The sequence below is a fragment of the Carassius gibelio genome, chromosome A3, assembly GCF_023724105.1.
Source record: "Carassius gibelio isolate Cgi1373 ecotype wild population from Czech Republic chromosome A3, carGib1.2-hapl.c, whole genome shotgun sequence".
Classification (NCBI taxonomy): Eukaryota; Metazoa; Chordata; class Actinopteri; order Cypriniformes; family Cyprinidae; genus Carassius; species Carassius gibelio.
In genome coordinates this window covers 16,345,007-16,417,022 of record NC_068373.1, presented here as the reverse complement: position 1 = coordinate 16,417,022, position 72,016 = coordinate 16,345,007, and the positions used below count along the sequence as shown (strand labels likewise).

The 72,016-nt window shown below is 38.9% G+C and overlaps 2 protein-coding genes across 8 annotated transcripts in view; both read left to right on the top strand.

Moving 5' to 3' along the window:
- LOC127949167 (mediator of RNA polymerase II transcription subunit 25) overlaps positions 1-6,817 on the top strand; it is a 24,179-nt gene extending 17,362 nt beyond the window's left edge. For 2 of the 7 annotated variants that reach the window (XM_052546155.1, XM_052546146.1), the window contains exons 16-20: positions 3,823-3,930; positions 4,100-4,171; positions 5,283-5,441; positions 6,004-6,100; positions 6,278-6,817. In XM_052546155.1, coding sequence (XP_052402115.1) covers positions 3,823-3,930; positions 4,100-4,171; positions 5,283-5,441; positions 6,004-6,100; positions 6,278-6,384 — 543 coding nt within the window. In that variant the 3' untranslated portion in view covers positions 6,385-6,817. The remainder of the gene's footprint in view (positions 1-3,822; positions 3,931-4,099; positions 4,172-5,282; positions 5,442-6,003; positions 6,101-6,277) is intronic. The other 5 variants (XM_052546164.1, XM_052546178.1, XM_052546173.1 and 2 more) reach the window with 5 other exon arrangements.
- Positions 6,818-15,040: 8,223 nt separating this feature from the next.
- Positions 15,041-48,502, top strand: LOC127949158 (leucine-rich repeat-containing protein 4B-like). The gene is made up of 3 exons (XM_052546133.1): positions 15,041-15,499; positions 40,132-40,650; positions 42,542-48,502. Exons 2-3 carry the CDS (start codon positions 40,405-40,407, stop codon positions 44,483-44,485), a joined length of 2,190 nt encoding a protein of 729 aa, XP_052402093.1. The 5' UTR covers positions 15,041-15,499; positions 40,132-40,404; the 3' UTR covers positions 44,486-48,502.
- Positions 48,503-72,016: the final 23,514 nt, after the last annotated feature.

Genomic DNA, 72,016 nt, shown 5'->3' with positions numbered 1-72,016 from the left:
AGGCGTGAAACTATCTAAATCAAAACATTAATTTGGCATTTGATTTAAACAGTATAAACCAAGTGAGTTTGCAAGTTTACCTAGCATGATGGCTGGTTAGCTTTACTAGCGATTAGCAAGCAAATAATATAATACACATTCATTCATGAATATGAGTGCTATTTTTTAATGTTTAATCTTCAGTGATACTGAACTTGTTCAGCCAGCTGTGTGTCATCATCTTACCCAAACATTGGAGTGTCCGTGCTCAACTTAACTAGCCATAAGGCAGAGGCGGCATCTATGCAGGTGAACCGAACAATGGTGTAATGATTCAGTTCGACTCCCAAGACAAGACGATGCTCACCCGACTGGCCAATAGGAACGTGGCCCCGCCCATGACACAATTCTCACAGTGAAAGCAAAATCCTGACACGAGAGCAAGAAATTTCATCAAGAGCAAAGAAAAGCGTTTCGAGAGAAACACTTTTTTTTTTTGAGAAAATATTTTCACACAGATAGCAAAAAATATATATTTGAGAGTTTTTTTCAAAGTATTTTGAGAGAGATTTCTTTTCTCAGAAATAATTAAAAAATTTCAAATGTATATTTTTTTATGTTCTATGAGAAAATACTTTCTCTCAAAACTTTTTTTAGTCTCAAATATTATTATTTTTTGCTATTGGCATGAAAACTTTTTCTCTCGAATATTCTTTTTTTCTCTCATGAAATGTTTTTTTTGCTATCAGTGTGATAACTTTTTCTCTCAGATCTTTTATTTTCTCGCATGTAATAAAGAACCAAAACTCACTCCATATAGGGGGCTATATATTTACTTGTCAATATTCGATCATTTCCATGATCGATTGTCATTTAAATGAATGATCAATTTATCGATTAATCCTTAACCATTGCTGGAAAATGCAGTGGCGCAGTCACAGGTATTTACAGGGTTTGCAAAACTCACTCGAAAAAAAAAAAATGCTTTCTCACCCGAATTTAAGCTGGTTTAGTTTGAATAAAATGCTAGTAGCAGGATTATAAAATAAATAGATGTTATTTTGATCATTTGATAAAATGAAGAGAGCACACCATACATTTGAGATCATTTTACGGACCGCTGAATGCGCCTCTTTAAATGGTTTCCTTGTGCTCGTTGTTGTATTTTAAAACACAATTGTTTTCAACTGGCATGGCATTGAAAATAAAATGATCTCAAACGTAACTGTGATGCGTGTGGCTGTGTGTGCTGTGCAGTAAGTGAACTTTTTCCATCGGGAGAGTTGCGCGGTCACGCGCTGCCAAGATGGTGACGGCCCGCTATGCACATTTTGAGCTTCAAAAACGCTCTTCAGGAGTCTACGGTTGACGTAACGGACACTACGTTCATGTTTTTATACAGTCCATGTGCAAAACACATTAACCATTTTATGACCAGTATTTAGTTTGATCCTGCTGGATCCTGTTCTGGAAAATGTCAGATTTGGAATTTCTGCTTGTTTTAAAAATCCAGCATTTACATTGCATTAGATCTTAACAGTGCATGCATACAGAGCCACTGCTGGGCAAATGGGTGCCTTAAGCAGAACTGTATTGTTGTGTCCCCTTCCCTAATTATTATGGAAGTAAAAAAAAAAAAACACCTGTAAGGGGCTCAATATAGAACTTTAATAAAATATAAAAGTAAATAACTAAATTGTAATTAAATTGTATTATTTAAAAAATTACATATGCCTATGGCTGTGATTTTACTAATACAGTTGTCTGATTGATCTTATAGTCTCAAACATTCAGGAATGACACAAAAAAAAAACGATTTCAATAAAAATCAAGGATTAGATTTGTAAGGGTTGTGATCTCCACACATTGAAGAAATTCTAGAAAGGTGGGCAAAAACTAAAGATTAAGTGGATATTTGAATTAAACGTTTGGTCACAAGGAAACAAGGATTTGATCATCATATGATTATATTAATTAATCAGTCATTATTGCCTCATTGTTTTTTATATAATGCATTTTATGGCATTTTAAAGGTTGTTGTTTGGTCTGATTTTATTACAAAAATATTATCTGAATACTTCATAAATTATTATTTGAAGAAATTTGAAGTATCAAAGCCATGGTTAATTTGTAGTTACCATTGCTACAAGGAACCCAGTTTTTTTTTTTTTTCGCAATTAAAACTATGGTTAATTTTCAGAAAGGAAAATGCAAAAAAAAAAAAGAGAATATTAAAGGGTTGGTTCACCCAAAAATGAAAATTATGTCATTAATAACTTACCCGATAGCTTTCAGTCCCTCCATTGAAACTGTGTGTACGGTATACTGTCCATGTCCAGAAAGGTAAGAAACACATCATCAAAGTAGTCCATGTGACCTCAGAGGGTCAGTTAGAATTTTTTGAAGCATCAAAAATACGTTTTGGTCCAAAAATAGCAAAAACTACGACTTTATTCAGCATTGTCTTCTCTTCCGGGTCTGTTGTGAGAGAGTTCAAAACCGGATCTTCTTGAACCAGTTCCCTCAAATCGAACTGAATTGTTTTAAAAGGTTCGCATCTCCAATACGCATTAATCCACAAATGACTTAAACTGTTAACTTTTTTAATGTGGCTGACACCCCCTCTGAGTTCAAACAAACCAATATCCGGGAGTAATTCATTTACTCAAACAGTACACTGACTGAACGGCTGTGACGAGAGAACTGTAGATGAACACCGAGCCGAGCCAGATAATGAACGAAAGATTGACTATATATTTTATATTTTTTAAATTTAAATTTACATTTACATTTATTCATTTAGCAGACGCTTTTATTTTGGCTCATTAAAAATTAATCTTGCTGCAGCGTTCTGAATTAATTGTAAAGCTTTGATAGAATTGGCTGGAAGACCTGCCAAGATGGCATTGCAATAGTCCAGCCTGGACAGAACAAGAGCTTGAACAAGGAGTTGTGCAGCATGTTCCAAAAGAAAGGGCTTGATCTTCTTGATGTTGAATAAAGCAAATCTGCAGGATCGGACAGTTTTAGCAATGTGGTCTGGGAAAGTCAGCTGATCATATATCATAACTCCAAGGCTTCTAGCTGTTTTTGAAGGAGTTATGGTTGATGTGCTTGATAGTGAAATTGTGATGGAACGATGGGTTTGCTGGAATCACAAGCAGTTCGGTCTTGGCAAGGTTTAGTTGAAGGTGATGGTCCATCATATTGGAAGAAATGTCTGTTAGACAAGCTGAGATGCGAATAGCTACCATCAGGATGGAATGAGAGGTAGAGTTGAGTGTCATCAGCATAGCAGATATTTTATATATATATATATATATATATATATATATATATATATATATATATATATATATATATGTGTGTATATATATATGTGTGTATATATGTGTGTATATATGTGTGTATATATATGTGTATATATATATATATATATATATATATATATATATATATATATGTATATGTTTTATGTAAGACGAATGTTGAAGTAATTGTTTTCAACATTATGCCACAAGTGCTGTTTTTTGAGCTTAACTTGTATTGAACCTAGACCAAAAAAATCACTGCACAAAAAATATGGTTTTCAAACATGAGTGAACGTACATACAAAATCAATCATATAGTCACAAGCTTGAAAATGTGCATGACATTTAAACATTACAATGTTTAATAATGAAAACATACTCGCACACATGTACCTTCATGAAAAGAAAAGCATTTTAGGATATTTAAGTGAAACAATGGAATATTAGTTTGAAGTGTATTAGTGTTTTAATTGTGCTTTTTGTGCTTTGTTGTTTAATTCTGTCAGTAATTCATTGCTGGTCTATTTCTCAGATGAACAATACTGTTCAGATGCAACCTGGACAGGTCCCACCCAATCAGAACTTCCTCAACAGACCGCCGGGCCCCATCCCTGTTACGCATGGCAACGTGCAACAGCAGGTAAAGCAGCAGTGCTTCCCCCTCGCCTCTCTCCCCTGCCCTGCTCTCTCTCCGTCTTTTGCCTTGTGCACTCACCCCATTTGTATATTTCCTCTGCTTGAGATGGACTGTGCATGCTGTTCTAAACCCTCCTCGTCTCCTCCTCTCTGTCCCTCTCTTTCTGTCTAAGTCTGTGGTGGTGGGCTTGCCCTCCGTCAGTCAGGTCACACTGATGGAGGACCAGCAGAGACAGAACAACATGGTGAGAATCAGAAACATAATTATTCATGCATGCACGGACGCATGTAGGACCATGTTTCCTGCAAGCACAGGGTTTCACAATTTTCTGCCATTTCAGCACCAATCTTGTGAACAGCATTGTGTGTTAAAAGGGACATTGCTGAAAGAAGTCTCTTAGACATGTGGGGGTTTTTGAATGAGCCGTTTTAGGGGGACGTGGCAGAGTCTTGACTTTTATAAAGAATATCTTTTTGGATTTGAGACTTTGGTCTATGCAACTTTACAGATCATCATTATGCACCAAGAGCTTGTAACACGCCAAAGAGACAGGAAAAACTAAAAAGCGCATCATATGACCCCTTTAAAACAGCTAGCTCATAGAGTCATTAATTTGAGAAATGGACTACATTGGTCACACTCAATGATTTGGATTCACACAAAAAAAGAATCGGCTCTTACAAGACATTCTTTAGTAAATGGGATGGATTACACTGGTTGCACTGAATGTTTATGATTTAAAAAAATTATAATAATAATTCCCTAATCAGTGACTCTTTTTAGTTGGTCCCTTTGTTTGTTCTTATGATGTTTAGTTAAAAACACTGATGTGATGATATTTCTAAGTAGTATAAATATTCTAAGTAAGAAATAGCCAATGAATGCATGAAATGTTACTACATTCTTTTGTTTGTTTTGTATTATTTAATATATAATTAAGGCCAAATATTGAATTGCATTTATTCTGCCCCTAAAAATATGTCAATAATTAGCCAGGGATCATTACATTTTTCTTATGGTTCCCATCCCTAGAATAAGCAGTTGTGCTTGTGAATATCTAGTTTACTTGTTCCTGTGTCAAACTAAGCTCTAAATATCTGTGAATATTGGTCTGTGGGCTGAGACTAAAAAGAGGGGAAAATGGTAACGTAAAACTAAGTTCCAACTGTATTTGATGTGAGAAGCCTTGGCTATAATCAGAGGACTTCTGGGAGGATATGTCCCTTTTAATACCTTTAGCACAGTAACAGTGCCTCTCTATTCACGGTTCTCTCCTGTGAGACTCACACAGAACTACGGTGTTTTACAGCTCTCATGTCCACTTTCCTCATCACTGTGGTTTTGATTTCCATTAGCTGAGAGCAGCTGCAACAGGCAATCAGCAGCCGCCGGTCACAGGTGCTCCGCCCAATCAGGTGGCCCAAGCTCAAGCACAGCCTCCTGGTGGCATGCTGCGCCTCCCAAACCCAGGCGCAAACCCCCAACTCCGCAGTCTCCTCCTCAGCCAACAACCTGTAAGTGTGTGCAGCGACTAGCATTATCAGCACACATTTTTCCCGTTTAACACTGTAAAGCTGCTTGGACACAATCTGTATTGTGTCAAGCACTTTATAAATAAAGGTGACTAGACTCGACTTGAAGCCCCTCCATAGCACTTTCTTAAGCTGCAGTCACATAAATTTGAGCATGTGAAATTTCTACAGATGCTACATTGCTTGCCACACACTGCAGCATTTCAACATAATGCAATTTAGAATTCCTAATTCAACATATGATACATCCAAATTGTAAAAATATTGTGCATGCTATTCCACTTTATTTAAAGAATGCATTCATTTAATTCAGATATGACATTGTGACGCATCGATAATCTATGAGTCACATGTCTTCACGCTGATATGAATACACAGGTCAAGAGTTCACAAAACCTGAGCTTTGAAACGCAGCGCAATTCGCTTGGGCTTGCATTTCCTGTCTCCCGCTTTTGCATTCGTACTGTAAACATGGAAGTCAATGGAATGAAAAGTGCCATTCACAGTTCGGCTCGCTCTTATATTCCGTATTCTCTCTCTGAAGCAGGGTGGGATGCAGGGCATGCAGGGAATGCATCCCATCCAGCAGATGGTCCATTCTGCACCAGGAGGGGGCGCTCAGTGGAGGCAGCCTCACCAAGGTAGCGCTTAATTTCCAGTACAGTATCAGTAGCACAATTTATTTTTATCACATCTGTGACCTCGTTAATTGTGTAAGAGATTTCATTTATTTGCTGTGGCTTGTACTGCTATTCAGGGTTAATCTTTTTTTAAACCTCTTGGATACCTTTTATGCTATAAGTTTTATATTCCCACAGGTCCGCTGATGATCCCTAATGGTCCACGGGGTCCAGTCGCACAGAATCCTGGGATGCCTCAGGTGTCGAGCGTTATGGAGGATGAAATTCTTATGGACCTTATCTAAGGACTGCTTTACCCATCATTCTTTGCTTCAGAGGTTTCATTGCAAAATACGAGAGTCATCTTAGCTCGGATCTTTCTTCTTTTTGTTAGAAGCAGGTGCGTAGGGGAAGATTAGAGGTGTTTAGAGTGAGATCAGGAATTTATTTTCATACTTGTGTATTAGTTGATGCATTTACATACAAACCTATCAACAAATTTTGTTAGCAGTAACTTGATTGTTCATATGGACGGGACAAAGAGCAAGGCGTTTTTGAAAACCAGGCTCTTCCATCACTCTACACCTCTTCGCACCTCAAGATTAATCAATTAAATCTGGTTACTATTACATTTTTATGAAAGTTTTACTTTCTATCGGTTTTACTTTTTCTTAATTTGTCTTTTGAAATCTAGTATGTTGTTTTATGAAAATGAATAAAGTTAATTTTCTCAAGCTATTTTTGTCTTTGAGGTCTTCCTCAAAGTGATAATCCACCTACAAAAATATAGTCATCATTTGCTTACCCTCATGTCGTTCCAAACCTGTATGCATTTGATTTCTTAAGTTAAACACAAAAACAAAACTACTTTGATTAATGCTGATAACCAAAAAGTTTGTTCACACTGACTTCCTTTGTATTTTTGTCCATACAATGAATCTGTTTAGTCACCAGCATTCTTCAAAATATCTTCTTTTCTTTGTTCCAAAGAAAAAAACGAAAGCCATACAAATTTGGATCAACACGAGAAAGAGAATAATGATAGAATTTTCTTTCTTTCTTTGTTTTTTTGGTGGACTGTCTCTTTAAGGCAATGTATTTGTTTGTATGTCAACCTGGTAGTGGTGTGATAGCAGCGGACGAATGACTTAAATAGACTGAATGATAGGTTGCAAAATGCTAGATTCTGCCAAATGGTGTCACAGCGTTAAAATTAACCACTCCAATATGTCATGGAACCATACAGTGGACCTCTGTGCCAAGTAGTTCTACCAGATGGCAGCACTTGGCCACGCTTTCCCTGGCATAACACGTAATCAGGCTGGACACAGACACAATGTATGACTACAATCCACACATATACATAGATCTGTGTGATCGTATATGCATAATGTGACATTGGTCTGTTCTGATTAACCAGCTTGTGTGCTAAACAAACAGTTTTAATGACCGAACGTGACTGTCCCATCATGCTTATTCTTTCAGAGTACCCAAAGGCAGTAATTATGAAGTGGCATGTGATTTGTGTGAGACATATCTACATATCTGTCACATCAGGAATGCGTGTTCTGAATCCAACGCACCAGTAATGGGAACATGGCTGCACAATGCACGTTACCAACCGCTGACATTCAGCAGAATTAAACAGCCTCCGGTCAGTGAGCAGTCAACCGCTTTGACTAGCATGCACGTTTTTGTATGCTGTTTCGCATGCAGACCTTTTAGTATACAGACACACGTTCTCACACAGACAGGAAGTGATGTTAGTCCCTGTCACCTGGGAGACGGAGACGGTTGCTAAGATACACTGACACTGGGATCTGATTCTAAGCTTTCTCTCCATCCCTTCCTCTCACACAAGCCGCATACACTCAAAGATAGAGGCTCTTCTGTCTTGCAGTGACGGCTGCTCATCCCTTTCGCTGCCATCCAGGTCACGTCAACAGCTGAACAACTGTGGGCTGAGTGCCCTTGCTTTTATTTCTTGTTTTTTTTTTTTCACTTTCATACTTTCTAATCTGTGCTTGTTCCTATTTAAAGCCAGCTCAGTTTAAATGGCACTCTTTGGGATATGCAGACTGTTTGCACTTATCACAGTTTGATGTGTGTTGATGCACATTTTCTGGCTCGTTATGGTCTAAATAAAGAAGCATCGCAGTAAGTAAATCGCTGCAGCGCAGACAGTGATGACTGGTGACTCTGCTTCAGTTTATTAAGCCTAACGTGCAGAGTTGGGCCATTCTGCTCACTCATCTGGAAGAGCGAGTATTGTTGTAGTTCCAGTGCTGCATTTAATTTTGCAGCGTCTGCTCAATCGACGTTGAGCTGTGGCCAAGGGAATAAGTGGGTCACGCAGCCACGGAGAGTTTGTTTTAGGGGGCGATCACTTTGACTGACTTCTGTTTTAAATATAAAACTCAGTGGCAGGAGGACGGAAGTTGAGTGTTTTGCTCCCAGAGATGTTCACTTAGCACTGACAGAAAAAAGTGACATGGTTGTTGGACCTCTGGGGCAGAGATGCATCTGTGGCCTTAATGGATGTGCATTGACGGAGGCTCAGCGTGTAGGTGTATTTAGTCATTTCTTGTGATTTTCAAAAGCCTTATTTTGTGCTTAGAAGGGAGCATTTGAGGGGTTTGCATTCTGACAGTGAAGATGGTTCCTGGGTCTAATTGCACTGCTCTGGGGAAGCTGATCTGTTTCTTGTACGACACATATCGGACCGGAGTGCTGGAGCAACATGTTGCCCCCTCTCTGAATGGGTCGCACCATGTGAGGAGGGGAAAAAAGGACAAAGAAAGATGTAATGCGCTTCTATTAACAGCAAGACTAAGCCTTCTGCCAATCCTGACTTGACGCGGTACAGCAGCTGACATGCAGCAAAGAAGAGGAGGTGCAAGTGAGAGGTCCGAAAGGAGATCTATTAACCAATAGCACAGGCCATTGAGAGACAGTGTGTAGAAACACAAGAGCTTATCAAAACGAGTTCACTGCAGTGGGGCTGTCATGGTGCTCACATCACTATGTTTTTGTTGGTTTGGTCCACTTACTTTTTAATTTCACTACTCCATTTGATCTTTATAAAAATCACGAGTATAGAGTAACACAATGTACTGGTATTCTGGGACAGGACTATAGTAAAATAAGCCGTTTTCCACAGCTGGAAATATTTTAAATGTATATTGTATATACCAGAGAGACTGTACACAATGGTTTTCTTATGATCTTGGACATTCTGAGTGCATATACTGTATATTGTGTTTAGAAATGGCTTTTGATATTGCTGCTCCAAGAGAAAGCTATTTTTAAATTGCGAGTTTGAAAAAGGTAAAAACAAAATGTATTGAGATCACAACAAAAGACAAAAATTAATAATGTATGGCTTCTGGCTCTGTATAGATTTATTAGTCTGTTATCAAGAAGTGCTGTTCAGCTTTAGATTTAAATCACTCCTGCAATGCTAAGGTTTCATTCAGAAAATATTTGCTGTCACAGGAAAAATATGCATCCAAGCAAAGTGCTAACATTGCACTAACATTATGCAGTTAACAGTGAAAGTGTGCTTTGTGCTAAGTTAAACTTCAGTGCAATTGTCAGTAACCACAAGATCGCCCTTGGAGGAGTGTCACACATGGTTACATCACACATCATGTTGCATATTATTGTTTTGTATTTCTACCTTTCAAAAAGGCGTGCAATGAACCATAGCCCCACCCTTCCGTCATTTGGAGAGGACAATACAGGGTTTGACAAGAACATGACACGAGCATGAATTACTGCATTAGATATATTCTGGCATGCCCTTGAAAACAGCACATTTTGATGTGGCTAAATCTGCTGATATGGTTTAATGCAGCATAGAGGAAGCAGCACTTTCCACATGTCTGGTGGACCTGTGCAGACAAAAAAAAAAATTACAAAACCCAGAGGCACAGATTTTACATTAAGACACGCTCACACACCAGAACACAAGAGTGGCTTCTGGAGAGTAGGAAACATTTGACTTTGCATTTTACAAGTTCACAATAAAGAGAAGGAATAATCTTTTCAAAATCTAGTTTTAAAAAAAAGTCCTTCATGTTGGGTTTGCATGGTTTTGTAGAAAAATTATTCCTATTTTATTTTAATTTAAATTTCCAAGGAGATATCCATTTTAAAGAACTCATTGTGTTTTCCTTTTTTTTTCAAATACAATAAATCATGTTTTTGTGGATTCACGCCATAAATTGTAATAACTTTGCCTTAAATTATCTGATATTTTAAGAGACTTATTGACCTTGACACCATCATGAGGGTCTGCAGGGATCCACTCTATCATATCATTCATTGTTTTGAAGCATAATAAATAGAAGCAGTGAAGCAGATGACCAGTGTTTTTTATATAAGAAAAAATAGTATCAGGACAGTATCATCCTGACGTTTTTCAATTATCAAAATCAGAACTATGTTAGATACAGCAATTAAAAACACAGGAGATGTGTTCAAATCACCTGTGAATTGTAATTTGAATGCAGTTTTGAATAAATTTTATCAGAGCATCACGTCATTGACTCGCATGACAAAAACAGTCAGCAGGCACCGCAAAATTGAGCACAAACACCCGAGAGCACCGTGTTGTCCCACACATGTTGTTTGGGAGTATTTCACTCTGCGGGTGAGGGCACGGTGGCAAGCATTAATTCCGAAGCGTGGCATGAAATGTGTCGTGTTCACTAAAGCTAGTAAAGCATAGCAGTGCTCAAAGGGCCCTGTGCTTTCCTGCAGCTCCCCGTGAAGGGCCAAGGGTGTGATCACACACACAGGGCCTATAGTGTTCAGTGCGCCCACTCTATCTTCATCATATGAACTGCATTAATCCTCCAGTCGGGCCGCATCACTGTTCATTTAATGACCTGTGGTGTCCACATAATCAGTCACATCTCAGCTGCCCCGCGAGGGAGACCAAAAGAAGGAAAATTACCAAGAAAACACAATCCACATGGTCAAAAAGTATACACAAGGCGCATTGAAATGTACACAACTGCCATGCCGGATAAGTGTGAGTGAGTGTGTGTGAGTGTGTGTGTGGTGGGGGACTAAACTAGTGAAAGGTTTTGTTTTAATTGGAGTGAAAGCGGAAGAGATGAGGCGATTGTAAATGAGGAGGGGGACAGCTTGCAGTCTTAATCAATGGAGATTGAGGGCTTTGACTTGGAGAGAGAGCAGTCAACAGGGAGACATACAGAGATCCAGGAAGATTTCAACATAGGAGGGTATCTGTGGGAGAGAGGAGGAGATTGGAAAGAGGAGAGAGAGGGAGGGAGAGAGAAAGAGAGAAAACCGGAGGGAGGGAGGGAGGGATATCCACTGCACTGTTGTGTGACTGGAAATTTAATAGAGAGAGAGAGGGAGGGAGAGGAAGAAGGAGCAGGATGCTGAAGCTGGACGAGAGAGAGAGAGAGAGAGTCCAATGGTGTAGAATTCCAGGGTTGAGCTGTGGACTGTGAACAATGCCTCCTCTACTACTGCATAGAGTTCAGGGGCAAAAGGCAGGAAGGGAAGGGGCGGGGGTATTCAGAGAGAGCCAGGCAGCTCATGGTATAGATGTGATGTCAGTGGAGTGAGTGCGCCGCAGAGAGCGACGGAGGGGGCGGGGGGAAGTGAGGTGAAGGGGGTTCGTTCGGGGGCACGCTGATTCCGAGGGTGCAGGGATTGGCCACTGGACCGAACGAGCCCCTCCGAGGAAACCGTATAGCCGAATGTGAATATCATTTTAGGCTTAAAGACACAGCAGCTATGTTCCATATTCAGGGGTTAAAGGGAGGTAAAGTCAGCCGCAGTCTAATCTCTCGGAGGTTTACTGCGAGTATCGGCAGAGTCGGATGTGAAGAGTTAAAAGTGGATAGAGAGTGAGGCAGTGACTGATTCCTCGTGTCTGAATTTAGAATGTTATCAATTCAGTGCTAATCAGCCATCTGATATCCCTCATCCCTCTCTCTCTCTCTCTCCGTCGCTCCTCCACTGACCTCTCCCTCCTCCTCTCACACCGCATTTAGGCTATACCCCCCAGTTCCTACAAGCACCAACTCAAGTTGTCATGCCCCCGTGTATCGAGCGGTATCCTTCACAATTATTTAATGCGCAACCTCGCTGTAAATCGGTAAGAAAATGTGCGCGGTGGAAGCATTTAAAGCCAGATGCTGGGCGCTCGCGGATTCGGGTAGCTACTGTATGTGACTCGGCGTTGCTATGCCAACGTAACATCCGAAGCGGAGCGCGCGCGTGCTGTGGCCTCGCACGTGCGTTCTGTAGGATACCTCACGCATAGACACACAAATATCACTCCTACACAAATAGACAAAGTGTGAAGCTGAGCAGGGATTTCTAATGCATTACCAGGCCTGTCTCGTGTCGATAAAAGGACAGATGTCTGTCTCTACCAAAGAATGCATCGACTGATTGACATGTCTTGCGCGTAATTCTGATGTGACGCGCGTGAAACACGGTCTGACTTGCGCACATATAGTAATATCTCTCATCATGACTTTGGCTTATTCACATAAGCGAGTGATTCGGCAGCAGGGATGAGCACAACAACACTTTTAAAATTGTTTGTACAACAAATAGTTCAATTAACAGGAAGTTAATATTGAGTAGCTTACATTCCAAACTAAATTTGGCGAGACCGACGAAAATAGTTTTAAAGGAGGCCAAAGCATCAATCTCAAGCAACACACATACTGGAGAGTTGTGAGTGGAGTAGAAAAACAGAAACAGGGTTGCCAGGTCTGCATAACAGAACTAGCCCATTCATAGTCAAAAGTAGTCCAACTGGGTTGCAGTGGAAATTTAGTACTAAAATCTCTTCAAAATCACTTTCTGATAGGGGTTGGGCAAAAACATATTTCTTAGGAATACCATCTCTGTGTATTATAATAATAATAATAATAATAATAATAATAATAATAATAATAATAAATGCAGCCAGGGTTTGAAATGAACAAAAATCAGTTGGCGGATTACTTTTCAAAGTTTATGTTTACTTAGGGGTGGGTGATATGGAAAAAATATCATATCAAATGTATTTATTTTTTTATATCACGCTCCACGATTTTATCACAATTCTTTGTCATGTTGGTTTTACTATTTTGCAAGTTGTCTGAGCATTACAGCTGAACTAATTTTCCTATGATAAAGACAAAGCCTTTCAAGTTAACAAAAAACCACAACAAAAAAGTATCGCAAATATTTGAACCAAAGAGGGCGAAGATAAAAAATCTTTGTTCTTACTTTTTTTATAACAAAGATTAAAGAATGACAAAGATACACATTACAACTACACACACTATTCAAATAAATAAACAGTGCTTTATTTTCAGGTACAATAGGTGTATTTGGCAGGAGCATTCAAGAAACTGAATGAACAAATATTAAAATAAAACACTATATAAACTAATTCGTATATAAAGCAACTGCATTAAATTTCTTTAGTCAAGAGCAGTGAGTGATTTTTCTCGTTGTGTTTTGTTTTATTAACGTTAAATAGTTCACCCAAAAATAAAAGTTCTGTCAACTGTCTGTCAATTCTGTCACAGTGTTTTATTTTTATACCACCATTTACTCAAAATTGGTTTTAAACCTGAATGAGTTTCTTTCTTCTGAACATAAATGCTACTTTGAGGAACTTGGACAGTCAAACAGTTGCTGGTCCACAGTAACTAGTATTTTTGCTACTATCAAATTCAGTGTGGACCAGCAACTGTTCGGTAACCCAAATTCTTCAAAATATCTTCTTTTGTGTTTAGCACAAGAAGGAAATTAATACAGGTTTGGGACAACGTGACAGTGAGTAAATAATAACAGAAATTACATTTTAGGGTGTTCTATCCCTTGACAGTAATGACAGTAGGCTGCATGTTTAATAGGTCTACTGTCCCTTTAAGACCTGCATGCATCTAATATACAGGAACGTATACCTTTTTTGTCTCCGTTTAATTTCATTTTAGAAATAACCAACTTGAGTCTACATTTAAACCTTGTGCGTTCTGACAGTATTAGCGCAAAAGATAACTTAGTTCAGTAATCGGGCACTGTCTGACAGGCTTTAACTCACGTGCTTCGGGTGTATGCGGCACTCAGAAAAAGCACAGGACAGACCAGCGTGTGAATGACATTTAAAAGCACATGCAAATAATGAGAAAGTAACTCTTGCTCGAGTTAACACTGCTGTGAATGCTTGTGGTGTTGTACAGTATATGATTGAGGCGTCAGAACTGCAGCTGAAAGAATGTGTGCTGTAGCATGATATTATGATATATCTTCGAAAGGAGATCTTGGATACATCCTTATCGTCCATGATTTATTTTATTTTTTTGGCTTGTAGAAGTTATGAATGGCCAGTAACTTAAAAATATAATAGCCATCTTTTTCATCTCACTCAATGCGTTCTGTAATCACTCCAGATTTTTTAGTTACAGTCTGTTGTTACTTTCCCCATTACCTCTGCTCACTAGCAATAATTACAAATCATGGTTCAAAATATCTAATTGGTCCTCTCTGCTTGTTTAACCAATCAGGAGGCTTTTTGATGAGCTATCGGCCTTGTCTCGCAGTCATGTTTACGCGTTCATAGCGGGAACTCCATATATGGGAATCCGGAAGCTGAGAGGGTGGCACGTGAAAATGGAGCGAATTTTTTTGTAATTTGTATGCATAAAAGAATCGCGTTTTCTCAACTGTCAACAGCTTTCACAGTAAAACGTTCCAAAACGGAATGTACAGGAAGGCCAGAGTTAAAGCTTAACATCACTAAAGATAACTGAGACTTTCAAACACCCAACGGACGCCAAGCTTGTTTTGCTTCTAATTAACTAATTGCTGCATTAATAGAGGGCGTGTTTGGGTTTGTCTGAAGATCTAGAAGCAGCTACTTGCTTTTACAGCACATTAAGAATTGTATGCAGGTTCTAAAGTCTCCGGTTAACGGTTCCGCATTTAGGTTTGACTGAATAACGAATACACTGAAGTATTTGAGTATAAGAGTGGTCGGTTTTTGCGATTTAAGCGTTATTTTACCGTCTCAGTTGTGCCATTCGATACAGGCTAATAATTATTATTTAATCCCATGGGCTTTTAACCACACTACATGTTGTAGGCTACTGTGGTCAAGTTGGCTGTAATGTCTTCCTGCGTGTGTTTTTTCCTTTTAACCCACCACTACTCACAGGCAGACAGTGCTGTGCTTCCAGTTCTGCGAAAGGGTGAATCAATTTAAGAGAGAGAGAGAGAGAGAGAGAGAGAGAGAGAGAGGGGGTTGAACAGAAAGAGAGCGAGAGAACTAGGAGACGGAGAAAGACAGGCGAGAGGAGACATCGACTCCGCACCAGAGCTTCTGAAGGATATATTTAGATACAAAACAAAAACTAAGGAACAATAGACGAGGTAAGTCTGGATACATACAGTATACTAGCTACTTGTAAAACATTTTGTACGTATGATCGTTAGACTTGGAAATTTGTGCATGAATGGCCTTCGTAAACAGCTGCTCGTTGAATAAGGCAAATTTTGTATTTTCTCTTATTTTCCATTTGTGTTAACAATTGTAATTACGCAAACCATTGTTTTATGATGGATATGAGTACAAAGGAATTAATGCGACAGTGTTTCTGTGTCCAGTTGAGCGCGGGTGCGCGCCCGCGTGTGTCCGGGCGTCGATGTAAACTAATGAATTTGTGCTGTCGAGACACCTTTCACCGATATGGAGTGACCTAGAGTCATAAATTATGGATGGATTACTTTGGTATATAGGACTGCTGTTGAAGACGCGGAATGAGGGGTTATTCGTTTTAAACCCACTGGCGAATAAAACTAGCATGAAAACGTAACGTACGCTGTTTTAGTCAATGCTGGTTATGTGTGCAATAATCTTAGACTTTTCTACGCAACACGTAAATATCGACCTCTCGATGCGTGTTTGTCAGCGTGTTATACCGAGGATGCTCACCAATGCGCAATTTCTTTAGTTTACTTGTCACGCTGTTTCTTGTTTTACCAGTAACCACTGTGGCAACCACTAAATCTGTTGCCTTTAAACTTTGGATAGCAGTTGTATTTTTGAAAATGATTGAGCGGTTTCATTTTGGAAGACGCTTTGTCCAAATTCATGGGTATAAATACGAAGGCGCTGTGTGGCCTGTGATTAATCGCTAAAGCGCGCGCGGCTTGCCTGCGCGAGCTCCACCGCTCGCGCACAAGAAACCAACAGATTAAGCGCAGTGAATGAAGAGCCACTGCTGCTATATTTGAAACATGAAACTAAGGGTTTAAATGTTGATGTGTTGTCGCGGTGCTTCAGCTGGGAGAAAATTAACCCACATGCATGTGCTATGCACACTGAGTGTGTGTGTGTGTGTGTGTGTAAGACATGAGTGGTGATGACTTGGGCATCTGTTGCTGAAGGAAAAAGGTGCGATTCTGCACACAGGTTTCTCATGCGTTTTGTTCGGTATAATAGTAAATGCTCCTGATGATATTATTGCTATGTCATTTCAGAAGTAAAAGGATCTTAGCTTAAGTTGGAAGTTTATGGTGTAAAAAGTGGGTGATCAGATGATCCAGAGTTTGAGTCATGCTGTCATATTGGAAGAGAATGATTAGGCTTTTTACAGAGAGCTCAGGCTCTGTGTATTTCTAAGAGAACAAAAAAAAGTGCTTTCATTTTCATATACGTTCCCTTGGCAATGTAAGCCATGACACATCACATAAATAAATGTATTTGAACACAAGCTTTGAGGGAGACATTTCACATTGCAAGCCAGGCATCACTGGGCCAAAATGGCTGCATAACACAATCATGACATGTTTGTAAACAGTTTTGGTGAGTAGACTAGAGCATTTACATTTTTCAGTTCTTGGAGCTCCTCAGAGGTGGAACAGTTTGTGTTAGGCAGAAACGGCAACTTCAGTCACCATTTACTTCATATGTAAAAAAAAAAAAAAAAAAGCAGTGAAAGTGAACAGTGACTGAGGCTATCATTCTGACTAACATCTCGTTTTGTGGTTCGTGGGAGAAAGGAAGTCGTACAGGTTAAAAGCAACATGAGGGCAAGTAATGATGACAGCGTTTTCATTTTTGCACGAACTGTCCCTTTAAACTCTGGAGTCACCCAGGGCCGTATTCATAAAAACCATCCACCATGTTGGAATTAACCCACGTTAATAACTCTCTAATGCCTTTTGAATGGTTTGAAGTGAGACAATTACCTGCTGTGGATTTTCCAATGGCTTCTCTTAACACACAGGTGTTAAATTTAAAGGTGACATGAAGTTTTATGAATAATCAATTAAAGTCTTTTGTTCACGCTTCATTACTCTCTGTGACTGTGCAATATATTGCATGTAAAGTTATAACTGAAAAATGATATCTAGCCTACTGTTTTATTTTTTTTTTTGCATCAGCTTCAAGCTTCTCTTGCTAAAAGGCCCTTTAAAATCATACCTTTTATGTTTGCCGCGCTAGTCATCCTTTGATGCCTCACCTTACTTTTGTGTTTCATGTGCCTTTTTTAAATGTATGAAGGGGCTTCAGTGGGTCAAAAGGTGACAGATATCAGCCGTCAGAGAGGAAGGCTTTTCACAGACATGCTTTAAGGGAGCAGTTCACAGAGAGCATTGCACCCTCAACCCTTCTGCTCCAAACAGACCCTTCAGGGATGCAACTCAGCAAGTTGCTTCTCAGAGCCTGCGGCAAATCTAGATCTAAATAATTAGGTAATGATTAAAAGGTGGTTTACAAGCACACAAAAAACGAAGCCGATGAAAGTCGTTTGACATCAAGGAAAAGCAAGACACGGCTACAGAACAGAACCAGCTGCCTCAGTGGGATTAGATTATATGCATGTGGAGAGCAAGGTGCTGTTGCATAGTGTTACATGATCCAGTAACTTTGCACGGTATGGCTTTCAGGATGCTTCGCTGGTGCCTCACCATAACTTTTAGATTTTTTTCTTAAAAAAAAAAAAAAAAAAAAAGTTAAAATAATTTGTGGTAATAAACATTATCCCATAAATGCTGTCAGCTGAATTTAACGTGTTTTGGGCCTGGAATATTCCTTTAATAAAGCATTCAACCTCATCCTATAGGATCTGGATGGACAGGGAGTCAACTTTATGTATTCAATTAATTTATTTATTTCACTTCACCCTTGTTCACCCCAGTTTCCATTAGGAGAAATCAATGTATGTGTACAGTAATGCATTAATTAAACCGGTGCTCCAACCAAACCAAATGCTCTTTAATTATTAGAGTCATAAATCTGTCTTGTTTACTCATAGACAATGACAACAATAAGCAAAAACACACACTCGCACATGGGACATGGTTCAACACACCTGCACACCTGTCTCTTAGCAAAAAATTTAGATGACTCACAGAAATGATCACACATGCATGCGTGCACACACACACACACACACTCCACTGGGCTAAATTGCCTCATAGGCTTCTTTTTGCACATGCCAGGTGTCACATCATCCAAAGTCTTTTTTTTTCTCTTTCAGAATATCCTCTGCACAACAATAAAAGTCTGTTTCTCTAACTCAGAAGGGGTGTGGGAGGTATTTGTAGTGTGTTGGATGATGTTAGCTATCAACTAGTCTTTGGTGCTCTTGTGCCATGGGATCTGGAGCTCAATTCTGGCTGATGACATGCAGAGAAATTTTGCAGTACGATATTGTTGATTGTAAGACTCCATCTCGGTCCAGAGCAGGTTTATCAAAAGCAGGCATAGTCGGAGGGCTAAGTGCTTCCACAGACCTTTGTTTGAAGCCAAAAATCAGAGCCTGTGTCGAATTTTAGTTTTATCTCCCATAATCTTTAAGCCATTACATTGCCGAACGATTTCCCCTAAAGATAACTGCACAGACGCCTCTTTACAGTGCACTGGCTGTACTTGCAGTCTGTATTCAAGGCTATATAACACTATGCGAGCGCAGGACGTTTAACTAATGCATATTGGAGCGTGTAACATCTACTGACTGGCTGAATTTTGACATTGAGCAAAGTTATAAAAGTGTAATGAATAAGTCTGAAGTGATGTCTAGGGATAACAGTTACACCATCATGGCAAGTGCCAGACACTTCTGTCTTATTTTAATGCACCACACATAAAATATAAATCCCCTTGTTTAAGCAAGCTAGGGAGAAGGATGACCCTTCTTGGATGCCTTCTTTGCATGAACCACTTTCGAACGATCTGGCATCATGCAAAACTAAACTTCTTAGTGGCATTCAAGACACGGCGCTCTCGGCTGGATTGTGAGAAGGCCATCTGCAGTCTTCATAAGAGATGGCTGCACTGCTGAATTGACCACTGCCTACTTTAGCAATCCAAGGCGTCTCCGTTGATATGGAGATGGCTTCGTATAAATCATTGCATGTCACCTTGGCATGTGCAGTCGCAGGGATGAAGTGACATGGTGTGCTTTCAAAACTGATAAATGAGGAGGATTGAACCATGCTGACCCATCCATAGTGCTGATTCTGGCCTCCTTCGCTCTCCCCACTGAGTGGGGGTGTGGAGGAAGAGGGCCACCGCAATAATTAGCCATGATTGGTTTGATTGAGTTCCCCAGTCCAGGCCTGTGTGCTGGTCCTTCAGGGGAACAATGAAGACTGTCAGACCTTTAATTATTGAGTAATCGTCAGTAAGGAATGGCAGTGGTTAGCAATATGAAATTAATGCCGTTATCCAGCCCCGAAGTAACATAATTGGGTACAGTGGAAATGTCTCCAAAGGCAGGAATCATTCATGGCATTCGAGTCTCCCGTGGCGAGGTCTGGAACCCACTGGAGCGATGGAAGTGCACTCATGTGGATGTAAAAGGCTTCAGGGATAGAGGGACTCGGGCGAGAGGTCTGTCATGTGTTAGGGGAGGGGGGAACATCTTGATCGTGGGTTTGTGAAGACAGACAATAGGCACGAAAGGCCACTGCAAGGTTGAGTAAATTGCCCATGAGGGATTGTTAATGAGTCTGTGTTGATTTGAGGTGAAATATGCAGCCTTGTGTTAATAAAGCAGTCTATCTTTGTTTAGATTATGTGTACATTAGCAGATTGTCACGACTTGGTTCATGTGTTTAGTGCTACTGGTGTTATTGTTTTTGGCAGGTGAACAAAATGAACCTTTTGATTGTTCAGACAGAAAGAATACATGGAGGTATTTTAAGGTCACACGTGGTGTATTTTTGGGTTTTCGCTCCATAAATAAGTTGAGTCATGACAGATTCTGGCCTCTGTGAGGCTATTTGAAGAAAGCTCGCCAGCCGAGATGCTTTCAGAACATAAACTCTGCGTAATGTGTTTGTAGTGACTGCAGCCATGCTGAGGTTTATCCATGTGTGACTTATTCTAACTGCAAGTGATGGCTCTATGTTTAGCCCATCATGTTTGACTCAAAACACGAAGAACTGTACATCTGGAAGTGTTTTAGCCATGATCCTAACATATATTGGCAAAAGCACTGGGTCAGCTGCAAGTCAACCTAAGATTCAGCCATCTGTTCATAAGTCATTGATTTCAAGGTGACAAGAGGCAGATGTAATATGATGTTATATAGATAATGGATTGTCACATTGATATTCCCTAATGGAGACTGTCAGGAACTGCTTACTTCATGGTAAACAGAGAGAGCCTGACTTGTAAGGGTGGTCAGACAATGGCTCAATCATGTGTGAGTAAAGCTGACTTGGGGTAATGGAAGTGGTCAGGCTTTGGTTAGCTCATGTGTTTGGAGAGGCAGTTTGGTAATGAGAGCATTCAGGCTTCAGTGACCTCGCAACGCAAGCACTATGACGGTGCTGTTGCATTGAGCCACACTATCTGGAAGGAGTTTGATTCGGGTCACCGAAGGAATAAGTGAGCCAGGGCAGGAGGAGGGCCCGGCGCAGCAGTGCAGGCTCAGACTAAGGAGATTTTCCTGTTGTAAATGTGCACATTTATGTGTGCTATCTTTCCTGTGCGAGAATGAGTGTGTTGACTGTGTTTTACAAAATCAGGTCAAACAGTAGATCACGATGATGATGTCTGATTAGAAGTCCTGGATTCAGAGCCTCATCTGTGCTGCTTTTCGTGAGGCTTTAAGTAGACACAGTCCCTGGGGGAGAGTTTATTAACTGTGAAGTGGTGGTCTCCACGAGGTACGTTTGTGTGCGTTTGGGGACTGTCTTAATGCTGTTGTCTTGGGTGGGAGGAAGTAGTCACAAAGGAAGAGTCTAATGCAAAGGAAAGACCTTGAATCATGCATGTTTTTCACAGTTAAATCTGGGAATGTAATGGTCCGGTTCCTTAAAGATTCAGTTTATAATTCTCAATTTATGATGCACTTGAGGAAGAACGCTCTGACTTCTTCAGTCAATGCATGTATCTTTAGACAGATTCAAAAAGGTTAAATAATGAGTTTGAGATGTTTTGTTTTAAGTCTTTTTGGTTAATTCGTAAAAAAGTAGTGAAGAGTCATAAATACACCTAATTTGTTGTATGTTTGTTATTAGGGCTGCATGATAAATCGCATGTCATGTCAGTAAAGCTGGTTCTGTGATTAGTAGTAAATCTCCATCAAATTCTTTCAGATGGTGTGGCATTTAATACACAGAGCCACAGATCACTGACAAGCTTCGCAATATCAAGTTAATTAATGCAGATGATTAATGCAGATGATTCGCCTTCGATTATGAACTCGATATTGCATAGCTTGTCTTACTGTGACATAGAAGTATACGCTATACAGGTACAATAAAGAAAGGGGAATTAATAATCTACACTTTTGCTGATTTACATTTATTCTGATTTAAGAGTGAGGGGTTTTTGAAGCTAAATAGGTGGAGTTGAAAATTCAAGTTCCCCTGTCTGCAGTTGAGAGTGCTGTGAAAAGAGAAAGAGAGAATGAAGGTCAAAAGAAGAAGGATGCAGAAGGGCAGAGCAAGGTAGCACAAGCTAGAAGTGTCCGTGCTGTTTCTGTGATAAATCCGAGCCTTGGCTCCATGTTTAGAGTGATTGTGCAGAGTGCCATCATCAATGTGCTGGACTTTATTTCTTCACACACACATATACTTCTCTTTCTCGCTCTCTCGGGTTTCTCAGTGATCCTGTGCTGGCCTCTGCAAATAAGGATGGCCTAATGGCCCGGGGGAAGTGTAAGAGAGTTTTGAGCCAGTTGGCGGGACTGTCAGTTTCCCTTTCGGGCCAGTGTCGGGCTGTCACTGCACATTGCATTTGTTGAGCTTGTACATATGTTTTTATGCCTTGTGAATTTAAACATTTGGATTTCTGAGATGTTTTAAACATTGCTGGTGTGAATTCTGTTAATTAAAATATGAAATAATTTAGCAAGCGAAGACCTGGAAAGAATCATTCAAAAATAGGTAGAATTTTTTTTTTTTTTTTATATATATATATATATATTAGGGCTGCACGATATTGGGAAAAAATGACATTGTGATATTTTATTTTTCTGTGATATATATTGCGATATGAAATCTAACCTAATTTTTTCTTACAAACAAAAATGGAGTGAGCACATTTACATTCTTAATTTTAAATGATTTAAACATCGTCACCATTGTGTCAATTTATTAATATGCGTGTGGGAGAGAGAGCAAGACAGCGCTCGTGTTGTTTGAAGACGGTGAGCTTGCGGCTGGGGCTCTCTCTCTCTCTCTCTCTCTCTCTCTCTCTCTCTCTCTCTCTCTCTCTCGCTCTCCGCGAATCACATTCGTCAAGGGCCGGGGAGCAGCCATTTGTGAAGTGAAGTTTGATGACAACATCGCATGTTGTTTACTTGATGTGCTTACGCGCTGATAGCTAAGTTAACAACACAGAGATATTTGAAACAGTTTTAATCACCGCATGCGGTTCCAACACATGATCGTGACCCTTTTTCGTTGGGACTGCATTATCCTTAAGAAATAAACGATGTGCAATCCGAAATGCAGGGAACAAACAAAAACACTTGCACAACTCCGTTGATGCTCTGTAAAAATAAACTCCATCCACTGGTCCCTTAATGCTGTTTCTCTTTTGGTAATCTGTGCAGGGTTGTCTTGCCCTGGCAACCAAAAACACACTCCTTTTGTGACTTTTCGCGACGCTCTCGCTCTGATCAGGCTGTGCTCAGCCTCTCAGTGTTCTGCTCTACGGGAGCGCGTGCTCTTCCGGCAGAAGTGCCTTAGGACCCATATAAGGAAATTCCGCTCCATCTAACGTCACACAGATCCATACTCGAAAAAAAAACTTTCTGAAACTTGTGACAAACCGGAAGAGGTTTTTTTGGAACAAAAATACTCCTTCAAACGTACAACTTAATTTTTGAAACTTTGTCCATGTTTAGCATGGGAATCCAACTCTTTAACAGTGTAAAAAACTCAGTATGCATGAAATAGCATTTCACCCCCTTTAATTTTTTGTCATAATGCAGTCATAACCTTTTTTTTTTTTTTTTAACAAAAGTCTTAAAATGTGTATTCTTATATAAAGGCTATATTCTTGTGCATATTAAAATATGTGGCTAAAAATAGCTATTTATTTAATTGTGGGGTGCCAGTATAAATGTTGGCAGGGCAAGTAAAAATCTGACTCGAACAGCCTGGGCCAAAAAAAAAAAAGAAGCTTATTATTGAGCCCTGCTGTGGGTGTTGGAAGTCCACAGAGAGTTGACTCAGGCATGTAGATTTATTTATTTAATTAAGTTACCCATTCGTTAATTATTTGGGAGACCTTGTCATCTCTCCCTGTGTAGATACAGCCCTATATAGCAGCAGTGGCAGCACTGAGAGAGAGACAGGGAGTCCCAGGTGGGGTTCTGAATCCCCAGAGCAGAGTGATGGATCCGTCCCAGCCTCATAGCCTTGCAGTTGGGCTATGGTCATCAGGAGCTCATGTGATGTTGACATGCAAGATGGTGAGTGAGCCTGTTACTATAGCAACCCCAGGCTCTCAGAGCGTGCTTCCATTTCACCCAGTGTGGGAGAGAATGATGGAGGGAGAACTTTGGAGAGAAGGCTGCCAGGAGCTATAGGGAGTTTTGGAAGGGTCTGGAGAGCAGAGAAGGAAAGAGTGATGTTGTGGTGTTACTAAGATGACTTCCCAGGATGGAGATGTGGTGGGGGCAACTAAAGTTAATATAAGAAGAAATAAAATTCAAGTTTGCAATTAAAAAAAAATATTTTACCATTACCTAATTGGCGAAACACAACTGTTGCAATCCAAATTTACTCAAACACTCAGCTGTCACTTTGTTGGTCAAGAGGTAACGGGACTCAACTGGTCTGAAGGTCTAAGACCAGTGTAAGAGAGTTTTGGACCAGTGCTGCTTTGCCACTGGAAATCTTACATTCATTGATGTTGAACAGACACTTTATAACTGGAAATACCTTTGGTCTTTTATAATATTGTTGCAAATTCTGTTGATTTGTCACATAGACAATGTTAACTTAAATTGCTAACATAAATGAGCTTTTGGCTAAAATTGCAAAAAAGGCATGCGACAATTTTGAAAGCTTGGGTATGAATTGCATATGTCATTGTTTCCCAGCATAAGTGTGAACTTCGAGCTTGTTACAATTTTATTAAAGAAATATGTTTTTTTTTTAAAGAAACATGAATTTAGCGATTTATTTAAATAAATGAAATAATTTTAATTTTAACTAAAGCTTTATGTTTTTTGTAGACTTAACATTTAATGAAAAAAATATAAATTCCACCAAATATAAAACTGCATTGTTAAAAAAATTAATAGATGATTCTTGCATTGAGTTGCAGGTGAAAATGTTGTCATTGGAAGTTAAAATGGTAAAAAAAAAAGCAGAAAATAATCCATATGGTAGAGTCCTAGATAAGGTTTTTACTTTGAATGTGGGGAGTCTAAGGTTTAAATCTAGGTTTCTATATTAATTTGCATACTTATCTTTGTTGAAGAAAAACGTAAACTATGGTAAGTAGGTTTTAAAACAACCACATGGACAGAATTGAAATGCTTGGACTGAGCTGACATTATGCGGCGCTGACTGTTGGCCCTTGAATAGCCAATAATCAATTGGAGAAAATGTCCAAGCTAAAGCTAAAAGTGTAATTTAATTGATTTTCTATCGGGTGGTAAATCAGCTTATCTGTAGCCACACCCCTGAAATGATGGCCAAGGAGGGCTGAAAAGAGAGTTGAATTAGAAAGGAGGTATATAGAAAAGAGAATGGACAGAGATGAATAAGTCCACCTCCAGAACGGTGCAACAAGCTGACAGGTTCACATGAGGGAGGAGACCTCCAAAGAAACACTGCAGCATTGGCTGTCAGATAAACACAGCTTTTCTTCTGCTTTCCTCTGTTCATGTCCAGCTCTCCACACCTCCCTCCCTGCTGCTTCACTCGCTCACTTTGATTCTGATGGCACTGCACTGAGGGAGACATGGTGTCTGTCTCCACAGTGACAGGTATCCATGGAGACATCCATCAGTCAGCATGTGTCAGCGTTTCCATGGGGATGCAGATCTGGGGGTGTTTGTCAGCGTGTTTTGTGCCGCACTCTTATCATGTTTGTCATAGATGGTGTTTATCTGTGTATGTATTAGTCATGGTGTCACTCAGAGTGTGGGGTGCAGCCTGATGGCCTTCTTAGACTGGGACCAAAGTGTGTGTGTGTGTGTGTGTGTGTGTGTGTGTGTGTGTGCAAAACAAACTTTAAAACACTTCTGTCCTAGTTTAATGTACTACAAGTAGTCTAGTCATGTCGAGTCACATTTATTTATATAGCTCTTTATACAATAGAGATCGTATATAGCTTCACAGTAGTAAACAGTAAAACATTTGCGAATAAAGCACCGTTTCCATCCACTGAGATGAAGAGAACAAAATTGTAACTTCCTGATAAACTTCAACATTTTCAGAACATCAAAAAACAGCATTTGAGACGCTGTGCAACTTGGTCGGTCCACAGGTTTGTCCAGTTATCCTGTCCAATTTTGCAAAGTCACATGACTTTTTGGTGTGAATTGAGGAATTTATTCTGTAAATATGTTTCTGTCATAGTTTATGCATGTTTTCTTATCAGATAAAAAATGTATCTGCCTCGAGCATGCTCGTTTTTTTATGTATAATTTATATGAATCTTTCCATTTTTCATCCAGTAAAAGACAGGGTGGTTGGGAAACCTGTTTGGAAACAATTATTGTTTTTGAATTTCCTGTTTGCTAGTGGTACTGAAATTACACACTTTACTCTCAAAGGGATAGTTCACCCAAACATCTGAGATCATTTGCTGATCCTGTGTTTCAAATCATTTCTTCCATTAAATTTAAAGTCAATGAGGTCCAAAACTGCATTGGACTCAAAGAAGAATGGTAAGTCATACAGGTTTAGAAAGACATGACAGTGAGTAAATGATAACAGAATTTATCCATTTTTGGGTGAACTATATCTTTAAACTATAATGATGTAAATACATCACAAACATCTGTTTATACAGAAAACACAATCAAGCACACGCGCACACACAAATCCGAACAGAAGCATCCACACCCCACTGAGCGAGACATACAGAGTCTGCATGCTTCTAACCTGCAGAGCCACATGAAATCACAGGAGTGAGAGATATGAGAAAGAGAGAGATGGTCAAAAGTGCTGAAGTAAGTTTTCACAGAAGGCCCTGGAAACACGGATTGCTGAGAAGAGCTGGCAAGGCTGCAGCTACACTGTCACTGCAACAGTGTGATAGTTTACATGCTTCTGTAAATGGCTGAGAGACGCTCTGATTAATAGCTGCTGCTCTGCTCTCCTCCCAGCCAAACAGGAATCAAGTGTATCAACACTTTTAGCAATGCAAAGTGCCAATTAATTGTTTGCCAGAAGCACGTGTATATATGTCTCATAACCTAGGGGTGTTTCACTTCACAAAAGCTCTATTATTGCAGAGATAGTCAAGCGGAGAAAAACTTTGGCTGCATTACCCCAGCAGCAGCATAGAGTAAACTAGAAAAGGAAAGTTTGGCTAGACACCCAAGTCTCGCCTGAAAGTTTAAAAAGCCTTGAGGACTGAATGTTGTTTAGGCCTCACGTTTTTTTTTTTTTTTATAGAAGATAGATTCATAAAAATTCAGATTGAACCACTGATGGCAGATGGACTATTCTGACGATGCTTTTCATAGTTTTCTGGACCTTGACAGTGTAATTTACTTGGCAGACTATGGGACAGTTACAAGCCTCCCGGTTTTCATCCAAAATATCTTAAATTGTGTTCCGAAGACGAACAAAGCTTTTTTGGGTTTGGAACGACATGGGGGTAAGTGATTAATGACACAATTTTCATTTTGGTTTGGATTTTAACTTTAATGACTTGAAATACTGGAAGTTTAAAGGGAGATTTCTCCCAAACATGACAATTCTGTCATCGTATTGTTACAATTCTGTAACTCTTTAGTTGCACAAGGCTTCAAGGGTGTACTCACACTAGGCATGGTTGCCTTGAACCGATTCATTTATAATTTAGGATGTGCATTTATTTTCACTTGTTTCAAAAAATTATTACAGATACAGCTAAAGGCCAACGAAATAATTTGCAGCTTTACTCGCAAACTACATTTCCTGTTCATTAATACGGTAAGACCCAGAGCCATTATAAACCTAAATATACTTGGTTTAACAAAATTTATTGAAAAGTGTAGTATTGTAGTAGTAATAGAATATGTTTGCGGTCGTAATGATGACAGTAGTGCACACAAAATACTTTCTGTTCCATGCTCCGGCGCGGTTAGTGCTCCCACTGCATGCGTACCGCACCCGAGCCCAACCGAACCACGCCCTGGCCCTAGCGCTCGCAATTGTCAAACAAACTGTGCTTTGAAGATCAAATGCTCTCAGGCGTGGTTCAAAACGTCTAGTTTGAGTACACCCTAAATTTATTAAGACCCTTTAGGCACTGACTTTGACCACTGTTTTGGCTTGCACAAATTATTATTTAAGGGAATATTTTATTCTCGCCAAGGGTGTGTTAATTTGACAACAACAAAAAAATAAAGAAAAAATGTTAATATCATGAAATATTAATCATATTATTTCAGCAGCCATTATTCAAGTCTTTAGTGTCACATAATCCTTCAGAAATTATTCTAATATGCCGATTTGCTGCTATTGAAACATTTCTTATTATTATCAATGTTAAACAGTTGTGCTGCATAATGTTTTTGCAGAAAACCATGATACATTTATTCAGGGAGGGTTATTCTATGAATGTGTCCTTGCTGAATAAATACAAAGTTCTGTCATGAAACTCTAGATGGTGCAGGCCAATATGTTCAACTCAATCTGATACAATCGCATCATTATTCACATGGCGCAGCTGATTGGTTCTTTTCGAATCATCGATGAGCTTGCTGCTCAACATTCTTAGCGCACTTCAGAAAGCCTCCACCTTCACCACATGTCTGTGAATGTACTGGCTGAAGTACTTGCTCTGCCTCAGCACATTCGTTTAACTTTGCCATGTATATCACCATGCTAAACTTTCAGAGAGTTTTCATGACAGAAAGGTATTACAAAAAATAAATTGTAAAGAGCCCAACCCTTTTGATTGGTAGTGTATGTTTAACGTAGGGTTTTTTTGCATTAACCTTTATTTATTTTGATAAAGTGTCCTCATACAGAGAGAACAGACACCAGCCCTCCAGTGGCATCCTAACAAGGAGAAATGAAAACGCAGTCAGACAGGAAGTCTCAGAGAGGAATTGTTAGTCTGAGTAAATCAGAAATGAGTGTTTGTATATGTGTGATAGAGTGTAAGAGAGTGCTGTGTACATGTGCTTGCTTATGATCTTAGAGTGTCTGTGTGTACTTAACATCTGATTGGATGAGGATCACAGAATACTTACGACTTGTTTTCCCATGCACACTTGAGGTTTCAAAGTGATCCGCAGGTATGAGTTGTTTACAAGTCTACATATGAGCGTACTGTCATTCAGAGCCCCGCGTCATCTTCCATCCCGATCCGTTACATCGTTACATCACTGTACAAACTCCCACCACGGCTGAGCGCTAAAATTTATGACACATGCGAGAGGAGGATCTCTCCTCTACCATCAGCAGTCCCATCATTCCCGATCACATCCCATCAGATCTCATCCAGCCCTGCAGTCTCTCACAGAGCACTTGAACACGGCCACGCACAGATCATTTCCTTGGTAGATGGCAGCATAAAACTCTTGCGTGGAAAAATAAAGTGTAAAAGTAAAATGGAGGTCAGTATTAATTTGCTGTGATACATAATGTGACCTGTACGGAGGTGGGCAGGTGTCGGCTCCTGCTCCCATGCAACCCTGCTTGCCCCTCTTGACTTGCTTGGCCGTGGGTAGAATATTGACTTGCACTATCGATTTACCTGTACAAACATTCAGCCTCAAACCCCACGTTGAATATTTCAATAACCTGGAGGGCTTCTCTCCCCCGGGCTTACACATAAATCAGCCACTACACGGCCAACACAAAGCAGGCGAGTTAGCATACTATTAGTCATGTCTCTGACCGCTGGAGCCAGCCGCATTGTGCAAGCTCCTTGCATACATGTGGAGGAGTGTGTGTGGGATGTGGGCATGTGACGTCAAAACCTCATTCATTGGTTCAGGTATTGCACATGGCTTTAACAGCTGCAATGTTTGCAGATGGCTAAAATCTTCTTAAATGTTGAATCAAATGTTTTTTTGAACGTGTAAAAATTATAATATTGACACATATTGTGTTTACATTTCAAGTCCTTAGTATGTTCCTCCGAATCATAGCAATGGAAAATGTATTACATTTATTTATGTTTTATACATTTTTAAATGGTGAGTTTAAGCGTGTTGGAATTACATGTTTTAATGTTGGGGTTTTGGGTAAAGTTCAAGCCTGATGCATAGTGTTACATATATTTTTTGAACTATTTAAAGTACTTTGAAGTCTCTCTCAGTTTAAAAAAAAAAACAAGGGGGTAGAAGCAACTTGAAAGTGTTCAAGCAGTAGCCCTCTTCATATAAACAGACAGCTTGAGAAAAACAGAGGTTTTTGGTTCGATTTGTGGTATCTGGTCTTTTTTAAGTGGGTGATTGTCATAACGTTGCACAACGAGCACATTTATTTATGTAAAAGTCTTGGCTCTGTGCATCTCTGAGGCTGTTTTACTTGGATTCAGCATGGCAGTTTAAAATCCCAGGACCAGAGCAATAATGGGAGACAAGATGGGGATGAAAATGAGGCTGAGCACACACTTCTTACACCAAAGATCGGAGGACTTTGTAACCTAAGGCATGCAGAAAGACTGCAGCTCCTCTTTGAGGTTACTGAATAAAAAAATAATGGAGAGAAAACTTAAAAACGAGTTGTAACAGAGACCTTATTGTGGTTGAGTATCGACGGATGCACTTTTGCTGCCCATAGTGAAGCAACAGAATAAAAAATCATGTCAGCCTCTCTCCCATGTGACTGCCTAAAAATAAACTATTGCTACCCATCACATTACATTAGCACAACAGAGCTTCATACTTCCTTGAAATAGATATGCTATAAAAATTGGATAAAATATTTATTTAGCAATGCTGTGGTTAATATTAATAATCGTTTACTATTTATTTTTCAGACAGAACCAAAAAAGAAAAATCACCTGAATATTTGATGCTTTCTGAGCTTGCAAGCTGGATAGAGACATGATTTCTTGAAAAACAGGCACGCACTGTATAAAGTATTAAGGGAAATTTTGGATATACAAAAATTCTGATAGTGTGAAACATTGTATCAATAAAAAAAAACAGATGTAATTATGCTTTTGAACATAACTTTACAGTAAAATGGCATCTAAATGAGCACAATCTAGCTCATTAATACTGAATCTATTAATTACACACTTGAGGATGGATGTGTTTAAATCAAGACTTGTACGTGTCCATCCATCGAGTGTGCACACTGACTTAACCTGTTGGCAGTAAGCTTTTATTCATTTCTTTTGTCTTTTAATCTTTCCTATAATAAAATAAACATTTAAAAAGCATCAGATTCACAAACCTGCACACCTGTTACAAAGTTCAGTCTTTATTTACACAGAGATGAGTTACGTGCGGTCATCTTGAGTGACCGGCAGTGTGAACTTTCTGTCTGTCAGTAAAGGACATCAGGCACATTTACTTCCAGGAGCAGATCTGAAAAAAATAAATAATAATAATAATCCTGCGGGGGAAAATCGGCCTGTAGATTAATATTGAGGATATGCAAGTGCCACTAGAAACTCCACTCACACCAAAGAGTCTAGGTCCTCAACTCCCAGATTTTTTATTTTTATTCATTTCTATATTATTAGCACCCTGAAGAAATTCAGGCAGACTCAGTATGCATTGCACTCTCAGTTTGTTAATTAATGAAAGATTTATGTGCATGCTTCAACATTAAGATACAATTGACCAGAAATTGAATTGAATTTTTATATTATTATTACAATCATTTGAAATGTCAATTCTAATTTCGTAGGTTGTATAAGCGCTTCGACAGTGCTCTGATATCCCTAATCAGTGCCTTTATTAATAAAGCGTTAAATTAGTTTTATAAGTCATGTCAGGGTCATCATGTCTTCATAATTACAATTACATACTAAAACCATCAGATTGCCTTTAACTAACTTCTATTTTGGAATTAGCACTCTGCGAAGACATAATGCCTGCCATTTAGAATAAATCCATCCTTATGATGAGCAGAAGTTTAAATATGTATGGATTTTCTTTTCCGTAATGTTTGCATAATAAGAGTCTTTCCCCAATAATGAAGGCTGCTGTAGAGTTTGTGTGGAGTTTATGTTAGCTTGCTCATTGTCTGTGCTGATGATAAGGTACTTAGCCGACTGCTGAGCCTAGTTAACGCACTGTACAGCTCTGTGTGAGGAACGTATGGCCCAGTTATTGGATTTAGTTACATTTCATTAACATCATCGCAACGCTGAGGATCAGCAGCGTTTTGTGTTACTTGCTCCATTGATCTCAGCTTTTCACACTAAGATAACTCGATCGTCAGATATTTTTAGATATATTGCTCACTGAATGCCAGAGGCTGTTCTATATACTTTCATGTTTCCAGTGATTCACAAACATTTTACTGATGCCTTGTTCGATAAAAACTCCACTTTTCTTAACTGCAGCGCTCTTGTCTCGATTGAAATAGTGCAGCCACCCAGTGTGTTAGGCACTAAAATTAATTGTCACAATTTTATTACAGGGGAAACAATAACAGCTCAACATACATATTGTTGTTGTGCCAGTGCATCTGTCAGTGGCAATCTGCCCGACCAATAATTACCATTTTTCATCATAGGTCCACATGTTTTGTTGTATAACAGCAGATGAATGGTTTATCTCTGGGATTTTGCTTACACTGCAGAATCCCCTTTTGTCTGCGGCGTACCACCTCAAACATCTCCCTCTAAAAGGAATAAACACAGTTGCTGGGCTGAACTCTGAAGTAAAAATAGAATAGGCGTTTTTTTCTTTCTCCGCATCAGCTGGCAAACATGTGGGGGTGGGGGGGTCTTCTCTCGCTGCAGTATGTGCATTGTTCGTGATGGGGTCTTAAATGTAATGCTGAGGCATCACCTCTCTATTACAGCTGATGTAATAGAAGGTTTTGCAGCTGAATCAAAGAGGCCCTCAGAATCCATGCTTGTGTCTTTAACTACAGTTGGACTTTCCCTCAGGAGGAAGCAGTGCTCTGCAACTGTTCTGTGTGGCTGTGCACAGTATCTGTGCTAAAAGTAAGACATGTGCGTGGGTGAGTATTATCATTCAGAGGTTAAAGGTGATGTGTGTCATTTCTTTCCTTTCACACCTTAAAGCAATTATTCTCAACCTTTTTGACTTGAAGGCCCCCATTAAAAACAATAATAATAATAACAATAATAATAATTACAAATTAAAACAACAATAATATATATTAGTATTGAGGGGACATTTTTTTAAGTTATATTGTTTTAATATAGTTGTTTTAATATTAATGTTAAATACATTAATAATCGTATATTATTTTAAATAATCTTGAGTCATCCAGCCTTTAGAACTTTAGACCCCCTGTTCAAGAGTCACTGCCATAAAGGGTCAACTGACATCGTTTCTAAATATATTTTGAAGAGTAAAGGATGCAATAGATCTTGCCCCCATTTACTGTCCGGAGAAGTTGACGCTAGTTGCCAGAAGTCCGAGTCTGTTATTTGGTTGTTTGTCATTTTTGGAGCTTTAAGGCTCATTCACATCAAGGACAATAACTATAACATTGACTATAACTATAAAGATCTAATAATAATTCTATGAGAATAGGGAAGTCCTATGCTGCTGATGAATAATAAAAACATTGACAGCCAATCAGACTTTAATGAGCATAAACATGTGAAGTGGCAAACAACAAAACTGCAGAGAGTGCTTATAATAAACTGACCGTTATCATCCGCTGTTCTCCACTATTCTCAACTGCTTTTCCTTGCCCTCAATGGAGGGTAAACGTGTTGTAGAAGAAGTAGGACATCCAGGTATCTTTCACCAACTGTTAAATGCATACACTTTACTGCATATTTGAGGGAAAAAAATACATGTTCTCAACCAACAATTCATTCACTTAAAAGATTTGTTCTAACTGGTTCACTACCAAAATGTTAACACTTCTCCTTTAATGAAATGTATGCAGTGCATATTTTGATCCACCCACAGCTTAAATTCTGAATAAAGGTATACTGTATGAGAAGGATATCACTTGGTGAAAGGTACATGGTAACTCTTAACTGTGCTTAGATTTGAAACCAAGAATGAGAATGAGATCCTCCAGGATGCTGATGCAGAACACTAAAGGATCAATATGTTTCAGTGCAGCAGGTTAACCTTTCATCAGGCTTAGAGGCCAACGGCGTATTTATGCACCAACTGGACACAGGCAGGATGCACATAGGCAGAGGGAGTGAGAGAGGGTGCTAGCAGGGGTGGATTTAGTGTTTTGGGGGCCCTAGGCAAAATACAGAAATGAGGCCCTTTACAATTGCACACATTTACAACTTTGAGGTTCCTTTCATTGTTGTGATGCTTGCTGCTGCATGACCGTGTACCATAGTTGTCCACTTTTTTGATTTTTCATGTACATGTTATACATTTTCTTTCATGTTGTAGACCCTTTGTTCACGTTTAAACAGGTTATAACATTGTTGAACATTAGTTAGTACTTTGGGTAATTTTCACAGCACAATTGTCTACACAATGATTAATTCTAAACTTTAAAATACATTTATTTATTTTTTATTTTAATTACAAATTGAAATTAAACTGAAGGAAATTATAGATTTATACGCTTAAGGATTATTTCAACCAAACATAAAGTGTGGAAAGTCACTGCGCATGCGTCCTCTACCCGGGTCCTGAACAGAAACAAGTGAGCGCCATCAAATGGAATTGACTGTGTTTTGGATGAATAAATCAAATGCAAGTCAGGACACTTAAATCAAATTGCAATATGGACTAGTGTATGTGAATATTAAATGGCAAATATACTATTTAAAAATGAATCCTGCGCCATTCAATCCGTGACATTTCTCATTACACAGTAGATTCAGTTTTTATGAAAGGATTCCATGATTCTGTCCACCTTTTCTGCTTTGCGGAAATCATAGGGCCCTGCATTTTCTACAAGAAGCACATTCAAAATTACTTGTGCATCTGCCCATCTCGTATATAAAAAGCTTTTTAGGAGTCGCCCCCTTTGCCTAATGGTTAAGTCGGCCTCTGGGTGCTGGAAAGCGAGAGAGGATAAAGTCAATCAGTGGGGTTTAACACGGGTATGGACAGTGACACAAAGCATGTGATAAAGGACTCTAGGTGGGTTGAGAATTCGAGTGCGTGTGAGCCAGTGAACATAACAGGATCACAGTGTCTCACATGCACACCTCAAACACATTTTGTGCCAGTGGAGCCAACGATTCAAACCACATTTCCCAACAGGCTCACATTTGACTGAATTTCCTGTCATCACTGTCATTTTGGACTCCATTTCCCATCAACATCACAGCAGATGCCATCTCCCATTACAGCCATTTAATTGGCAGTGGCACTCTGAACTAACTGTAGCTCTTGTCAATCATGCATGAAGATGACACAACACATATAGATAAAATAAGGTGACCGTAATTTCCAAGATTATGTTTTAATAATTACTTCATAATAAGGACTCTTCACCTTGTGTGATAAGATGCTGCAAACATCAGGGACTGAGCCCATGATCCATTTTAAACATTAACCTGGTTAAGTCAGGCTGTTAAATGCATAACCTTCTTGCAAATGCAGGTACAGTGTGTTTCCCAGTTGCCCACAGTGAACTGCTATGTTTTCTAGAAGTGTATATAATACCAAAACCTTATTATCGTATGAAATGAAATCAGAATTATGTAAACAACATTACAATTTTATATTATAAATATGTATCTCTAGATGACTGTAAAGTAAACATTCCTGTCTGGGTATACCCTAGTAAAACACCTTTGCTAACATTTTTTTTTTGTTGTTTTTTCATACTAAGTATACTTAAAATCCATTAATATATTTATTGATATATATTGACTGCAAAAATTATTTATTTAATTATCTTTATTGCACAATGCACATTTCTTAATCTTATGCCTAAAATGTGTTTTAATATCGCTATTGTTAAGAATTGAAAGATCTCTGTATAATATGAGTCTTTCAATGCAATATATTTAAATTTATTAAGTATACTTGCAATAGTTCCACTTTAGCACAATCAGATATTCTTATTATCTTTATTTGGAACTCAGCACTACTTCTGCACAATTAAAGTGCAGACTTTAAGTATACCAGTTTAGTATATCAAAAGTACAGATGCTGGGTATTTTGTATTAAGCACACAAATATGTACACGTATTTGTAGTATACTTAGTTTTATTATATATAGCCTCTTTTTCACTAGAATATTTACAGCAGGATTCCTGCTCCACACATATTTAGAAAGTGGGCTTCATTAATGAATCTGATGCTGTTTTTATTTATTTTAAGCTTTTTGAAATCAGCTCTGTGAGATAAAAAGGCCTACATTACTGAATCTTCTCCTCCAGTGAGTTAGACTGAGAACCACAGCAACTGCAGTCAACTGGCTGAAGTCAAGAACCTGATAAGTATATTAATCATTTTGACCGGTTTTATGAAATGAATGAACAGATTCAAAATAAAGATTTGTTCTTAAATTTCTTTATATAGTGCACAAGTTAAATGGACCACTTTTAATGATGCTTTTATAAATTATTAACCAAAAACTAATTTATTAGGTTTCACCAGCAATCCACAAGTCAGTGACAATTGATGTGTCATATCATATTATTTTGAACTGTTATCTTAATTAAGAACCCACTGGTTTGTAGTGCAAACAGTTTTACTGTTGACGGCACGTTGTTATTCTCCTTGTTTTTTACCTATAGCTCCTAATGAACCGGAAGTCTCACCCATAGGCTTACTTCTGCGTTGAAGGAAAAGGTGGATACACAAAGATATTTCTAGTAATTCTGCTCTAATTATGACAGGGCTGTTTGCTTTCAGACATTTATATTAAATGAACATGACTAATTAATTAACCAAAATTTATTTTGTGAGTCCAGTGGTCCTGATCTGTATTATGAAACTGTATGTTCTTCTATAGTTATTGAGGTAAAAAAACAAACATGTAATTGATTATTATTCATTTATTAAACACATTTAATTATAAATACTTCTAAGTCATTCTGTGGCCCCCGTTGTGGACCCCGGCGGCCTGGTTGAGAACAACTGCTGGCCATTTTTTACAGTGCACATCCTTTCTGAAACTTGACAGCTTCATTTTCGCTGTCAGTTTCCATTTTCATTTGATCATTAAAATCTCCAAAAAACTATATTGTTTTCTTTTATTTAAGTTGTGGAAAAGACCGAACATAAGGACCGGGGCTGTTGAAAACACATTTGGGCTATAGCCCAATAGTGGGGACTGTGGTTACCCGCCTGGTCACCAGCAGATGCAGTATGGAAGAAGAAAGGCAGCAGGTGACTGTATTAGTGATGCTTGAGTTGCAGTGTTTATAGAAGAAGGCCTGGGGCATGGCTTCCTGTTACATGACAGCTCTACAAATGGCTTTTGCCCATAACGGCATGCTAATGCTTACAGTAAAACACTGGTTATGGTCACAGTCAAGCAGCAGCAGGGGATGGCACATTTGTTCCTCTGACTGGAGTGTATGTCTGGGTGTTTTTGGGCCAGGGTTCATCACCTTGTATTTTAGCTTATTAAAGAGAGTATGCAAATATTTTCAGGCAGTAATTAATGATTCATTAATTCAGTACGCACTTATATTTTGTCTAAATTTAGGATAAATATTAAAACATCACATACATAAATTCCACAGAATTCCAGTGTCTGTTGAAACAGGAAATATGTGAAGACAAAATGTTTTTATATAAAATATTTCTTAATAAATTGAACAACTAAGTGAGCCTTCATTTAACAATATAATGTGCTTTTATAGCTCGATCTGGATTTAGTTTTAAAAGTGCAATTGGTCATGTGTAGTCTAAGCCTCTGCAAAAGGTTTTTATTGTTTTATGTCATTAAGAATGACAAACTTGGCATTTCTTGAAAATCCTTCTCAGGGGTAAAGATCTTGCATCTTTAGAGTGCATAAGAATACATTTGCAAAGAGTGAAAATGGCTTTTGACAGGTGAAGACAGGTGCAGACTTAATGTTCCTTTCACTTCCATCCATACGCAAATGTTAGAAGTGAAAGAAGTTTTGTCTTTAAAGTTGGTGAACTCTTGACTAAAATGCTTCATTATATGGTGAAAGACATTTGACCAACAGACTGCTTGACTCAGTACAATGTGGAGTAGATGATAGGCCTATATTTCAACAATTCAAATTATTCTTTTCTTTGTTACTTTTATTATTCAAAAGAAAAGGCAAAGAGTGTGATATCATTGGTGGAAGATATCATTTTGCAGGGTCTGAAGTCATTTCTAGTCTTTAAAGTTTGATGTGACCTTCAACAATTAACAAAAATAACACGTAATAACTCGTAATAATTTTGTCTGATACACTTTCCAGTGCGCATAAGTATACTTGTATGCGATTATTAGTGAACGAGACCCAGTGCTTCTATGTGTGTGTTGTATTGTTATTGACTGTTCAATAATTGTATTGTATCACACACGCACAGAGTTCAGTTATCTCTTTTCTTTCTATCACTACCTGTTTTATATTCATTCCCTTGTGTTTTCTTCCCTGCATCTCTCCCATCTTTCTTGTGCATTTGTTGTTTTTAATACACCTACAGTATGTTGTCGTTCTTCTCCTCTTATCTCTCTGTCTGTTTCATATTCATCCCTTTCTATTAAGCCTTCCTCATGCATCTCTCTCTGGGAGAAATGATTAATATTAATGTTTCTCCCTCTCCTCTCTTTCCTCACCCTCTATCTCATCCTCTTAACATTACCCTTTCTCTATATCTGTTCCTTACTGTCTGTCTCTCGTTCACATTTCACTTGGATCTCTCTCTCTCTCTCTGTCTCAGTATTCATCTATTAGTGTTGATGATTCTTTTCTATCCCTGCAGCTGTACAGTCATCTATCAGTTTAATAATCTCTGCATCCTTCTGCCTTCTGCCCTGCTCTCTCTCTCTCTCTCTCTCCATCTCCTGTCTCTCTTCCTCTCTCATTTTTCACTGTGCCGAAGTGTAAAATGCTGTGTTAAATGACCATGCATGTCAGAGTACGATAATTAGGGACATCATCATTAGTAACGGCCCGTGTCTCATTGGATAGCCTTATATAAGGTTACTGGAGTCTAAATAACCTGAGAGAGCTAAGCCCCCTTGCATGGGGTTCAGGTTGAATTAGCCATCCATCAGCCGAAGCACATTGCACCAGTTAATGCTGCTCTAAGACCCCATGGGCCTCAAGTCTATGTGCGAGTATGGACAGAAAGATTAGCACCATAGTTCACACGTGCGGTATGATTGTAGAAAAGCACAAGGGAGCTAAGCACACAAATCTGGTGAAGGAGTAAGTGTAGCTAGATCTGTTTTGCGTATTCCGTAAAGCCAGGATCCAGGATGAACACTCGCCAAATACGAGTAAAATGTGATTGTGGCATTTATGATAATGTTTGATGATCTCTAGCAACATAATACATGGTTTAAATTTAAAGAAGACTAGTGTGACCATCAGTAATGTACGTGGCAAAATGATTCAAACTGAATCATTTAAAGTCACAACGGAAGATTGTGTTGTGACATCTGATTAAAAATCAACTACTGCTACTAAAAAAAACTACTATAATCTACTTAAGAAAACGATTAGAAAACAATAGCTTGGATAAAGGTTATTTCCGGCGAACTCCATGTGGCAAGACATTATGCTTCCCAAATGTAAATGAGGAACAACATTTCAATGAGTCTCACTGTCTTTATGACAGATGCAGTTTTAATGGGAGGATATTGTCTCATTTCCCATATGATGCTGCTAGTGATACCCATCAAAAAATAAATAAATAAATTGTCAAATGAACAAAGCATTTTTATTAAAAATGTAGAATAATACGCTTACATGGCTGGTATGAAGTATTAAGCTTGTAATTTTTCTTCATTCACCTGCCACTGGCCAGTGGGTGGCTGAAAGCTGATTTTGGACCTTGCATACAGCAGTCAATTTAAAGTCTAGGATGCTGTTTTTGATGTCTGCTGGTCATAAAACACATGAATATCTAAAAAGAGGATCATTAACATGCACAGAGAGAGACACGAATCTGGGTGCATTATCAGTGTGCAGTGATTGAGTTCTCCAAACAAGACTGTATATGTAACATCAATAGTATTTGCATTCCTAAAAACTATTTTTGTCCTTTTTAAATTGATCCATTAAATTCCTTATTGTGTGGCATTTTAGCTTTTATATGAACTGGAAATATTTGACTCTATAGGAGTAAGAGAACATGACTTTCTTCTCTGTTTCTCTTTTGCAGTAAAACATGCATTCATCACAAAGAGGCCTGTCAAATAAGTGGACCTGTTAATGTAAAGACGACACAACTTATGTAACTGTACCTGTATGAAAAAAATAAACAAGGACAAAACACACCACCAACCAAGCAGACTAAATATTTCCACTGGAAAATGCAGAAGTGACATCCATTGCAGAAGGAATCTACAGCTGTTAAAAGAGACAGTGTGCGAGAGACATTGGAATCAGCCTACCATCCTCTTTGGAGCACAGGAAGGGTCATGACCCAGTTGCCATGCGCATCACCACGCTGACCAGCCTTCCTAGTCCCTCCCCCCTCCTCCTCTTATTGGTCCAGCAGCTGTTGTGGCTCATCCTCCCAGGTCAAGAGGCAGTCGGAGCCGCCTCCACCTGTCCCACTCCATGCAGTTGTTCTAATCAAGCTAGTCGAGTGATCTGTACAAGACGAAACTTAGAAGAGGTGCCCGACAGTATATCAAACAACACACGATACCTCAACTTACAGGAGAACTCAATACAGGTAAATTCTGACTGCACCGTTCTTTTTCCAATCAGGCTTTGGGAGAGGATGTTTATGTTGGTTTGTTTCTTAGATGTATTGAGTGTCAGTTTTGGTAATGCTGCTTGAAGACTGAGTTGTGTTAGCACAAATGGCTCAGCCTGTCGCCTTGATTTTGCCAAGACATATTCCTGTATTAACATCTTTTGATGATCCTGGGTCAACATTATTGTCCAAAAATATAGACTTAACCCACTCCCTACCCCTAAACCTAACCCTACCCATAATTCATTCCTAAAAACAGTGGGAAATGATAGCTGAATAACAAGGGTGTAAAGAACCTAACCCTGATTGTAAGCCAAAACAGATATTTCCTGAAAAGTTATATCTCAATTCTGATTGGTTGATTGGAATGATGTTCCAGGATCAACAAGGATGTTGATCCAGGAACATGTTGTACTTGGTGAAATCACGCTCACCGGCTCAGCCTTGCTCAAATGTTGAGGTTTAAGTGTGAAGTCAGGTGTTAATATGACCTACTTTGAGTGTGAATGTTTCGATTTATTCTTAAAATGAAAAGATGCGAGCAAATACACTGCTCACCCCGACAGTGCAAGTGTTAACTAAAAACAAGCCTATTAAAAATTAATAATAATAATAATGCTTTTCATCAAGCCACCGTTTAAGCATAACAATTCTGATTTGGTTTGTTGTGTCCTCAAGCCCCACTTGAAATGATTAAAAATCTAAAAATGTTTTAATACCTGAAGGCATCCTAGATTCTTTGGCTTCTATCTCTCCCTTAGCTTTTTACCAAGAGTGCAGCTCTGACAGATTCCACCCTCCTCTTCAAAACCCCAACCCAGTGTGTTTAACACCCTCCTCCCCTCCCCTGCTCTATATACAGAGGGGATTGTGGCAGTAGGCCAGGAGGAAGCTTCTCGCTGCCCAAGAAAAGCAGTTCTGGCTACATCCGATGCACAGAGACAAATTGTTTTAGAACCCACAGCATTTAGGGTTCGTGATTATTCTCTAGTCTTTTCATTATTTTTTTTCATCAGGTTTTAGCACATTAATATCATGACGGTTTCCACCATTACTGAGATTTACAGACATTTTTTCATTATTTGCTCATCTTCATGTCGCTTAAAACCTGTATACTGTTCCGTGGAAAATTAGAGCTTTTTGAGAAATCCTTATACAGTACTTTTCCTTTCAGGTAACAATTTATGTTAGGATACAAAAACAGACACACAATAAAAGTCGCATGATAATGGTGTGTGGGAACAGACGTAAAGTTTTTTAATTCTTTCTTCATTTATATCCTGTCTAAATTGGTCCAGTGCCCCGTGCCCCGTGCCAGATTTAACTTAGACACTAAACACCATTTGTTTGTGTCAGAATTGAACATGGTTCAAATGCCAGTTCAAATGTGTTGAATTATATTTGAGAGCTACTGCGGATGGTAAGATTTACTCTGAACAGCAACTTTTTTTCTGTTCCTTGCACAGAGCTGTCATATGGATTAATTTTAAAAGTGATTTTATGTTGTTGTTTTTGAGATGGAAAAAACATTATCACTATGACCTGAAAAAAAATCTTCAAAAATTCCCCTTTTGTGTTTTACTGATTAAAAATAACAGGATACAGTTTTGGAACAACATGAGGTTGAGTAAAAAGGGACACAATTTTTATTTTTGGGTGAACTATTCCTTTAATGTGTTTTTCTTCAGACATTAAGAGTGGCTGATAACAACTTGCAGAACAGCATTTCTGTAAAGCACAACAAACAGTAATGAATGTACTTTCTTTGTCTATGACTTTATATTTTCTATAATATACATCCTTCACAGAAACATTAGATCACACACAACTTTAATCCTAAACTTGTACCTGCAATTTTCTCACTTAGGTGATAAAATCAGACACGTTCAAACATTTGCGGCACCTGGAGATCCTCCAGCTCTCCAAGAACCAGATTCGTCAGATAGAAGTGGGTGCATTCAATGGCCTCCCAAACCTCAACACTCTGGAACTGTTTGACAACCGCCTCACGCTGGTGCCATCGCAAGCTTTTGAGTACCTCAGCAAACTGCGGGAACTTTGGTTGCGAAATAATCCCATTGAGACTTTACCAGGCTATGCCTTTCACCGCGTCCCCTCGTTGCGGCGTCTTGACCTAGGCGAACTTAAGAAACTGGATTATATATCTGATGCAGCCTTTGTCGGACTCATCAACCTGCGCTACCTGAACTTAGGTATGTGTGGCCTAAAGGACATCCCTAACTTGACTCCCCTGGTGCGACTGGAGGAACTAGAGTTGTCTGGAAACCGTCTTGAAATCATCAGACCCGGATCCTTCCAAGGCCTGGAATCCTTGCGCAAACTATGGCTCATGCACTCTCAGATGTCGGTCATTGAGCGTAATGCTTTCGATGATCTCAAGAACCTAGAGGAGCTTAACCTATCCCACAATTCTCTGCACTCTCTGCCCCATGACCTTTTCACACCATTGCAGAAGCTGGAACGAGTGCACCTCAATCACAACCCATGGGTGTGCAACTGCGATGTGCTTTGGTTAAGCTGGTGGCTGAAAGAAACCGTGCCAAGCAACACAACTTGTTGTGCACGGTGCCACGCACCACCCTACCTTAAGGGAAAGTACATAGGAGAGCTAGACCAGAGTCATTTCACCTGCTATGCCCCCGTCATTGTGGAGCCACCCACTGACCTCAATGTGACCGAGGGCATGGCTGCTGAGCTCAAGTGTCGCACCACTACCTCCATGACCTCTGTGAACTGGATCACACCAAATGGCACCCTAATGACCCATGGCTCCTATAGGGTCAGTATTTCCGTTCTGCATGATGGAACACTGAATTTCACCAATGTAACTCTGCGTGACACTGGCCAATACACCTGCATTGTGACCAACTCAGCTGGGAACACAACGGCAACTGCTGTCCTGAATGTGACCGCAGCAGACGTCAGTGTCAACTACACCTACTTCACCACGGTCACTGTAGAAACGGTGGAGTCTACGGGAGAAGAAGATTCGGTATTGCATACCTTCACAGAGACCATCCACATTCCTGGGCCTAAACCTTCTGGGCACCCCTGGCAAGAAGTTGTCCCTACTACTGCCTCTTCTCTCTCAATCCTTAGCTCAACATCCTCCCCCCGAGCAACCAAACCCACTTTCACTGTCCCTATTTCTGAGCCCAGCTATCCCTCTGGACTAGATGATGTGATGAAGACCACCAAGATCATAATCGGTTGCTTCGTGGCCATAACCTTCATGGCTGCCGTCATGCTGGTGGTGTTCTACAAACTGAGAAAGCAGCATCAGTTACACAAACACCATGGGCCAGCGCGAGCCATTGAGATCATTAATGTCGAAGATGAGATTGGACCGGGAACGGGCATCCGTGGCAGTGGCATCTCAGGAGGATCCACAGTACCGCAAGGAGGGTCAGGCGGAAGCGGACAGAGCTTGCGTCTGCAACACTCTGAAATCGTCAACCTCCCAAACCTTGCACGAGCGGAGCATCTCAACCATTACTACCAGCCCCATCACTTCAACAATAACATGATGGGTCTGGGCCTTGGCGGAGGCCTAAACAATAACAACAACCCTTCGCCCTGCTCCCAGGCCCAGACTACCCCCATCTCTTACACGCAGGTGCCAGTCTCAGCAAGTAATACATCATGCTCCATGCCTTCTCCAATGCCTCTGCCGACCCTTGGCATCCACGGGTCACTGAAAGGCCTGATGGGTAAAGGGCACAACCCACAGATTGAGCCGTTGCTTTTCAAGAGTGGCTCTAAGGAGAATGTCCAAGAAACCCAGATCTGAATTTGAGAAGGAGAGTAAGGGAAAGAGGGAGAAAGGTAAATGTACAGATAAAAGATGGAGAAACAGTATCAGGGAGACAGAAACAGATGAAGGGTATTGGCTGTTCAACCCCTATGGGCATGTTCTCAGGAGTTATGAGAAAGGCAGACCCAGCATTGTATGAAATATTACCTACACAAGAATACAAGATACAGCTGTGAAATCACTACCAAGTACATACACTGTCAAAGAGTGTGGGTTTTCTAGATGGAAGTCAGGCAACCACTCTGCTGTTTAAAATCACCATCTTTATATTACTCTGATCCGCACTTATGAAGGGGATCATCAGACATCAGCAAACAAAACCACATTTGCCAATATGATATAAATCAATATGTTTTTGTGTAATGCAAGATTGATAATTATGTGCCAAACTTGTACCAATCTGTGCCAAAGCAAAATCTTTGCACATCAGCCTCACTACGCATGTGTACAGACACATTTCGGAAGATGAAAAGATCTGCGCGTATACAGTTCTCCATTAATAAAGCAGAGATGCTATAAAAATCAAAACCATACACACCATTAGGTAGGAAGTGTATATAGAAATACATGAACAACCCTAAGTATTTATAGACAGTAGCTGAGAACGAAAACTCACATGTGTAAATGGTTTAGTGAACCGTAAAACACAGATAACAAAATGGATCATTCAAATTTTGGAGAGGTTTGCAGTCTACGAAGGAAAGATGGATTAGTATACCAGCACTGTGTAGAGGGCTTATGTTTCAAGATGATGGACTCGGTTTCTCCCCTTTCTCGAAGGCTCTCACAGTTGAGGGGAAGAGATGAAAACGAACAAGAACATCAAAAAGACAATGAAAGATATACACATTTTAAGAGAATATATAAACTATGAAAGTATACATGATATATAAATATATTTTCATTCAGAGAAATAAATTATGAAGAATCTTTGCATTTTTCTGACAGAAAGCCACGGCTTTTGAAGAATTAGCAGCTGCTGTTGTAGCGCTTTGTCACTTATAATTCCTTTCTCTGCATAAAAACAAATATCTGAAACTAGTAAACCCTCACAGGACTTAAGGGCATCCTGAGGAGACGGAGGGACAGAGATGGATATTCTGGAAAAGTGTTTTTGATTTCAGATACTTTGGCTTTGTTTTTTAAGTCTTAAAAGGTTTCCCTTTCCTGCTCTATAACTAACAGGGGTCATTGAAGAGAGGTAATTTTAATTGACGTTATAAATACACTACTGTTTGATTCTGCAGGCGTTTGAGACCCAAATTGGGTCAATATCAGTTAACACCACTCCCAACAGAATTCTAAAAGACAGTAATGATGATAGTATGCAATGCAATGGAAAGAAAAATGCTGTAAACGCTGATCTACATGCTGCTATATTGAGAAAATATATTTTAGTGAGATGTTTTAGTAAAATCTGATTTGAAAGTTGAGTAAAAAGTGGCTCCTGTTGACATTACATTACTACTACTATCATCATTATTGAAAAACATCAAGTGTCAAAAGCATAGCGGATTTTTTACTTGGAGGTGTTGTTTGTTTGTCATTGTGTAAAAAGTGATTGTCGCTACAGCTGATAATCTCCTCAGTGAAGCTGGAATAGCAGTGGACGTACTGACAGTGACAACAATTTGCTTGATGTATTACGAAGCCACTACAACAACTCCTCCAAACAAGGAAATGGATGGGCCTTAAAATGGCTCCCTCAATGGCCTGTCCCCTCTCTTTTGTACAAGACAAAAACTTTACCAGGACCCTGCTTTTTTGCCAACGTGAATCAACGAGATTTAGAACGGAACACAAACTCTGGTGATTACTGCAGGGGTAAAATGGATTATTGCGTACACTGTGTGCAGACATGTGGACGGAACTACTATTTGAGCTGAAAGCGAACAGAGGACATCTTTTGAAAGGTAAGAGAAAACCCACTGAGTGAGCGAGATTGGAGTTTGGAAAGCTTTTTTTAAATGAAAATGGACAAATAAATGACAACTATAGAAACTTATAGAGCTCTTTTAAAACAAAAACTATTATGATAATAAGTGTCTTTCATTATTTGTTTTTATCTGGTTTCTTTTTGTTTTGTTTTTTCAAAATCAAGTGTTATCTTAATTGTAATATTGTTATTGTTATTATAATTAGCTAATATTACACTCGTTATAATTATGAAAAATGTTCTGTTAGCAGAAGTCACTTCAAAATTTACAAAAAAAAAAGAAAAAAATATCTATATATATACATAAATGGCACACAAACTGGCAACTGAAATTGTGAAACTTGGTGGCATTGATTTGTTCTATGTTTTTGTCTTTTCTTTTTCTCATGTATTTGAGGTATCACTGTATGTAACCCTTAGAGCTTACGGCTTGGAGACAGTTCTCCCGAGATGCAGACAGAATGTGATTTGGCTGGTGGTAGCGTTCTTCTCTGCAGAGAAAGAGATATGAGAGAGAGAGAGACAGGGAGGAAAGAGAGAGACCGGGTTTCTGATACACACTCGTTCTCAGAATGTCACCCATTATCAGTGCCGAGAAGTGTGACTGTGCCGTGTCAACACCCTGTTGCCACGGCAACATGCCTTCGCACTAATGTGCCAAACACTGTCAGAGCCAGGGTGCCATCTTTGTGGGTCCCAGTGCCTGTATTTGTCAAACCTTGTTAGCCTACAACACATGCAAATATCCCCACGCGAGCACACCGCCGTGTCAATTGTCATCTGACATATTGGCGCACCCATTCTCTGGCACAGCGTCCCAACAGGTTCCTATGGTGAGGTTTCCCTGGCAACTGTTGCTTCTGTGACAGTCCCCATCACAGCGTTCGGGTCTCAGATGCAAATGCGAGGATGGAGCATGTATAGGATGCCATTTACGAGGACATAACCATTTCCATCCGTGTTCTTAAATCAGAAATTAGCATATCCGCAGCACACTGCATATCAATAAACCTCCTTTCTGTTGACATTCATGAACCTTGAGTAGCAGTCATAGAGATGTCCGTATCTAATGCCATTGATCTTCCATAGGCACATCATCCTCTATACTCGAAATTATCATATTCTCCCTCTCATGCCGGAGATTTGCATATGTTCATTTGCTTCTCGAGTGATTAACATACACATCTGTTTGTGTGTGTGTGCATATGTGTGTACCAGACCGTAATCGTATTACATTTGTGCTCAGGGCATATGCTTTCTTTCCAAAGCAACTTTACAAGAAAGTATTGCCAAGCAGATTGGTAGTGGGACAGGGCAGAGACTGTTATAACATATCGCATATCTCACGATCTTCACCTAGCCTGCAACCTCAGATATCTCTCGCTTCCTAAAGTCTTACAAAGAATGCAAAAGCTGTGACAAAGGTAGGAAGACAGGAGCCCTCTCTCTCCCTCGTAGCACTGCGGTATCTGAGTCACAGGGCCCAACACACTCATACACATCGAGCCCACCAATCTCAGCTCTCTCATAAGCTCGCTTTGCAGAGAAATACCCTGCCCACCAGCTGGTTAGGACTTATGCAAAGAGCACCAGAGAGTGTGGTGTCACGGGTTTTGGCTTAAACATGTGTCTGTGTGAGTGTATGAAAACAATGGAAATGGCCATTTCAGCTTTTGTAAGCTTATTTGTAGACATTCATGTTTTTTGACCAATGTTTTTCATTGATATAATTTTTTGTTGCCCTCACACGTGTGTGTGTGTGTGTGTGTGTATGTGTGGGAAAGAGCGAGTTTTGGCTGTGTGTTTTACTATAAGAGACTGTTGTCATTGAGTGTGCATGTGGTGAGCTTGACAACTTCTGTTGGGATTTTCCGGGGTTTTTTTTTTCTTTTTTTTCGTTTTCTCTAATACCCCGATGGAGAGGTCAGGGGACAGCCAGCTCAATTTCCAGCCAGCTGAAGTAGTGGGAGGTACTTCCCTAGTAGTTGTCATGATACATAATTTAGACATGCGGCAATGGTCCCTGTTTTTTTGTGTGTGTTAAATTTGCAGACATGCTCCGACTTTGACAGACAAATCTAGGGCAGCTCTTGCTTTTGGGTGTGGGGGTAAATATCTTATTCCAGCATTTACTTCAAAGATTTGTATTTGATTGTTTGCACTTTGATCCAGGATTTATCAGCAGAAGGTCTATAGCATTGGGTCCTCAGTCTGAATCACAAAACCAAAAACAACTGGCTTCTACTCATTTGAGAATGTGTTGCTAGAATATCAATTGCATCCAAACCATATACTTCAGCCCTACTGCTGGTGAGGGTCCGTTTCTAAAGCAGCTGCGAGGGATGGTGTCATTCTTCACATATAAAACTGGTTCATTGTAATTGTCAGGGCTAGAAAGAAGAGACAAATCTTTCATGGCAGGGTGTGGATGTATCAAACACAGTTTTTACAGAGTTGCACAGACCGTCACGACACTCTGACACTAAATATATACGCTACACATTCAAAAGTTTGGGCCATTTTTCCATAAGGATGCATTAAATTGATCAAAAATTACAGTAAAGACTTAGCATTTCTATTTCAAATGAATTCTGTTCTTTAATAAAAAATAATAATAATCAAGTAGCAAACTGGCATATAGACTGATTTCTGAAGAACCATGTTACATTGAAGACTGGAGTAATGATGCTGAAAATTCAGCTTTACCACTAGAATAAATTACAATTAAAAACTATTTACAATAGAACATGTTTAAAATTGTAATAAATTGCTCAACTAAATGCAGCTTTAGTGAGCATAAGAAAACATGAAAAGAATCTTTGTGTGTGTATAAACTATCTAGAAAAAAATAACACTCTTAGATTAGATATATTCTCTAAAAACAACTATATCTCTGGCATTTTAAATTGAATTGTCTTTTATAACAGACTTTTATTGAATTCTGTTATTATTGTAATTGGCAGCATATTTGCACATAAAACTCTTGTCCTCTGCTCTGATGCCGAGAGTGAAAGAGAGCGAGAGGACCAGTGTGTTGTTCAACCCTGAAGACTTATTTAGCCCCTGAGATTGAGTGTGTGTGACAGATTTGGAATTGAGCATTAAAACAGCTTGAGTGTGTGCGGCAAAAGTCACCCATAATGATTTATCGTGTTAGGGAGCGCGTGTATGGTTTGTTTGAACATGTGCCTCGTTTTCCATTGCAGTTGTTGTGTGGGCTTCCTGATATCCATCAGGACATTTATGTGTGTGTTTGTTTGAGGGGTTTTATGAAGAGAATGAGATCAGTTGTTCACAACTTCTCTTTGCGTCATTGCACTGATCTGTACAAGAGCCTGCAACAGCTTGTCAAACACTGATTGCCCCTGAACACACACACACACACACACACACACACACACACTAATGTAAGATTGTATCCTAGACCCTCACCCCAGTCAGTAAAGAGCACTTCTACCCGCCTCTCCCCTCGAACGCACACATGCGCCTACGGACAGAGGCATGAATAATTACATGTGACACCTTCGACTTGGAAACCACATCAGTGTCGTCTTTGTATTTTTGGATAGTTTGTGACTCGTCATCTAATGTAATCCTCCATGGCACAAGCTTCTCAAATGTCACTGCCATTTATGATTGGATGGTACTTGATTGACTGGTAAATGCACATGGGCCAGACATGTATGCATGTAGACTGGTGCTTCTGCATGTCTGCAGTAATATCCTTCCACATCATGTCCCTGAGATGCCCCATGACAAGTCTTAAGTGATGATTTAAACGAATGCATTTGGACTTGCCTGCTTCAGCTCCTTTTACACTGTTTCGAACTTCGAGAGATGTCACTAGCTTTTGTGATGGTGGATATGTGGCTGAATAGCATCCTGTTTTGTGCACGTGTTTCCTGGAAACAGCAGAAAGGGTACTACTGGGTATTGACTCCTTTAAAACAAATGGCTATTATTAGGTTTTGCAAAGGCTATGAAGATAAGGTTGCAGTTGTGTCTGTTTGCTAATGGGAATGAATTACATCCCTAAATTTCAGTTCACATCGTTTATTTCATGGGACAAATCCCTTGGGATACTGTTTTAATTTTTCTTCAATCCTGTGTCCTCCCGCAATGCTTTTTAGTTTAGAGACAGCATGAGGGGTTCTTCTCTGGTTTAGAAAGTCTTTTTATTTTATTTTTTGCAGAGTGTGCCTTTTGCTCCGCAGCCTCCAACACAGTTACTGTTCTAGGTTTTGGGCAACTTATTTGCTCGATTCCCTGTGTGATGTATTAGATGTTTTAGAATGAAGTTGGAAAGGGATGGTGTGTGCTCTAGAGGCCAGTGGACAGTCCCCAGCCAGCCTGTGGAGGGGCTGGTGAGAGAGCACTGAGCTGTGACCTGATCTCCTTATGAAGAACCTGCTCATGCTGTGATGGCATAAAGCAAACCCACGCTAGAGCTGCAGGAGAAACTGATCTGGGTTCTCAGGGTCAGAGCACCAGTGCCATCTGTGACGGAGCGAACCGAATGATCTAAATGTGACCCAGTTACAGTGTAGCGTGGCAGAACGCAGAACAAGATTTGCAGAAGAGGCGAAACAAAAGCACGCCATTATCTCAGCACATTAAATCTCACACTGATTTTGGTGCAATAACTTTAAAAGGCAGAGAGCAACATAACAGTAAACATTTATCAATATGAAATAAAGTTGAACTAGAATTATTGATTTTACTTTAATCTTCTTCCCCTACTGTCAGCTTTCAAGCTTTTCATCTATGTTCGTAGCGCAGTCATTACTGTGAAACAAATCCCTCTCTATCCTTCCCCAGTGAGGATTTCCCAAAACCCCACCAGCTGAAGACTTCACATTAGATGGTGACCTTCAGGTTCTCGCCCAGAGGGTTTTAAATGTTTGGATGTCACAGACTCCCAAATATGACAATCCCTTTCCCTTTGCTAAACTATAAAGGCAGCTAAGAATTTATACCCATTTATACTGAGTGGGAAAAGTGTGAATACTACATAGACATTTAAATGTTTGTTTGATCAACGAAATTACTGGAACTGATTCGACTTCTATCTCAGTGCAAAAGTAATCTATTTCCCATGAAATGTGCAGGACTTCAGATTACTTACCTGTGTCAAGTAAATAACTAAATAATAACAAAGTGCATTAAATGGTAAAACTATTTACACTACAAAGCATTTATAATTAGGATATTGGATACTATATTAATTAACAAATACTAGCTTGTAATGTCAAGCAGCATAAAAGACTGTTTTTGTTAGCTAAAATAACCAGAAGCAAATGACACCGGAAGCATCAAACTGTTACATCCCCTCTTAAATTATTATAATAATAAAAAAGTTATTAAGTATATGCTTATTTTTTTAAATATAATATAATTGAAATTATGATTTCATCAAATTTACTGGGTGTGAATATTAAGAAAAAGCCATTGCGTTAAACAATCATGTCTTAAATGCACATTCTATCTTTGACAACCATTATATATTTTGACAATTGTCATGGTCCCTCCTAGTTGTGGGAATCTACCAGCAGGGGATGAACTAGACCATCCAAACCAGCACAACCTTGACCCCTTTGGTTCATCTGTGGGCCTCTCTTCATTACAGTGAAATGACAAAATAAAACTCTAGCACTGCAGTCAAAAAAAAATAAAAAAATTCCTCTAGACCACGAATCATGTTTTCCCTGCAACTAAACTTTAAAACATAGGTGGAGATTCTGCTGATAAATCTACGACAAGGAAAAAGATCTGGAGAGAAAATAGAATGAGATGAGGCTGGCTGTCATAGGACGTTCGGACATGTCTTGTCACTTTTCATCATGTCTTATTCGAGTGTGTGTGTGTAGGCATGTCTACGCCAATGACTTTGTAAACTAAATAAGAAAAGTATTCGTACATCTACCAAACAATGAGTGTGTGGGCACATACAAGTGTGCGTTTGTGTGACGTGTGTGAAGGTGCATATACTGTATGTTGTAGGTGTCTGTGTGAACATTCACTGACAGCCAGCATGTGTGTGTGTGTGTACGTAAGACTGTGGACGTCCATCCGTCTGCCAAATTGAGTCATGTGTGTCTCGGTGCAAGCTTGTGTGTGTGTGTGTGTGTGTGTGTGTGTGTGAATGCAGGGACATTGCTATCCTTGTATGTCAGGATCGCTGTGGGCTGAGATGACCTCACTGTTAGTAACCTGCAGGAATGAGAGGCGCACAGCTGACATCCCCCCTCTCTCTCCTTTTCTCACCCTCTTCCTCCTTCCATACATCTATATCTTCCGACATGCGGATAACACATCTGACCTTCTCGTTCTGAGTCACCGGCTTAAGAGAGAAAGAAACTGAATGAGAGAAGAGAGAGACATTCTTTTTCGCCATACCTTATGCGTTTCATTCAGCCCTTTAAAGTGATGATTTAAATCGAAATCATTTACTCAGCTTGTTGAAGTTGCACCAGAACAGCCATACAACACTTCATAATTTACTCACAGCCTCATGTTGTTCCAAACCCGATACAGAAAGAAAGGCTTTCTTTTGTGGAACCCAAAAAGTGACTTTTTAAAAAAATATTCTAGACAGACTTTTCAATATAATTAAACTGGGGCTGTAAAGGCCCGTTCATACCAAGGACGATAACTTTAAAGATAATGACAAAGATCGTTCTCAATATTATAGAAGAAAAGAGTCTACATTACAGCTATAACGATAAAGGCACAGAGAAACGATATCGTTGGAATCACTTTCAGAATGAATTTTATTCCAGCTGATGAACTATAAACATATTAACAGCCAATCAGAATCCATCCTGCTATAACGAGCTCGAGAATTTAAAGTGGCAGACACGCATGCGCCTAGAATAAACAGACGATATTGTTCGCTGGTGTGGATGCTAATATCATTATCTTATCATTATCATTTATCATTATCATCTTTATAGTAATAGTTCTGGGTATGAACGGACCTTAAAGCTTACAAAAAGAAAAGATACAAAAACACCATAAAAGTCCATAATATGCCTCTGCACTGTATTCTAAGGCATCTAAAGCCATATGATACAGTAGTTGACAAGCAGTCTGAAATTTAAGGTGCCATTCACTGATAATGTTCCTCCGCTGAACTATTAACTGCTACATCCGGGGTTTGGAACGACATTAGAATGAGTAAATGATGACATAATTTCATTCAGCAATGATCCCTTAATTCCTCCGCTGTCATACCTTATTTTCCTAGATTCATCTCTTTTTGTTTCTTTCTGTCTCACTCTTTCCCCCATCAGCCTTCGCGTTTACCCTTTTCTTCCTGAAGAACCAGAAATTCACAACTGTCTGGCGTCTAACACACAAACACACGCGCCGCAACCCCAGTCCTCTCTTGAGAGGAAGAAAAAAACAGGAACACAACAGAGAAGCAAATTGATGCCTCAGATATTTTCTTCCCTCTGTTCAATTAAACATTCCCCCCATCTGCCACTTTGGGTTATTTGAGTCCGTCTGAAATATTGAAAGTAGTTGTTAATGTGATTGTTTCTCCTGACTCTGTTTGAACCTGTTGGATAAATCGTTCTGGAATGTGTGTATTATTAACATCTGAAATGTGTGTGTGTGTGTGTGCGTGTGCCTGCGTGCGTGTGTGTGTGGAGGAGGGCAGATTCGTTCTGCTGTAATGGTTCTCTGCCAAATCTTTTTCAGACCATTCAATCTCTGTTCATGTGCCATACTGATAAATTTATGGAATAAAAGATGTTCTTTTTTCACAAAATGAGTATTGAACTGTGGGTGGTTATTTTGGATGTTTTTCATGACAAAAACAGGATCAAACAAAACAACAAATGCAAAATGGGGGATTTGAGAACGAGTGTGTTTTGGATGTCTGCTTGTATGAATTTAGACGAACATCTTAAAGTCAACATGAAACTACATACGCAGCCTATTTTAATTCAGTAAATGTACTGATTGTAGAATGGGATTTGATTGGATTGTGAAAAGTGGAAGGGAGGGAATAGAAGTAAAAACTTTATGACATTATCCAAAAAGTTATTAAGAGGCCGAACAAATAATTTCATTCTGACTATAATACCTTTTTTATTTCCAACAGAACAACATGCACTGATATATCACAACAAACTGTTAATAGGGTTCACTTTGATGTCATGCTGGCATTAAACATCTGACTCAGTAATTCGTGTGAGTTTATGGGTGTATCCATCGAATCAATATATGTGCGTTTAGCAGCCATTATGTCAATGTGTTATCACTGCTTTGACACTAGAGCTGTGACTTGCTAGCTGTGGGGTGTTTAGGTTGACCCTTGATGGCTGACCTCCGCCTGCGCTGTACGAATGCGTGTGTGTGTGTGTACGTGTGTCTCTCCGCGCTGATGTTTTGCCTGCAGTCTACACGCCTCCTGTGCTGGATGGGGTTTAGCGTCTGAATACTACTGACTCAGGGTTACAATTATTGGCTAACCTAAGGGTGTGCATGTTATTCTGTGCGAGGGTGACATTGTGATTGTGTTCCTTCATGTCCATTTTCCATTTGTGTTTTGCATATTAGATACAAAAACAAGGGACGTGCAGAGCTCTGTGTGCGCTTCTGTGTAAAGGTTTCGGCTGACATTTCATTCCGTTTTCTCATTTCATGAATAAAAGCATGCATGGGTTTATGAGCACGTGTGTCTTTATGAAGGGACAGATGGAAGAGGTCGACTCAAACTCAACCCCCCCAAACTATAAGCAATTTATCAATTCTGTAGTTGAAAAACTAAATGCAAGCAATTTGTAGATTTCTTGATTTAATTTATTGTTTGTACATGTGTGCATGTTTATGAGCAAGAGTCTTTACGAAGGAATATTTACAACGATAAAAATGGTCAACTTAAAAATCTTTAATCAGTATTTTCTTTTCCAGTAAAAATAGTACTATTGTGTATGTCAATCTATTCATCAATACTTTTTATTTCACCATACAAGTTACAATTTGAAACAAACTGGATGTATGAATCTTAAAATCAAAGCTCTGGCTTCCTCCCTATGTTCGTGGTATAGAGTTCAGATATCAGCTGAAGGCAACCCAGTGTGTAAGCGTGCCCTTCACAATAGTGCTGTGGCACACACACTTCACCCAGGGTGCCGATCCACACTTGCACTGAATAAATTATTTAAGCGGCTTAACAATCCTCATTCTCAGCTCAAGGCACACATACATACATACATGTTACCACAGCCTCGGCTGGGCTCTGTTTTAACACCTCTTTTGAGCGTCTGATAAAGAAGAATGGGTTGCACTTTATTTTACAGTACGTGTACTTATAGTGTACTTGCAGTGTATTTATCTGAGAAAGTTCTGGTAACACAAGGTAACTACGTGGGGTAGGGTTAGGTTTAGGGGTAGGTTCAGGGTTAGTACCTAGTTATTACATAGTTATTGTAATTACTATAATAAGTACATAGTATGTACATGAGGAACAGGACTGTAAAATAAAGTTCTACCGAAGAATGTTTACACTGCTTCTACACTGTATTACATTGTATCCCTGAATCCTGCATCACTGTTTAATATCAAATCAATCTGTGTCTGAAACTGTCAAGGTCTGGTCATATCAACACAATTCCATTCAAAGCCAAAAGTCATGTAGTAAAGTTAGTTGAACTTTAAATGATCGTTCCATCTTTAGTATTGTGAGAATACTGCCTCTCTTTGCCAGTCATCTTTAATTTTCCCTTTTCCAGTGAATTCAGTTTTGTCACATTGTGTGTTTTTGCTTTTTTATTGAAGGTTTTGTGTTTTGTATTGCCCCTTGAACTTAATAATCAGAACAGCTCTCAACACTAAAAACGACATACTACATCTGTTGAGATCTATTAGTTATCGATGTTCCAGCAGTTCTCTGTGGTTTTAAGGTTAAAGGAACAGTTGAGCCAAAAAAAAAAAATGTCACCCTCAACTCATTCCAATATGATTTTATTTGTACTTCAGACCACGTCAGACAGAACAATTTGCCCTGCTCTATTTCTACATACTGTAACGAAATGATTCATGTGCTATCGTGAAAGTCTTTTGAAGTCTTACTATAGCTTTGTGTGATTTTACGACTTCATAAGATTACAGGGCACAAGTCATATGGGCCAGAGTTCACACAAAACATTGAGACATGGGCAGTGGAATGGGGGGGGGAATGCAGGGCATCAAGACACGTTTTTTAAAAGTACTGATTCATGCTTGAGTTTGAACTTTTTAGCAAAACCTGCCTTGAATTGTCCCTCGTTCAGAAAATAGTCCAGAGTAAACTGATTTGTGCAGACATAAACAAATGTAGATCTATTAGGTGGCACATTACAATCAAAAACTAAGCTTATCCACTGTGTCCTCCTCAGCTGCTCTGATGGCAAAAAAGGAAATGAAGACTCTTCTGTTCACTTTTACATCCAACTACAAGACACCTGCATTGCTTACGAATCATTATTGTTGCTACAGCTGCTTGAGTGCGGAGAGAATGGCTAACAGTGTACAATTTTTGTTTGAGGGCGAGATATGCTAATACTGGACAGTCCATCAGCGGTCGTGGGCGGGGCCTGAGCAAATATATATATAACACATTTATATGCAAACAAGTGAATTTTGCATCAAATTCTCATTTTCAAATTGTGAAGCCTGTCTATGTTTCACAGCCCAAGTTCAATGAAATGAATGCAGCTGTACCGTAGGTCAATATGGGCCTTTGATCTGTGTGCTGACTTAAGCTCCATCCCTTCCATATGACGTCCCCCCAAACAACCCCTTCTCATCTCTTCCAATCCGCTCTTGCGCTGATACAGTTGTAAAGGGTAACCTTGGAGACGAGGGCTAATCATCCATCACATAACTACCCTTCCAGTGTTCCCCCAGCATCTGCTGGCCAAATTTTTCCTTCCATTTAAATGACAGTATGTTTCAGTTTCAGTATATCTGCTGGGTTATCAGTTATTTTCAATGATCAAGCAACGTATCCTGTCCTCTCTTGCTGGTGTGTCATCATCTCTTTCCCCCTCTCTCCCCTTTGTTTGTCCTGTAGAAGGACGTTTGTTTTCCTGTGGGGAAGAGGAAAATCGACGCTGAAAGATGAGTTATTGATTGCAAAGCAGGGTGCATGAGTAAGTGTGTGAAGCAAAGAAAGACAGGATGATAGTCGGAAAGTGAGTACAATGACACATCAACAGCGTAACAACAATCTTATGTCAGATGAACCGTATAGCACAAATCCATGCACATGCTCAAACTAAATATTATTAATAGTGCCTTTCAGCACTAATGGTGACATAAGCAGTATGTGCAAATGCTGCCTACGGCTTGACGAAAAAAGTCTTGCAATGTATGCGCGAGACAGCTAAATATACAGGTCTCCAGGTTCACACCTCTGTCAGGCAAAATATCATTTGAGGCATTGAGAAGATATAGCCTGCTTTGATATCAGATTTTAATATGCATCTTTAAAGACAACAACACGTTCTTGCTTCCAAATGAGCTGCAATTAGGGATGTCGATAAACACAGAGAGAAAAAAAGAATTAAAACTCCCCACTGCAGAAATGACAGAACATCAGGTTATATCACTAATGTCACCACGGTCACTGTTGCTATCGGAGATATGCTGTTTCCATGGCACTGAGGGGCTTGAGGATCTGTGCACTCAGAGTTCAAAATAATTTTTCTGGGTATAGGCATAAATGCATGGCATGCAACGAAAACATACTGTTCCTTCTGACTCCATGCACAGTGCATGTGTTAAACTCATTGCAGTTTGACAAAGGCGGCACTATGTCTTATTTGTGCATGCATTTACACAAGCTTACATCCACATGGGTTGTTTTAAAATCAGTGCTGTTCACACTCAAGACAGCGGTGTGCAGTGCATGTAGCTGACTCTATTGCAGGTTGGCTGGGCTTTAATTCACACATGAAAAGTAAAGGCATTACAAATGGAACCTTCGTGCTCTGCTGTAATGGACTGCTGTCTTTATATATTTAAAGAATAATTTAGCCAAAAAAGGCTCTTGTGTCACCTCTTACTCACACGTACCAATACATGAAACAATGATTCCATGTAGTAAATTTGGAAGTGAATACAGCTGATTTCTTTGTGTTCAACGGAAGAAAGAAATTATTATACAAAATATATTTGTATGAATGCATATGAATTACGTAGTCACTTTTTCTGTACATTTTCCAATAACTTAAGAAAAAATTAAAACAGTATTTATTTGATGTAGGCCTATTTATTTATTATTATTATTTAAAATTATTGTTTGAGTTTTACAGGTTATCCTTTTCCCCCATGGTACACCAATTTTTAATGCTTTATTATAAAAACACATAGGCCTATACTAAATCACTAGATTTTAACCTCTGTCCTTTTTTATACTAAAGAGAAATTAAACCACTAGAGTAAAAATACAGAATAAAAGTAGGTGCAAGATGTCCCTACGTGTGAACACCCCCCGCCCCATTAAAGAAAGAAAAAATACAATCTAGAAATTTATTTCAATGCAGTTCTATTGAACAGGCATAGATACTAAATATTTCAAGTTGAAATAATTGTGTTAAAATCCAGTCCATATGATTTGTGTGTGATAGCCTTTTGCACATCCTTGCACATTTTAATGTACAGGTCCTTCTCAAAAAAATAGCATATTGTGATAAAAGCTCATTATTTTCCATAATGTAATGATAAAAATTTAACTTTCATATATTTTAGATTCATTGCACACCAACTGAAATATTTCAGGTCTTTTATTGTTTTAATACTGATGATTTTGGGATACAGCTCCTGAAAACCCAAAATTCCTATCTCAAAAAATTAGCATATTTCATCCGACCAATAAAAGAAAAGTGTTTTTAATACAAAAAAAGTCAACCTTCAAATAATTATGTTCAGTTATGCACTCAATATTTGGTCGGGAATCCTTCTGCAGAAATGACTGCTTCAATGTGGCGTGGCATGGAGGCAATCAGCCTGTGGCACTGCTGAGGTGTTATGGAGGCCCAGGATGCTTCGATAGCGGCCTTAAGCTCATCCAGAGTGTTGAGTCTTGCGTCTCTCAACTTTCTCTTCACAATATCCCACAGATTCTCTATGGGGTTCAGGTCAGGAGAGTTGGCAGGCCAATTGAGCACAGTAATACATACCATGGTCAGTAAACCATTTACCAGTGGTTTTGGCACTGTGAGCAGGTGCCAGGTCTGAAAAATGAAATCTTCATCTCCATAAAGCTTTTCAGCAGATGGAAGCATGATGTGCTCCAAAATCTCCTGATAGCTAGCTGCATTGACCCTGCCCTTGATAAAACACAGTGGACCAACACCAGCAGCTGACATGGCACCCCAGACCATCACTGACTGTGGGTACTTGACACTGGACTTCAGGCATTTTGGCATTTCCTTCTCCCCAGTCTTTCTCCAGACTCTGGCACCTTGATTTCCGAATGACATGCAACATTGGCTTTCATCCGAAAAAAGTACTTTGGACCACTGAGCAACAGTCCAGTGCTGCTTCTCTGTAGCCCATTTGCTGCACACGCCTGTGCACGGTGGCTCTGGATGTTTCTACTCCAGACTCAGTCCACTGCTTCCGCAGGTCCCCCAAGGTCTGGAATCGGTCCTTCTCCACAATCTTCCTCAGGGTACGGTCACCTCTTCTCGTTGTGCAGCGTTTTTTGCCACACTTTTTCCTTCCCACAGACTTCCCACTGAGGTGCCTTGATACAGCACTCTGGGAACAGCCTATTCGTTCAGAAATTTCTTTCTGTGTCTTACCCTCTTGCTTGAGGGTGTTAATGATGGCCTTCTGGACAGCAGTCAGGTCGGCAGTCTTACTCATGATTGCAGTTTTGAGTAATGAACCAGGCTGGGAGTTTTTAAAAGCCTCAGGAATCTTTTGCAGGTGTTTAGAGTTAATTAGTTGATTCAGATGATTAGGTAATTAGGTTTTCATGATATGCTAATTTTTTGAGATAGGAATTTTGGGTTTTCATGAGCTGTATGCCAAAACCATCAGTATTAAAACAATAAAAGACCTGAAATATTTCAGTTGGTGTGCAATGAATCTAAAATATATGAAAGTTAAATTTTTATCATTACATTATGGAAAATAATGAACTTTTATCACAATATGCAAATTCTTTGAGAAGGACCTGTATAAGAGTGACCAAAGTTTGAAACAACATGAGGGTCAGTAAAACATGGTATCATTTTAAAGTTGGCATGAGAAGTAAGTTTTAATAGCCTTTCCTTCCCTATTGTGACATATGTTTGAGTGACTATGAAAACGGCTTCTCGAACAAGAAAAAATGTAGGGCGGGACTTGATTTTGTCTATTGGAAATTGATTGGATCATTGAGGTTGCCGTGATCTCACGTGAGTGACAGGTCGTGCAAGTAGACACGTCATCACAGAAGACTTGTCATTGGAAGAGTAGGGGAGTTATTTAAAAAAAAAAAGAATAATAATAATGGTATACACGGAACAAATTGTTTACAAATAAATACTGCAATATTCCATTTAAAAAAAAAGTCCATTTTGATTTCATGTTCCCTTTAATTTCTCGGAAAACCTATCCATTTAAAAGGCCATTTCAACAGGCTTCAGAAGATGATAACAAGCTGCGTTCAATTAAATTAGTGATATCAAAGCATAACTATTTATAGATTGAACCAAGAAAAGCCGTTAGGATGAAACGCACGCTGTGAGGCAGAAGAAGATGAATTCTTTATGTAAATGCAGATGATTGTGCCAACACACACACACACACACACCTACCTGTTGACGCCAGATCCAGTACCTGAGCTGATTTACCGGCAGGGTTATTTACTAAATCTGGTACTGAGCTTAACACACACACACACATCCATGGGTAGGGCATAAACTCAATCAGGCTGAGATGAAGTCTGCTGGACTTGCGGCAGGATTCTAATGAAACTGCATTATTTATAGAGCGATCTGACAGGGATGCCTCGGCCATTACACCTATAATGGCTCTTTTGGATATTGATGAACACTTGTCTATATTTGTATTCACGTGGGGGAACCAATGTCACATCTCCACGGTTACCAAGCATCGGCTAAATGACCCAACGATAACACAGATAACAATGGCAGCACTGTTCAAAGAGAGAGTTTTGAGCCCGCGGGAGAGGGGAGCCAGATAAACAGCGCTGTGAGGGTGAGAGGAGAGCGGAGGAGGAGGCGTAAATACACAATTGGTGATCAGTGATGTAGCATTAGCATTGTTCACACATCCCCACACTCACCCCCCCCCCCCCCCCCCCACCTCCACCTCGCCGCCTATCTTCCCTTCTTGCTGCAGTATTGCCATGGCTACCGAGAAACGTGGGAATACCGCTGTCCTTCAGAGAAAGGGAGCAAGAGGGAACGCGATGCAAGGAAGAAAGTGCGCGGTGATGAGAAGCGGTCGAGGGGGACGTGAGCGAGAGATGCGGATAATCAAGACAAACGAGACCTGCAGAGACTGCCCGAGGAGCAGCTGAAGCTGCAGGTCTCGCGCAGGAAGCATGACATTTTGAGGAGAGTCATCGGCGTGACTCACGTAGGACACATTTCCTGAGCCCCCAAAGCGTTGATCTGTTTATCTCTCTATCCCTCACATTTCTCACACTTCCTCCTCATGCTATGGCGAGGCTGTCGTTACTATGACGACAGGCGGCCTAAAATAGTTAGCGCTCACCCCCTGCTTTCTCTGTGGCGCTGTTTTCTTTCCTCTTATCTCCCAGCAAACATCCCCACCCCGCCAAACCTCCGCCGTACTGCTCACTTTACTGTGGGACGCAATCCGGAGGGGCGCTTTCTCTCTTTTATTCAGCTTCTCTCTACCTTCCTCCTCTCTTCATCCCCGCTCTCGCTGCAAAGATTGCATTCAGATTCATTTTATTGGCAGCTTGTGTTTCCATGGCAACATCTTGAAACCATGGTAACTATTTGAACCGAGCCAAACGCTCTTTCAAAACTGCTGCATTCATTCCCCCCTCTCTCTTTCTCTCTGTGAGCGTCTAGTCAGCCAGTGAATGCGTATGCATGCGACTGTGGGTATAAATGAGCATGCGACTTGTTAGCATGTGAACGCTGGTGTGAATGCTGGCGTGTGCCTACAGACGCATGCAGATTCCACAGGTGTTACAGCCATGTCCCATGTGAACATAGGCAATGACCAAACTGCAATTTGACTAAATACTGTCAGGTGGGAAATGTGCAGTTGTGCCACTGGATGTCGAACAACATATGGCAGATCGGACAGGTCAGAGTAGAAACACGGTTTATACACTGTAGTTTACTGTTAAGAAAAAAAAATCAAGAAAGCTATCTTCTAGGATGCATGGTTTATGCTGGTGGAACAAAACTAGTGTCAAATGCCTATTCCAGCCAGAGCAGATTGTAGACTGGACATCTAAAATCAGGAAGTAAAGTTTCCACCCTGCTGAAGCCAGCATGTGCTGGTTTAAGATGGGTGTAGGCTAACTGGTTTAAATTGATCAATCTGTTGTTCAGCTGGTTTTAGTTGGTTGGTCAGCTGGTCTTCAAGACTGACCAGGTAAAGAATTGGTCAAAATTGGTCATCACTGAATGATCCAGGTCCATTTGATGTTTAAACACTTACCATGTTAAAAGTACAGGTGCATCAAAAAAAAAAAATGTAATATCATGGCAAGGTTCTTTATTTTTTGTAGTTTAATTTAAAAAAAGACAATGAAACTAGAATAAGAAAGTTTGCTTTTTTAATTACAAAAAAATAAAGATCTTTTCCATGAGATTCACATTTTTTGAGATGTACCTGTATATACCATTTACCAGGACAATTAATACAGTGGACAAGCAATCAATACTATATTATTATTATATTTTATATTATATACTTTTTATTCAAACAAGTCACATCAAAATGAAAAATAAATAAAAGTCTAAAACAAACTACAATGATATAGTAACAAACATCTTTTTTTATTATAATTATTATAGAGTGCAATAGTGATCTTTACATTTTTTCTCGATTATGTTTTCACTGGCCTTTTTTTTTTTTTTTTATAACTTTTTCCCTTAGGGATTTTAAAACGTTTTTGTTAAAGCCTTAGTTTAGTTTAAAAACTTAAAAATCCCTAAGGGAAATATCAACCAACTACAAGGGGATGTGTGTGTGTGTGTGTATATATATATATATATATATATATATATATATATATATATATAATACACACACACACACACACACACACACACACACACACACACACACACACACACACACATTTTGAAAGTGTAGGTAGACTGGACTCATTTGTGGTGCTGTATTGGAGAAGGTAGTCCCTGCAAGCTCTTTTGGTGTGATTTACTGGCCACAATTATTTTATTGATGAGATTTTCTGCACAATATCATGGCTAATGTAGCTTTCCATCACAAATTCTGCTGTTAAACATGATTATTTCAAAAAATATGTCTTCAAAGGTTTATAAGTTAAAAATTAATTTCCCTGTGGAAAAAAATATATTTTACTTCAAGAACCTGACTGTTGCACTCTGTAAATAGCAATCACTTTGCCAACAAATGTCCAGTTAACACCACAGATGTAATAAAGTTCTCAGACATTTTTAAAAACAATTTTATCCATTCTTGAAGCCTTCTTGAAGAAGCAATCAAATGTTTTACATTCCTGTATTTGCAATCTTTTCGTCAGTTTTCATTTGTCTCAAAAGCCTGCAGTATGCATATGTACAACACAGAATTGTTTTATTTTTAATAAAAAAAAAAAAAAATTGCATCTGGACATCACATGCCATTTAGTCTAATTTCATCAAAAGTTCTTCTCGTTTCAGCTCAGTCCGGCTGACTGGATATAAATCTAATGTTCATACATTGTACAGTATCTGGAGAGATGAGAGGAACAGTAATGACCTTTCCACCTCTCTACTAATTATCATGTATGAACTCTTGCTCTACAGCATTAATGATTAAACATGAAGCTGTACTTGCTCTCGCTGTCCCAGAGCAGGAGGATAATGCAGTATCTCCCAAGAGCAATGTTTTGTTCTAGGACAATTACACAACAATATTTGAACTAACTAAATTTGTATTTTATAACTTCAAATATCCCTAAATGAAATGCTCAGAAAGATATCTCGTGTAATGAAGTAATGAAGTGAAAAGTTGATTTGTGAATCTTGTCTTTTGCTAATAAGATCACACTGCTAATGGACTTCAGAGAAGATTCAGTGAAGATAAGCTTGTCTTGTAATAAAAATTGCAAATAAAATTTCTTTTGATCTGCTCTGGCATCCTCACGTTGCATTTCCTCAGTGGATAGTGTTCAGGGTGCTGAATGTTAAATACATTTGTGTGCTTTGAAAGACTGCCCGGTTCTTTCAGATCAGGTTCAAACAAGCATTAATGAAGAAATTAATATATTAAATAATTTCCAAATAAGAAATAATCCAAATGAAGTAACTAATAAAAAAAATTAAAGTTACATCTAAATCAATCAAGCGTTGAGGAAAACCATATAAATCTAGAAGACATGTAACAGATATTAAGCAGGGGTTCTCAAACTTGGAAAAATATTATTAATAGTTTTAATTTGAGTGGAGTTTATGTATCCATTTAAATGGATTTTAAAATTTTGAAATAATAAATTCACTCTAAATTATTTAAAAGGCTTAATGCTTGTTTGAGTGATCGCTGGTCTTTTGAATCATGATTAATATAATATACAACAGGGCCTCATATCAGATCCTCAATCAGCATAAAGAGATGTAGTTAATTATATGGCCATTTTGAACAGCAATGAAGGTAATGATTTTGTGCCAAATCTATGTCTGTCCGTCTATCTATACACAGCCAATATCTGTTTATATAGATAAATCCAACCAAAAAAAAGCCACACTGTAGAAACATTTTGAACAGTGAAAATATACAGCATGTTAAAGTGTAGATCTTGATACATTTTTGGATTTATGGTATATATTTGAGATTTATACATCATCTGAAATCTGAATAAATTAGCTTTCCATTGATGTATGGTTAGTTAGGATCAGGCAATATTTGGCCGAGATAAAACTATTAGAAAATCTGGAATCTGAGGGTGCAAAAAAATCAACATGCTGAGAAAACTGCCTTTAAAGTTGTCCGAATAAATTCTTAGCAATGCAAATTACTAATCAAATTTTTTTTTTTTTGACATATTAACGGTGAGAAATTTTCAAAATATCTTCACAGAACATCTTTTCTTAATATCCTAATGATTTTTGCATAAAAGTAAAATCGATAATTTTGACCCATACAATGTTTTTTTTTTGTGTGTGGCTATTGCTAAAAATATACCTCAGCGATTTAACACTGGTTTTGTGGTCCAGGGTCAAATTTGTGGTTTAATTCAACTACTGTATGAGATATGGCTGAGGCCCTCCACAAAGCTTTTAATCCACACATTTTTAAATCAACCAAAGCGTTGATGGAAGTAGTGCAAAAGACACCTTTCTTACAATCTCTTCTGATATGCAATGACACAGTTGTGTTTGATTGAGTGAACTGTTGCACACCAGAATGAACTCACAGCTGTAGTTGGTCTTCTTAACAGAGGTAACCAATCATGAGCTATAAAACAGCCATGAGAAATGGAAGGAGTGGAAAGATGCAAATGTTTCTCTAACACACTACCAGCATTTACAGCACAGGGCACATTTACAAATGGCCCATAAGAGCTGAAGAAATGTATTCTCAGCATAACCTGCTGAGATCAGTCAATGTTTGATCAAGAAAGCCAACAGTGTTTACTCGGACAAAAGTGAGCCAGGATGTTAACTTGATGTTCCCCTTTTTCCAGAGGTGGGGGACCCAAGTTACGTGTCACAAATTTAAGAACCACTCGTCTCAACTCTTTTAAATCTATTTGTATGTTAATTATAGTGGTTTAATCTATTACAGATAAACCCATATCTAAATGTCATGTAAAAACAAAATTCTGATTTGTCACATTAAGTGTGGGTAGAATTTAAGTGAGTGGTAATCGAGCAAGATGGTTATGAGAGATAATCAGGATAAAGATTTTTTTTCTTAATACACACACACACACACACAATAAGCATAGCTTGAATTTTGGCTCACATTTTTAATAATCCAAACAATTATGTGTTTCTAGAGTAGCCTGTGTAATTTGTGATCTAATGCAATATAATTAATTTTCAAGTGTTGCTTCAGACTTAAATTTTGTTTATAGGTTTTATATGCATAATTCTACATATAATTGTATTGATTTTGTTTGTAAATGACTACAGTGTCAAGTAAATAATACGTTTTCAGCTACAAATGTACTGTAGAAGCAAGAGTAAGTTTCCTATTAAATATGAATAATTTATTATTCAGAAAATTCATCATTCCTGAAGGAAAATAAATCATTTTAACCTCAAATAGTTACTGTTTGGTACCTCGACTTTCCATGACTCCTAGGACACTGGACTTGCCCGACCCGAGCGTGAGCCACTGACTTGACTTGTCTTGTTTGATTGACTGATTGTTCACTACAGATCTAAGGACTTGAAACCCGGTTGTATCTTGCATATGAACGACTATCTCCCACCTCTGCTGTTTTCCCACTGCGCCTGTGAGTGTGGATCTAAATTGGGTCCTGAGTCCCAGCATGATGCCGGATGAAAATGAGAATGTGTCTGCCTGTATGTACCGCGAGATTCTTCTCAGAGACACTCAAAGTTTTCTTTTGTCTTAAAACAAAAGTTTGTCTTATGATTGCTCTGTAAAGACCAAGTCAATAAAAATTGGTGTCTCAAAAAAACTGAAATGTAGACATAGACAAACCTCAGTGCGTAAAAATAAGCAAAATAATAGGTTGTAAAATTTGATCTTCTTTATAATTATGGGCAAACGTTTACAGACCTCTTGGTCTTGAGGCTTCCTGGCTGTTGTCTTTGTTCCCTTCCATTTCCACCCGGAAATGAAGAGCTTTTTTCCTTTTCTCCCACAGCCACTAAACTGTAATTAGCGTAATTCTTTTAATTAAAAGACCTCCGAGCCTTTTTAGACAATCTGTGGTAGCAGATGAGCCCACACACCTACAGCAGAAGTGTCACTGACAATTAGCCAAACAGGGCAAAACCATGCAGTCTCCACAATCTGACTGTTCACATGGATTTGATGAAGAACTCATATGGCAGACTTGCAAAGCGTTATCAATAGGCAGATACAAATGACAGCCATGCTCTGTGTCAAATTTCAGACATGCACAAGTTTCAAGTAATGTTGTACGCAAGGAACATCAAGTAGCCAGTCTGTATAACTATGAAACGACATGATGAAATAGAGATTTTGATGGGTGATAATATATAATATATTAGTGATCTTAGTTATCTTCATAGTTAAAGTCCTTGATGTGAACGGGCCTTAATTCATACATTTTTTACAAGTTTATGCCCCCATAAAGCTTTAGGGTTGGTCCTTGACCCTTACTTTACAACAGTTTCTGTACAAATTACATCATATGAATTCACAGGAAACTGCATATTTCATATTTAGATATGGCCTACTGGGTGAGACCATTAAGAACAATTCAAGAACAATTCTGTATGTGCAAATGCAAGAATATCCACGTGTGTGTAACCGTTTGCCATAAATGAGGTTATGAGGTGGATAATGTTACAGTTTCACTCCTCTGCCTTCCCAAGTTTCTATACTGTAATTACATGCATGAAAATCTCCCTCTGCTCTCTCTCTCTCTCTGTCTCTCTCATGGAAATTCATGCAAATTATTTGAATAATTATAGTTCTCTCCATTCTGCCGTTATGGTTTTGTCTTGCTCACCATAGCACTCCTCTCTGGTTCTCTTGGAGCTCAGGGTCGTTGAATCGCAACGGTTATCGAGTGGCTTACAGTGCCTCTCCTGAGCGCTGTCAAAATGGAGTATGTGAGAGGCCTTGCGGAGAAAAAGAGGCGCACACTTCCTGCTTGTACGCTTCAGACAAGTTTTTTTGTGAGTCCTTGCACTCTGGAGTTAAGAAAGCTTGCTAAGAGAGACACAAGGATGTCAACTTTACACATTAAATATTTATGGAGACAATGTAAATATGACGTCCCAGCAGGTGTAGCTAGGGCCGTAGCTGGGGTTAATGGGGCCCCGGTGCATGTTGTACCAGTGGGCCCTGTTTGAAATTGTTTCATTTGTATGTTCGTTCTAGTTTTTTCAAGTTTGTAGGTGTCCAGGTACAGAAACCGAATAATTAATGCACTGCATAGTCTTAAAAATTTTAATATACAGTAAAATCAAAATGTATTCAGATACCTTCAACATTTCTCATATTATCACAGTTTATTTGCTATAGTTTAGAAAAATATGACAAGAACTCAGAGTTAAACTGTGTCAGAAAAAAATCATCTTGGTAATGTCAGATAACTCTGATAGAAAGGTATGTAATGTAATGTAATGAATTTGAAATGCATAATTTCAGTTAGGGTGAAGAATAGCTTTTGGCTTCTCTCCTGAGGCCACAAAAGGGTGCATTGAGCAAAATATTACTAATGCATATTTATTCAAAGCATTAGAATACATGAATGTGAAGTGAATAATAGTTAAAATAATGCTTATAAACCAATTTTAATTAAGTTGCTTAAACAACTATAAACAAAGCAGCATCATGTATACATGCATAGTTTAATCCAAAGGGACGAAAGCCAATCACACAGAGGCAGTGAGATGGGGAAAAAACACCAAGTCTCGAGATATGTTTTTAAAAAAGTTGAACTTGGATAAATTTTACATGGCTTTCTAAACTTGCAGCTTTCTTGTGCAAGACTGGAGATAGATGTCCCACTAGAAAATGTGCGACAATATGCGTTCTGTTTGAATGGCTTGGTTTCAGTTTTGATGTAGGCCTAAAAAAGATCTTTTTCACATTGATGTTCTCTTTTTCTGGAATATTTTGAAAGAACTTCGCAGCAGCGCTGCATCTAGTGGTTTCAAATGGATAGGCTAAAAAAATAAATGTAAAAAATCGCATCTCGTTCGCCACTGATAAAGACCAAAATATACTTCAGCCGTTCGTGTCCACGCACCGTCTGCATTATGTCATTTCGTCATCAATAGGGCTCGCGGACATCCGCGCACCCCGTCCACATGCAGGCAATTTTTCAGACCGCACGGACGGTGCGCATACAACAGCCCACGCACGAGGTGAATGATCAGACAGAAGTGGTACTGTGTGTCGAGTTCGTCCACCTTTTGAAAGCTGTGCGGACACTGCTGGGCGCAAGATGGAACGAAATGCAGAATATGAAGTATAGCTACCCGGGCCGGACTTTAAAGCAGCCTCCTTAATGCACACCTAAAATTCGAATGCAACGTTTTTCCAATTCGACGAATGTTATTTATTTTATTTTTTTTGACAGCACTATGAATGAGTACTAAACAGGTAAATCACTATCATACTAAATAGATAGTAAGAGCAGACTGGTTGCTATGACAGGAGGGAAGAAGCTCTTTCAGTCAGTACTGTGTTCTTGTTAGCAAAGGTTACCTCCAAAGAAACGTGCAGCCATCATAGGTTTGCATCAAAATGGCATCATTGCACCTGAAATAACCATTTACAAGATCATCAAAAACTTCAAGGAGAGAGGTTTGACTGCAGTGAAGAAGTCTTTAGGACGTCCCAGATTGTCCAGCAAGCACCAGGACTGTCTCTTCCTTAGGAGTCAGATACAGGATCGTGTCACCACCAGTGCAGAGCTTGGAATGGCAGCAGATTGGTGTGAGAGCATCTGCACACACAGTGAGGACAAGACTATTGGATAACGGCCTGGTGTCAAGAAGAGCAGCAAAGAAACCACTTTCCTCTAAGAAAATTTTTAAGGATAGACTGAAATTGACTGAACACCTTTTCACGAATTACAGACCCGTTTCTATACTTCCACAGTTCTCCAAAATCCTAGAAAAACTGTTTACAGAAAGATTAGATAATTTATAGATACTAAAAAATATGTGTTAGGAATATTTATAGATTTACAGAAAGCATTTGATGCTATAAATCATGATATTTTAATACATAAATTATAGAGGTATGGAACAGTAGCATAGCCAGAAAAGAGACTCTAGATGTGGAGATGAAAATCTGGGTGTGCCACATTTATTGTCAGATTACTGTGCAAAATTATGGGATAGTATTTTTGTCGCACTTCTTCCGTCCAACCATACTCCTAGTGGTAATTTGCAGGTTGTGTCAAAATGTAGTTAATGTAATAATTTTCATCCAAATATGATAATTTTGAACTTCTGGTATGATACTTGGAAATTTCCAATCTGGCAACACTGTCTGTTGATGTTGGGCCCGGGGAGGGAAAAACATCCTCATCAGGTGTAAAGTTATAGTCCTTTTGTCCGGCTGTCCGTCAAGCAAAGGTTTTTTGCAAAAAAAAAAAAATTAAGAAAGGAGCTCTGCGACATATTGCTAGCTAGCAATGTGCAATCAAAATGTATCTGTTTATATCAAAGACTGCTGGGGTCACAGTCAGCTGCTGTTTGCTGATTGGTTGGCAGTCCAAATGTCGGCAGATATATTTTAACAAAAATAATTTAAAATGTAAATTACATTTTAACATTTTTAGTATTATTACACCATACAGTGAGGACAAGACTATTGGATAACGGCCTGGTGTCAAGAAGAGCAGCAAAGAAACCACTTTCCTCTAAGATAATTTTTAAGGATAGGCTGAAATTGACTGAACACCTTTTCACGAATTACAGGCCCGTTTCTATACTTCCACAGTTCTCCAAAATCCTAGAAAAACTGTTTACAGAAAGATTAGATAATTTATAGATACTAAAAATATGTGTTAGGAATATTTATAGATTTAAAGAAGGCATTTAATGCTATAAATTATGATATTTTAATACATAAATTAGAGAGGTATGGAATCAGAGGAGTTGGATTGAACTGGGTAAGTAGCTATTTGAGAAGCAGGAAACAATTTGTGGAAATCGGTGATCAAAAATCTGTATGTATGGATATAACTTGTGGAGTACCTCAGGGATCGGTCATTGGCCCAAAACTCTTCATAATGTATATTAATGATATTTGTAGAGTATCAAATATATAAAAATTTATCTTGTTTGCTGATGATACAAATATTGTTTGTTCAGGGGATAACTTACAGCAGCTTTTGAATGCAATAACAAATGAAATTATTAAATTAAAACGCTGGTTTGAAGTAAATAAATTATCACTAAATATAGCTAAAACAAAGATTATGTTATTTGGAAATTATATTTAACCTGAAATATAATTGAAAATTAATAATATTAGTATAGAAAGAGTCTACGAAAATAAATTTCTTGGTGTTATTTTAGACAACAAAATTAGCTGGAAACCACATATAAAACATATTGAAGCAAAACTGGTAAAGACTATAGCAATATTAAATAAAACAAGATATATTTTGAATAATAAATCACTCTATATTCTGTATAATACACTCATAGTGCCTTACTTAATTTATTGTGTGGAAATCTGGGGAAATACCTACA

Coding starts and splice junctions, on each gene's coding strand:
- LOC127949158 (XM_052546133.1), top strand. CDS start 40,405: ATGCGCATCACCACGCTGACCAGCCTTCCTAGTCCCTCCCCCCTCCTC. Junction 40,651..42,541: donor TACAGGAGAACTCAATACAG/GTAAATTCTGAC, acceptor TTTCTCACTTAG/GTGATAAAATCAGACACGTT.